Source organism: Schistocerca americana, chromosome 7 (assembly GCF_021461395.2).
Source record: "Schistocerca americana isolate TAMUIC-IGC-003095 chromosome 7, iqSchAmer2.1, whole genome shotgun sequence".
Taxonomy (NCBI): Eukaryota; Metazoa; Arthropoda; class Insecta; order Orthoptera; family Acrididae; genus Schistocerca; species Schistocerca americana.
Window position 1 is genome coordinate 400912988 of NC_060125.1, and position 72089 is coordinate 400985076.

The following is a 72089-nucleotide window of genomic DNA, read 5'->3' on the forward strand; positions in this document are numbered from 1 at the left end:
TAAAACAAACACCCTTGTCTAAATATATACAATGTTATTGAAAAGCACAGGAAGTCACAAACAACCAACAGCTGGCAGTGTGACTTTATACGATCAAATATGAAGTCTCAACCGGCAAGGCCGTCTTCATCATGCGGAAGAGGAACTCTGAAAGATCACCTTATTTCGCGGCCAAGTGATGAAAGAAGGGTACGAGAAATTCCTATGGTTTGCTGAAAAAAGATTTCCCATTCTGTTGCGGTATGTGGTGAAACATCCCCTTTGAACAATTTATACATGACTGTGCTTAAACTGACACACAATATTTTTTGCGCAACGCAATCTGACTATCAAAGATCCCTGCAAAAGAATGGCCCTGAGTAACATTAAACTATACCTTTCAGAAATCACTTACCTCACAAAAATCTTCATTACTCGAACTACTGCAATACAGCGAGCGCCACTACTGCCAGCTAAATAAAAGATTCAAACTACGGAAGGCACTAACTACTGATAGGGATAGTTAGCAAATGAAAGATATTAATAGAGAACAAACAATGTATTTACCTTAATAGTCATTATATATATAGCAGTTCATGACAAATTACAAAACTCCGCCATCTCTCTCCCCACATCCACCACTGCTGGTGGCTCACCTCCAACTGCGCAACGCTACGCGCTGTTCACATCCAGCTGCCGCTGCCCAACACTACAATGGCAGACAACAATGCAAACTAGACACAGACTGCACACAGCACAGCCAGTGATTTTTATACAGAGGTGGCGTTACCAAAAAAAAACCTAAACAGCCTACTTACATAGCCCCCATGCTCCCCACAAAAATTTTTACAAATTGTTTTGGGCAGTGGCCACTAACGATTTGAAAAATTTTTTCATAATTACAATAACAAAGAAATCAAATGCACACACTTATTGATACAATGTTGGTCAAATGCAAAAATTTTCTCACAGTCCATAAAGACAGTCCTAATCATTCATCACAGTAAAACTGCCATTTCTTTTCTCAAAGTCTGAGCAGTAAAAGACAATGCACATGGAAGTAGTGGATTTCCATGCAGTCTTGAAGAAGTAGTGTTGTCTTTCCAACGGAAAGACAGTGCTGACTCTTGACATGCTGACAGATAATGGGCCACAACAGCGCAAACCCACAGCAGAGTCAGTCGAAATTTTGAAGAGTATTGGTAGGTCATCACAGAGCAGACCCACTATAGTCTTGGTAGAGAGTATGGTATAGGTGGGCCGCCAAAGGTGCAGATACACTACAGTCCTTGTAGAAATAATGGTACTGATGAATCATCAAAGGTGTAGACCCACTGTAGTCCTTGTAGAAATAATGGTACTGGTGAGTCAGCAAAGACGCAGACCCACTGTAGTCCTTGTAGAGACGGCCAGCAGCCATATGTTGCAAATGTGCAGGTGCACAATCACCATCGAAGAGTCTTGCCCATATACTATGACCAACAGAAACGTGTGCAGTGAAGTGGAACTTACAAGTTACTTAATTTGATGAACTGGTGTCAATTACAATTTCATAACATAAGAATACAATTACAAAGGTACAAAATACATCATTAAAGAACATAACAATACAGATACATTTGTAGTACAAGCTTTACAAAAGATTCAAAATAACATATACATCAGTGTTACACTAATTATGACATGAGTACATACATAAAAGATCAGAATAATTATTGAAACATCGACTTCACACATGAGCATTAAAAGAAAACCGAATAAATAATGTCAAAACATTATTACAAAGAAAATAACATATTATAAATGCAAATTATATTTGAGGATAACAGTATTCCTCATCATAGTGAACGTAGCTTAGTACTAGAAAAATTCTACAGCATAAATCGTATCAGATAAACACATAAAGACAAGATGAACACAAATACACAAGGGTACACAAACATATAGCGGAATAGTACAAAAGGAAAGGACAGGGTTTGTTGTACTACAGTATTTTGCAAGCAAAACTTTCTTTACTTCTTGGAGATCTCCCTTGATTCATCATCATTCCCTAAAAGTCCTATCTATACCTGCTTTTTGTATTCTATTCATACTTCTTTCAAAATAATTATTTCTCAGTGAAAAATACTCATTTTCGCCAAATCTGTTTCTTATAGCTTCTCAATGCATTTCTTCCAATTCATCATAGTTAGTTTCTTATACAGTCTACCCCCTCTTAAGCTAACTTAAATCTACTGAGCTCAGATGCTAAACTAAGGGACGGGGCAATGCAGCAGCACAAAACAATTAACACAAACAGCAATGACAAAAAATTCAAATTGGCAAAGCAATTGCAATATTACAACTAATATAAGGCACTGTGCAACAAACAAGAAAAATAAATCCGTAGTAAAACTGGCTTAACAGCGTAATACAAAGTCAAATTCAGTAACACTATGCCTGGCAAACAGCAGCAGTAAATGCTATAACGTATACCTAAGCATGACAAAGCTCAAACAGAAAAAATAGTACACTAAAGACAACAATGCAGATAAAGGTAATGTATAATCGCATCTTAATGTCTATGTAATTAAAGTGGTGCACCACAAAAATTAATTCTACCAAAAATTACTAAGTACTAGAAAAGAAAATTATTATGCAATTACTGTTATTAGCCCCTTCTTATTGTTCTTTCCATTCCAAGAGCTCCTTTTTCGAAGAATGTGTATCATAAAATAATTATTTAATAGATCTGTTGACAGAAAGTATTCACATTAGCTAATGAATTTAATTTTACTTTATAAAAGCAATGATGCAACACACATGGAAAACAGATATCAAATAAAATAAGCAACTATGTACAAAGTAAAGCATCAAATAATCATTCAGTAGTCATGAGGCATTTCATAAGTTAGCAGAAACTCTCTCAATTCTCGTATATAGACACTTGTCCTAATCAGGTGTGCAGATGTAAGAATGTTTCCAAGTTATGAGCGTGTCGTATTTGCAATGCTTTCTACAAAGGAATGTCAATAGCGAGGATATGGCTTCCCTTTTTTTTGTCTTTTCTACCTGTGCCTCTGAAATGGCACACACACTAATGACTTTTTCTCCAAGCGTCTGACACAGCTGGGTGCCCACGACGCATTACGTGCAGGTGGTCACTTAACTTTCTTACGGAAATATTTACGACAGCAGTTTCCGCTACAGTGGCAGTCTCATATAAAACATTTCACAGGTAAAAAATTTGCGTTACAAATCTGTAGAAACAAAATCCTATTGATATAACAGTGTCCAAAAAAATTTTCGTCGGCATTGTAATACACTCACGCATTTACATACATTTCATAACTCTCAAAGTACGATTCTCGGTTTCCAACAAACTTTTCCACAAATCAGAGTCCCTAACCACTACTCATTATTCCTTACCTTATTATGCATGTACATATCGTCGACACTTCTACAATATTTCATCATAACAGATATGTAGCATGAACAAATTCCTCATATAGCATCCCCTCAGGGGACTCAGCATTTATGTGCTGGGTACGGGCTTGGCGAACCCGGGATCCCCGAGCTGGGGACTGGTGTGCACCGCCAGTCCTCTGACACTGTAAGCTCTGGGCATGCTTCAGCGACCACCGTGTGGCGCAACGGTGGAACGTTGTGTGTTGCAGGGACCGGGGATCTTGGCTTGATTGCCTGGATCGCGAGGATGGTACATACCTCTTTAAAAAACCCTTCAATCTTAAGGTGTGCTGCGCGCCGATAAGATGCATGGCTGTTGAGGTGGAACAGTCGCTAGCGGGCGACCTCTGAGGAACCTGCCGCACCTCAGATGTATAAGGCTTACCCAGGCATGCGGGGCTCTGTCTGGGCTGACGTTTCGTTCCCTAGCTGCTCGTGGGACGCACATGGCAACCACGTATTTCCCTTCACCAACTTCGCAATCAGTCAAGCGCATGAGGGAGGCTAGTCCTCCAGATATGCAGATGGAAAAGAGTAACAGGGCTCATGGAGTCGTAAATGACAATGTTTTCATCGTGATTAAGAGGAAGGAGGGCTCATTTGAAAAAGTGTCTCCTTTCTACATACATAGAGGTTTAGAAGGACTCGCAGGTACACTGAAATCTATCAAACGCCTGAGGAATGGTACCCTGTTAGTTGAGACTACTAGGGCATCACAAGTGGAGCTGCTTCGGAAGTCACCCAAGTTAGGCGAGTATGATATTACTGTCGAGTTGCACAATTCCTTCAACTCCAGTAAAGGCGTTGTCACCTGCCGTGATTTAATGGATATCGATGTAGACGAGCTGAAGCAAGAATGGGCAACACAGGGGATTGTAGACGTGGAACAAAGGACACGTAGAAATAATGCAGTCACTGAGAAATCTGCCACTTTCATTGTGACTTTCAATTCGCCTGTCTTACCTGAATACGTTCTGGCTGGTTTCCTCAGATTTAGGGTTCGGCCTTATATACCTAACCCTATGCGCTGTTTCAAATGTCAGCAATTTGGCCATACGACACTGAGTTGTGGGAGTGAACCAACCTGCGGTATCTGTGGCAAGGCAGCTCATGAAGCTGGGACCAACTGCACATCTCCAGCGCTGTGTATAAACTGCTCTGGGAGCCATCCCATCTGGAGCAGAGACTGCCCCGTCTTTGCGGAAGACGAAAAATTCAGGAGATCAAGGTGACAAAGAGGCTACCTTATGTGGAAGCCAATAAAGAGCATAGGGCTACAAAACCCCCTGTCTTTGCCACATCCTATGCCTCCTTGGTGCACAACCGTGCGTCGCGAGTAGACGCTTCGACGCAGACCATGTCAAGCGTCGCAGTATCCTCCACCAATACCTGTACCTGTGTTTGTACCTGCCAGAGCACTCCCACTAACGATATAGCTATTCAGGCTGCTCCGCCTGCACCCACCGCTATTGCAGAGAAAGCTCCAGTGAAGCCTTCGAAGGCCCTCCAGAAACAGAGAGCCTCTCCACTTCCCCCATCCCCAGCTTCCACAAAGAAAACGGGACCAGGGAAAAGGGCACGGCGTTTGACGTCACACCTGCCAAAGGCACCATCGGATGTCGTCATGGCATCCCTGACTGATGAGGAGGACATCGTCATGGATTTTGATACCTCTTCCCTAGAACCTGGCAGCCCCTCTGCTCCCACTCGCTCTACAAGTGCCTCACCAGCGCGGCGCAAAGACAGGGGGAAATCTAAACCGAAACGCTGATATGGCTCCCATACTTCAGTGGAATCTGAATGGAGTCAGACCTCGCCTTGCAGAATTGCGGCTGTTAGTACAGGCAAACCCCATTTGCATCTGTTTGCAAGTGACACATTTTAAAGATACTGACACGCCTGTACTTACGGGATATCACATGTACAGGAAAGACGACCTGACTGGTAATAGGGCTCAGGGTGGGGTGGCAGTGTTCATTAAGAACACATTCCACTCCTCACCTGTGACCTTAACCACGACGCCACAAGCGGTTGCAGCTCGGATCCTGGCCCAGGTTCATGTTACAGTGTGCTCCTTGTATTTACCACCCGCTGAGCTCATTGACAGTGCAGCCCTCGCACGGCTCATTGATCAGCTACCCCGTCCCTTTCTCATTTTAGGAGACTTTAATGCTCATAATGCATTATGGGGTTCCAACAAAACTTGCCCCAGAGGCCAGATGACTGAGCAGTTGCTCAGGACTTCCGACGTCATACTGCTGAACACAGGTCAGGCCACGCATTTTAGCACCGCTTCAGGTTCGTCTTCTGCCATAGACCTCTCTATTTGTTCGCCTGTGCTTGCGGACATTGCTCAGTGGGTCATCGACGACGACCTTCATGGCAGCGACCATTACCCTATCTGGCTCCATCTGCCAGTTGAAATGGGTCGTGTCGCACAGCCGCCGAAATGGTTGTTCCGGAAGGGAAACTGGACGCTCTACCGGCAGTTGGGTGTTTTTGAACGGTGTGAAGGCGTCCAGGATTGGGTGGATCACATTACGGCGGTGATGCACCATGCCGCTGATGTATCCATACCAAATTCAAAGGGAACACCTGTGAGGCAGCCTGTCCCTTGGTGGAATGACGACTGTCGTACGGCCATCAGAGACAGGCGGGCGGCTTTGAGGAGATTCCGTCGGTGCCCCACTGCTGCGCATCTGACAACTTTTCGGATAGCACGGGCGCGGGCGAGGAAAATCGTTAGGGAGAGTAAACGGAGGTCTTGGCGTGAGTTCCTGAACTCCATCAATAGGTCCACATCTTCAAGCAAAGTATGGGAAGCCATTAGGAGGATCTCAAGGCGATACTCTCGACCGCCACTAGCCGCTATACGTGAGCGGGGGTGTCTCCTAACATCTCCGAGAGACATCGCCCGGGCGTTGGCAGAATCTTTTCAAACTATTACGGCCGATTCTAGCCAGGACCCAGAAATTCTGCGCTATCGGGGTACACAGGAGAGGGCTGGTTTTGATTTCCGTTCACAGACCACTGAGGAATACAACCAGCCTTTCTCTTTGTGGGAGTTGGACTCTGCACTGTCCATATCTCGGGATACCGCACCTGGTCCAGACCTGATATCGTATAGCATGCTGCAGCAGTTGGATCTGCGGTCAAAGGAAGTCCTCCTTCAACTTTTTAATGAAATTTGGAAGACAGGCGACTTTCCTAGTTCGTGGAAAGAATCGATTTTAATTCCGCTTTTAAAACCAGGGAAGGATCGGACCGAACCCAGTAGCTACCGTAGCATTAGTCTCACGAGCTGCGTCGGAAAGACATTTGAGCGTATGGTCAATAGGCGCCTGGTGTGGGTTCTCGAATCTAGATCCTTACTTACCCGCTGCCAGTGCGGATTCAGGAGGTATCGTTCCACCCTAGATAACCTGATCCTACTCGAAACAGCGATACAAGATGCTTTCCTACGTAAGCAACACCTTATCGGGGTTTTCTTCGACCTGGAGAAGGCGTACGATACTACCTGGAGGCATACCATTTTGCGGCAGCTTTATGAGTGGGGTTTCCGTGGGCGTTTACCCACACTCATCCGATCCTTTCTGTCAGACAGGTATTTTACGTATAAGGTTGGGAATGTCCTGTCTGACCGTTTTAAGCTGGAGAACGGTGTCCCTCAAGGAAGTGTCCTCAGTGTGACAGCTTTCGCAATTGCCATCAATAGTATTGCGTCCACAGTACGACGGCCCGTGCAGTGCTCCTTGTTTGTGGACGATTTCTCCATTTTCTGTGCGTCTTCCTCCGTCACAGCTGCTACACGCCAATTACAGCTGACACTCGTGCGATTGGAGTCTAAGACCACGGGCTTTAAATTCTCTTTGGAGAAGACCATTTGTGTAGATTTTAACCGTTCCCGTTCTCTTTTTAATCTCCCTGTTTTAAAAGTAGGAGACACTGTTCTCCCCTTTATGGAAAAAGTGAAATATCTCGGGTTTATTTTTGACGAGAAGCTCACATGGTTGCCACACTTAAAGGATCTAAAGGTCCGCTGTTTCAAGGCTTTAAACGTCCTTAGATGCGTCAGTCATAGATCCTGGGGCGCTGACAGGGCACGTCTGCTCCAACTTTATAAGGCCTTTGTGCGACCTCGACTGGAATACGGATGTCAAACTTATGGCTCTGCAAGACCTTCCTACCTCAAAATGTTGGATGTGATTCACCATGAGGGTATTAGGCTTTCAACGGGGGCTTATCGCACGAGTCCGGTTGCTAGTCTGTGTGTCGAGGCGGGAGAGCCTCCGCTGTCCTTTCGGCGTCTTCTCCTCGTGGTACGGCACGCGTACAGGACCAAGTCCACTCCTCTTTCATTGGCGTCCGACACTTTTTCCCAGCCGGCACTGGCACGTCTCTTCCGCCACCGTCCGGCGGCAACAAAGCCGTTTGGCATCCGTGCAAAGGAGAGTCTCGAGTCGGTACACCTGGAGGGCATTAAGGTCCTCCACCAGGGATGGAGTAGGGGATCTCCCTGGCGACTACAAAGGCTAAGATTACTTCCTGATCTGGCTGCTTACAGGAAGTATTGTACCCCGGACCACCTTTTTAAAATTAAACTTACTGAGATTTTAGAACGCCATTCCGATTTTACTATTGTTTACACGGATGGTTCTAAACAGGGGGATTTTATGGGCTGCTCTGCTGTGTTTCCCGATACTGTCCATCGGATAGGGCTCCCAGAGCAGTTCTCAGTTTACTATGCAGAACTGTTTGCCATTCTGCAAGCATTAGAGCATATGCGCCGACATCGTGGCACGAAATTCATCATCTGCTCCGATGCCCAAAGTGCTCTACACGCTCTACAACAAATGTACCCAGCAGATCGGATGGTGCAAGAGGTGCAGGACGCACTCCTGCTCTTGCAACAGCAGGGTAAGGATGTGATTTTCTGCTGGGTTCCAGGGCACATAGGGATTCCTGGAAATGAACTTGCAGATGCGGCTGCCAAGGAGGCTTGCTCCATCCCACCTCCTGCTCGCTGTTCCGTCCCCCTGCAGGCCATTATGTCTTTCGTGACTCGGAAGGTCATGCGTAGGTGGGAGGCTCAGTGGCTGGACGTGAGGGATAATAAGTTGCGAGCGGTGAAGGATTCTGTCCGACCGTGGCTCACCTCCTTCCGACAACGACGCGCTGAGGAAGTAGCCCTTACACGGCCTAGAATAGGACATTGTCCTTTCACACATGGTTTTCTGTTACGTCGTGAGGAGCCACCAACGTGTCAGACGTGTGGGACACAGTTGTCGATACGGCATATTTTAACTGAGTGTGTTTTATATGCAGGTTTGAGGGAAGATTTCAGTTTCCCACCAGACCTACCCTCTCTTTTAACTAATAATGAGGCGAGTGTCACTAGAGTTTTACGTTTTTGTGTGATGTCTGGCCTTCTTCCCAAAATATTGGGATTGAAGTCTTAATGTGCTGTCCAGTGGTTTGGTCACCCATTATTTGTAAGTGGTCACTCAGCCACCGTTATTTATTTTTCCCTGTTTGTACTGCTATTTTATTTTTAGTTTTATCTCCCTGTTTTGATGTGCTGTGTCCAATCTTGCAATTTGAACAACACCACTTCTCTCACGATTCGGCTCTGAATTGAACTTTTGGGAACGGGCGCTGATAACCTCGCTGTTGTGCGCCCTAAAACACTAATCATCATCATCATCATATGGCATCAGCTTATTGATCATAAACATACCTCAACAGCATAATACACATCGTCGTCATAATAATGTCATAACACCTCAGTCAAATCTCAAAATCGTCATAGCTTCCTCCAATAATTTCTAAACCTAAAAAAAATTCTCTGCTCATGTCAAAAGTGTCATCTGCCTCAAACGTACTTTAAAAATCGTGATCCCATACGAAATACGACGTTCAAAGCTCTCATAGTATCACAATGGTTCCGCAAAAATATGAACAGTTTACAAAGTACAGACAAAATACAGTTTCATAAGTGTGAAGTTATCCAACTGTGTAATTGCGTAAACATTTGTCACTGACGTAGTAAAATGAATGTTTGTTTCTCTGTCAAATAATCAGATAGCTGTGTAATTCTGTGTTAGAGAAATATGGTACCGATGTGTAAAGTTGTATAAGCAAGTACCACATTAGCTAGGGCTCCTTGTGCTTGCCAAACACATGGTACACAAAGTAAGCGTGTACCCCCCTGAGGATTAATGTAATTATACCCACAGGTGTTACAGATTACAGCAATGGAATGAAATATATCACGGAAAACCCTTGTATCATTGTACTTCAAATATCTTAAAAAAAGCATGTTTTAAGTGCGAAATTAATCACTCAGATACGTGTCCTGTAGCGCTAAATGTGCGTCTTGCTGTAAGATAATCTCTGTGGAAGTGTCGTAGTTATCGTCCTCCGAAAGCTAACTTCTGCAGAAGCCAATGTACTTACCTCATGATACACCAAATTTCAAGTAAACCAAAATGTTGCATTAAAATCTCATTAGGATTACTGGTAAACGTTCTAAGTATGTGAGCCTTATAGTCGTTACGTAATCGTGCAACTATCAAGCAAGAATGTACACACACAATATCATTGTGACGTCTGTTCACTATAACAATGCATTCGTAATTTCTGTTTAAAAATGTTCCCTAGGTTCTAGACTGGATATTTAACTTCAAACATTGTTGCATGTTAACAGATTCTAAGTCTGACAAAGCATACTAGAAATGTGAAGCGAAAAATTTTATGGCAAAGACTAAGTTAAAAAGCAGATTATCTTTCAATAAACGGTTTTACATGTGGTGGTGGTGGTGGTTAGTGTTTAACGTCCCGTCGACAACGAGGTCATTAGAGACGGAGCGCAAGCTCGGGTTAGGGGAGGATGGGGAAGGAAATCGGCCGTGCCCTTTCAAAGGAACCATCCCGGCATTTGCCTGAAGCGATTTAGGGAAATCACGGAAAACCTAAATCAGGATGGCTGGAGACGGGATTGAACCGTCGTCCTCCCGAATGCGAGTCCAGTGTGCTAACCACTGCGCCACCTCGCTCGGTTGGTTTTACATGTGTAATGTGGTGCAAGCCTTTACTCTTCCTACTATGCAAAGGTCGAGCTTCAACGGAATTATCATGTCGTATACGTCGGTAAAGAATACTGGAATTTTTCTCAAGGTTAGCTACGTTATTTTTCTCCCAGCCAGCCGGCGAACGTGGCATTCTGCGGTTCAAGTCATTGTCTGTCCCTTTGTTGTCGCGCGTCGTTATTGGGGTTTGGAGATCTAACTTCTACAAATTCACTTTGTCGAGAGGGCCCTGCTCTGTTTGAATCCCGCCAGTTCTGATGCAATTCAGGTCGGTCGTCATGATTATATCGTCTGTCGTCATGTCGGTAGTTCCTGTAGTGTCTTTCTTGTCGGTCATGTGGTGGAGAATTTCTTCCTGAATCGTACCTGCGCGCTGAACTGTTGCGTCTGAAGTTATTCTGTCTCCCGTAATAATAATTACTTTGGTTCCCATATTGTCTGTTTCTCTGTTTGTCTCTGTGATAGTCATTACCGCGGAGAGGTGACCTTTCCCTGTAATTATTACTACTCTGCCAACGGTTGTCATATGGGTGGTGTCTGTTTTGGTCACGATTTACGTTGTAAGAATAGCCTTGTCGTGTATTATTTCTGTCATCGCCGAATTGTGACAGATGTGACCATTAATTGTTGTGCTCCTAGACACAGACTGCACACAGCACAGCCACTGATTATTATTGGCGTTACCAATAAAAAAACCTAAACAGCCTACTTACAGTGGCAATAAAAGTTTGGCATTCTGTAGCGAGACGTGTGACACCCTAGAAAATGAGCAGTGGACAGTGCAGAAAGACGAAGTGCTTACATCTCAAACGGTGAAGCGGGCGTGAAATAAACGGTAAGCAGGTTAGATGCAACAGAGTAGTTAACTCTTTACGCTGACCCTGTATCACTTGGAAACAGCTGTGATGAAAGTCAGTGCACAATTTATATCAATATTGCTCAAGTGTGTGACATCCATACCAAATAGGTCAGTGGATATTGAACGTATTCAAAAGAGGACATCCGGATTATCACAAGTTTGATTGCCCCATGGGGAAGCGTCAAGAACCTGCTGCGAAATCTGAACTACTTAAAGACGGAAACCGACTGACAAGTGAAAGCTTCCTTGAAAAGTTCTTCCACCTTTGTTAAAAAAATTAAATTCAGACAGAAAGGAACCTGAGTTAAAATTCTTTTTCTGCAACATAACAATATTCTTTATTGACTGTTATTATTATTTCCATTTTTAACTTTGCGTTTTCGTCTTTCTACTGCGTAACAAAGAAAATACGGTATAGTACATACAGCAGGGATGTCTACTGTGTAAAACCTCTAAATATCTGTCAACAGCTTTTATCAAATCGTCGCTGAGCGATTCGAAAATAAAATAAATAAAACATGTCCCTCAAATAATTTTTCTATCTGATTCATTAACTTTTCGCCTTACGTCCTATAAACCATTCTCCAGTGTACAATAACATTTAAAATTTACTCATCAGATAAAATTAATATACGCCCCCTCCATAAAATTCATAATAAATCGCGAACAAATATTTCACTGATATACAAACGTCCGTACATAAAAATTAAGCAATCCTCTCTGATTAACTGGACTCAACTGAAACCAGATACGTTAACATAACTCGGCAAAAATTTCTATAAAAGTCTCACGGAAGAAACAGGGACAATGCGTGATATGTGTGATCGTTGCTCTGAGGGACAACGGCTTTCGTCGTGTTAGAATTTGTGGCCAGACATTCGATAAAGCGGCCTGCATTCGAAGTCATCCCTGTTATTTCAAAAGAGAAAAATACAGTTTCTGCAGGCAATTAAGGTATTATAAAAAATTCAGAATGCAATAAAAACTTGAATAACGTGTGTCGAACGTAATTATAAGGAGCAATCAAATGATAGCGAGACAGATGGAAAAAAAGGAAGTAGACTGTTTATTATTTCCAAAACAGTCGCCGTAGCTGCTAATCCGAGCAATATAAATGTATTTTCCATAGCGCGTACTATCGAAGGGCGACCACAAAAAATTAGCTTTTAACTTTCATTAACAACATAATTTTTTAATAGATACTGATGTATAAGTAGTGTCCAGAACTTGAAACCTCCTTTCGCGCAATCTCAGCAATACCAACTCATTTTCTGTAATGTGCACATAGTGGGGATCAGTGCTTTATGAGAACCATAAAAAAATACAAATTTCTTCAGTTGTTGTTGACTTTTATTCATAACATGCTTTCTAAAGATATATAGTTGTGTAAGAAGGCTCTTGACCCCGAAAATATGAATTTGACATCTGTTGCAAAATATCACATTGACTACTAAGACATAATGTTTTGGGTTAAGTTCGACCAAAAAATGTAAAACAATTGGGGGATCATTAAATACAATAAATGCCTTTTTCAATATTTTAAAATATAACGTACATGACTAGATTGCAATGGTTTCCAAAGATGGGCATAAAGTATCCCTCCCTTGGTAACACACTTATTCCACAGTGAGATGATCAAGGTCTTAATGGAAAAGGGTTTGCTGTTGCCTACGGAACAGTGATTATACTCAGGCGTTCACTACTTAGTTCAAATCAAATCAGCGGCCACGAATGTCTCTCCTCAGGTCTCCAAAAATTTGGAAGGCGCGAGGCGAGGCGGAGCGAGCTGAGAGGTGGTTGCGGACTGAAGCGGTGCAGTGTTAGCCTGTGATCTTCTGACTTCCAAGGCTCTTGGGTGCGACAGAAGACGTCGTGGTCACACGAGGCGCAGGTTGTGGAGATTATGAACCTAGCTGGGACGTCAGGTTGGAACAGAGCCAAGCCGTCCGAAGAGCGGTCTGTCCGCTGGAATTATTTCCGCTCACGTTCATGCCGCCGACAATCAGATCAGCTGTCCTCAACGCCGACTAAGAATCCGCTGATGATGTACCTGGTGTGGAGTCATTCGAACTACAGTTCCGTCCCTGTGATGCATATACGAGGGTTGTCCAGAAAGTAAGCTCTGATCGGTCGCGAAATGGAAACAACTGGGAAAATCCGGTAAGGCTTTGCACAGATTTGTAGGGCAGTGTCTGTAGTATGTCCGTCGATTGTGTCGGGTCTCTCTTTTCAGTTATGAATGAACAGTGAGCAAGTAAAGATGCGTAGGGAATAGCGTCTCCCGCGAAGTACGAGGGTCTGGTTAGAGATTTCGCCTGTGTCATGCAGCCCACATAACACAACTGTCGAGCAGTTCCTTCTTCACGCCAATTCTCGACCGTACACTGCACGGGCAATGAGGACGCTCCTGCAGTTCTCGATGAGAAGCGTTTGATCGCCCACAAAACAGTCTGTAATTGACTCCCCCTGAGCCTCATCTCTGCTCACAAGAACCGCTGGCTATGAAGAGAAATTTTTTCCATAGACAACGAGCTGCAGACCATTGCAGATAACTAGCCTAAAGCACAGGCGGCTGCTTTCTATGACGGGGATATTGGAAAGTTGATACAACACTACGACAACACTCGAAGTTGGATCGGCGACTATGTAGAGAAGTAGGTGGAAGGTGTACCTGACTGTTGCAAATAAAACGTTTCTGGTTTTCACTTTAGTTTCCATTTCGTGACTGATCGGAACTCTCTTTCTGGACAATACTCGTCAGTGGTGGTCCACGCAGGTTGATTCAGCGGCTAGTTCGGGGCTCCGAAGTGCGGTTCCCGCTAGTTTCACGGTCGGTAGTCGATATTTGACGAAGTTCTAATGCGTGATTCTCTCATCCTCCCTAGTAAGTGTTCCAGGATTAGCGGTACTTATGTGTACTCTGAGGTATTCTAAATATAATCATAATGGATCATAATGTCCGTGCCTGTCTGGCCATTAAACTGCGAGCCCCAGTCGTAGTCACGTTGCTGATTATTGACTGTCTAAGACACAAGTGCTGTGGATATTGCTGTTACTGTTGTATTTGTGCACTGTAAACTGTGAAACTAAGAGTGCTTTCTTGCTTGAGGCCGCTCTGGTGTATAAGTTGTTTCTTTTCGTGGGAAGATTAAAGTGCAAGTTAGCCGGTATAGTAACACATTCGTCCTTGGATGTGCTTGTTCAATTTTAAAATCATTTCGAGCCTACCTTCTTAAAGTTTCTGGCACTTTATGTTACTTTTATACTATCTCTTCTCCCATATTAATTTTGTCATTAGTCTGACTTAACCTCTTTCCGGAGCTCCTCGCGAGATGTTTACTGTCCGGAAGAAGGAGAGGCAGATTACATCTTAACAATAATTACTCACTGAGTTCTTAGCTCGCTTACCTGAAGACATTGTTTCATCGATCTGTCCTAAGCAGAAATAACATCCCATGTTGCGGTCGGATCCTGTGAGTGATATTTTACTGTTATGTGTATATCTAAGAGAGTGTTTTGTGTTTTGTAGACATGTTGTGTTCCCTGTGCTTAGACTAAAGGAGAGTGCGGCGTGTCGGTTAGCGAATCGGCGCTGACGGACGTGATATACTCACGTCTGGCCGGCTAAGGCGCTTTGCGCCAATTATTATGGCGCTATACCTATGACACCGCCATTATTCTACAGCTGCTCTTGCTGGTAAAATTTTATTTTAACTTTCGTACAGCTCTTGGAGCATTTTATATTTCCTCTTTAGCGTTTCGGATTAGTAAAGTTATTTACCATTCCTGTAGAGTCTAAAAAGTGCTTAATAATCCTTGTTACATTACATTAAGTTTGCGCGTTGGTTTGTCATAGCCCTTTGAGGATAACTGTTTAACTGCTATTGTCAAACTCAATTTGTTCTGTATTAATCAGATTATAGTCATCAACACTAAAAAATTTTAAAATATTCTCTGAAGATGGCATTTCAATCATGTTATGTAGTTTTAAATAAAATGTCTTACGTATTTTACGAATCTTCATTTGGATCCAACGCTTCCAACTCTTGAGAAATCAATAAATTGCAGGAAGTGTACCATTTTGGTAGCTATTGCGTGGTTCGTTTGTTAACCTAGCGAGCTGTTTCTATCAGTGTTGACTGTACAATGTGTATTAGTAACACACATGGAGAATAAAGATACAAATGTATGACATGTGTTCTTGTGGTCTTCAGTCCTGAGACTGGTTTGATGCAGCTCTCCATGCAACTCGATCCTGTGCAAGCTTCTTCATCTCCCAGTACCTACTGCAACCTACATCCTTTTGAATCTGCTTAGTCTATTCATCTCTTGGTCTTCCTCTACGATTTTTACTTTCCACGCTGCCCTCCAATACTAAATTGGTGATCCCTTGATGCCTCAGAACATGTCCTACCAACCGATCAATTCTTCTAGTCAAGTTATGCCACAAACTTCTTGTATCCCCAATCCTAATCAATACCTCGTCATTAGTTAAGTGATCTACCCATCTAATCTTCAACATTCTTCTGTAGCACCACATTTCGAATGCTTCTATTCTCTTCTTGTTCAAACTATTTATCGTCCATGTTTCACTTCCATACATGGCCACGTTGTTGTTGTGGTCTTCAGTCCTTAGACTGGTTTGATGCAGCTCTCCATGATACTCTATCCTGTGCAAGCTTCTTCATCTCACAGTACTTACTGCAACCTACATCCTCTACATCCTTCTGAATCTGCTTAGTGAATTCATCTCTCGGTCTCCCTCTACGATTTTTACCCTCCACGCCGCCCTCCAATACCAAATTTGTTATCCCTTGATGCCTCAGAACATGCCCTACAACCGGTCCCTTCTTCTCGTCAAGTTGTGCCACAAACTCCTCTTTTATTCAATACCTCCTCATTAGTTATGTGATCTACCCATCTAATCTTCAGCATTCTTCTGTAGCATCACATTTCGAAAGCTTCTACTCTCTTCTTGTCCAAACTCTTTATCGTCCATGTTTCGCTTCCATAAATGGCTACACTCCATACAAATTCTTTCAGAAATGACTTCTTGACACTTAAATCTATACAGAACTTGAAAGAGCGTATTCCTGTCAATATTGTCAAACGCTTTCTCTATGTCTACAAATGCTAGAAACGTAGGTTTGCCTTTCATTAATCTATCAACTGACATAAGTCGTAGGGTCAGTATTGCCTCACGTGTTCAAATATTTCTACGGAATCCAAACTGATGTTCCCTGAGGCCGGCTTCTACTAGTTCTTCCATTCGTCTGTAAAGAATTCGCGTTAGTATTTTGCAGCTGTGGCTTATTAAACTGATCGTTCGGTAATTTTCACATCTGTCAACACCTGCTTTTCTTGGAATTGGAATTATTATATTCTTCTTGAAGTCTGAGGGTATTTTGCCTGTCTCATACATCTTGCTCACCAGATGATAGAGTATCGTCAGGACTGGCTCTCCCAAGGCGGTCAGTAGTTCTGATGGAATGTTATCTACTCCCAGGGCCTTGTTTCGACTCAGGTCTTTTAGTGCTCTGTCAAACTCTTCACGCAGTATCGTATCTCCAATTTCATCTTCATCTACATCCTCTTGCATTTCCATAATATTGTCCTCCAGTACATCGCCCTTGTATAGACCCTCTATATACTCCATCCCCCTTTCTGCTTTCCCTTCTTTGCTTAGAACTGGGTTTCCATCTGAGCTCTTGTTATTCATACAAGTGGTTCTCTTTTCTACATAGGTCTCTTTCATTTTCCTGTAGGCAGTATCTATCTTACCCCTAGTGAGATAAGCTTCTACAACCTTACATTTGTCCTCCATCCATCCCTACTTAGCTACTTTGCACTTTCTGCCAACCTCATTCTTGAGACGTTTGTATTGCTTTTTGCCTGCTTCATTTACTGCATTTTTATATTTTCTCCTTTCATCAGTTAAATTCAATATTTCTTCTGTTACCCAAGGAGTTCTATTAGCCCTTGTCTTTCCACCTACTTGATCCTCTGCTGCCTTCACTACTTCATCCCTCAAAGCTACCCAATCTTCTTCTACTGTATTTCTTTCTCCCATTCCTGTCAATGGTTCCGTTACACTTTCCCTGAAACTCTGTATAACCTCTGGTTTAGTCAGTTTATGCAGGTCCCATTTCATTAAATTTCCACATTTTTGCAGTTTTTTCAGTTTTAATCTACAGTTCATACCCAATTGAATGTGGTCAGAGTCCACATCTGCCCCTGGAAATGTCTTACAATTTAAGACCTGGATCCTACATCTCTGTCTTACCATTGTATAATCAATCTGAAACCTGTCAGTATCTCCAGGGTTCTTCCATGTATACATCCTTGTTTCATGATTCTTGAACCAAGTGTTAGCTATGATTAAGTTATGCTCTGTGCAAAATTCTACCAAGCGGCTTCCTCTTTCATTCCTTACCCCCAATCCTTATTCACTTACTACGTTTCCTACTCTCCCTTTTCCTACAACCGAATTCCAGTCACCCATCACTATTAAATTTTCGTCTCCTTTCACTATCTGAATAATTTATTGTCTTCATCATACATTTCTTCAATTTCTTCGTCATCTGCAGAGCTAGTTGGCATATAAACTTGTACTACTGTAGTATGCGTGGGCTTCGTGTCTATCGTGGCCACAATAATGCTTTCACTATGCTGTTTGTAGTAGCTTACCCCCACTCCTATTTTCCTACTCATTATTAAAGCTACTCCTGTATTACCCCTATTTGATTTTGTATTTATGATCCTGTATTCGCCTGACCAAAAGTCTTGTTCCTCCTGCCACCGAACTTCACTAATTCCCACTATATCTAAATTTTAATCTATCCATTTCCGTTTTTAAATTTTCTAACCTACCCGCCCAGTTAAGGGATCTGACATTCCACGCTCCGATCCGTAGAACGCCATTTTTCTTTCTCCTAATAACGACGTCCTCTTGAGTAGTCCCCGCCCGGAGATCCGAATGGGGGACTATTTTGCCTCCGGAATATTTTACCCAAGAGGATGCCATCATCATTTAACCATACAGTAAAGCTGCATGCCCTCGAGAAAAATTACGGCTGTAATTTCCCCTTGCTTTCAGCCGTTCGCAGTACCAGCACAGCAAGGCCGTTTTGGTTTGTGTTACAAGGCCAGACCAGTCAATCATCCAGACTGTTGCCCCTGCAACTACTGAAAAGGCTGCTGCTTCTCTTCAGGAACCACGCGTTTGTCTGGCCTCTCAACAGATACCCCTCCGTTGTGGTTGCACCTACGGTACGGCTATCTGTATCGCTGAGGCACGCAAGCCTCCCCACCTACGGCAAGGTCCATGGTTCACGGGGGGAGGATGTATGATATATAAGATTCAATACAGTATACAAGAAAGCGAACTTCATTTACATTCTACTTCTACATCAACATTTCCACATCTGCATATATATTCCGCTAGTCACCAAGCGGTGTGTGACGGAGGGCACAATGCGCGCCGACGTCTAATTTCCCCCCCCCCCCCCTCCCTCTGTTCCACTCGCTTTTAGCGCGAGGGCAACCGACTGCCTGAACGCCTCAGTACGAGCTCTAATGTCCCTTATCTTTGAATGGTGATCATTGCGCGATTTGAAAGTTGGTGTTAATAATATATACTCTACATCCTCGGTGAAGGTCGGATTTCGTAATTTAGTGAGCAGCCCCTTCTGTTTAGCGCGTCTTGTATCTGCAAGTGTGTCCCACTTCAATCTTTCTGTATGATTTGTAACGCTCTCACGATGGTTAAATGTACCAGTCACGAATCTTGCCGCTCTCCTTGGACCTTCTCAATCTCTTGAATTAGACCCAACTGGTAAGGGTCCCATATAGATGAACAATACCCTAAGACTGTACAAACTAAAGTATTGTGTGCAATTTCCTTTGTTGAAGGACTGCGTCGCTTTAGGATTCTGCCAATAAACCGCAACTAGAGTTCGCCTTACCCGTTACTTGTGTAATCTGATCGTTCCATTTGAGATCATTTCGAATGGCTCTGAGCACTATGGGACTCAACTGCTGTGGTCATAAGTACCCTAGAACTTACAACTACTTAAACCTAACTAACCTAAGGACAGCACACAACACCCAGCCATCACGAGGCAGAGAAAATCCCTGACCCCGCCGGGAATCGAACCCGGGAACCCGGGCGTGGCAAGCGAGAACGCTACCGCACGACCACGAGATGCGGGCTGATCATTTCGAATAGTCACACCCAGATACTTGACAGATGTTAGTGATTCCAAAGACTGGTCATTTATTTTGTACTCGTACATTAATGGGGATTTTCGCTTTGTTATACGCAGTTCGATAAACTTACGTATAGTGAGAGATAACTGCCAGTCATTGCACCACGCATTTATTTTCCACAGATCATCATTGATTTCTTTACAACTTTTGTGGGATACTACTTTCCTGTAGACTGCAGCATCATCGGCAAACAGTCTAATGTCACTGTCAATACCATCAACCAGATCGATTATGTAAATCGTAATAAGCAGCGGACCTATTACGCTGCTCGGGGCACACCTGATTTACGCTTGTTTCTGTTGAAGTTTTACCATTTTCCCATTCAGGACGACATACTGCTCTCTGTTTGTTAGAAAACTTACTATCCAACTGCATTTGTCATCGGATAGACCGTATGACCCCACTTTTTGGAGCAAGCGACAGTGCGGAACTAGTCGAACGCCTTTCGAAAGTCCTGTAATACGGCATCAACCTGCGAGCCGGTATCTAGAGCCTGTTGTATATCATGCACATGAGGGCCAGCTGTGTCTCGCATGACCATGCTGGTTTCTGCAGATGAGCGTCTCACAGTCTAAAAGGTCATTAGGTCTGAATACAAAATATGTTCCTATGATTCTACAACCAATCGATGTCAGTGAAATTGGCCGGTAATTATGTGCATCCGATTTTCTACCCTTTTTATAGACTGCTGTGACCTGGGCCTTCTTCCAGTCCCGTGTAACTTTCCGCTGTTCCAATGATGTCTGAAAGATGATCGATAGGAATGGTTCTATATTTGTAGCATAGTCAACATAAAATCTTACGGGGATACCGTCTGCGCCAGATGTCTTCCTGGCGTCTAAGGATCTTGACTATTTTACAAACCCAGATACACTAAACACTATGTCAGCCATCCGTGCGTTTGTTCGATAATTGAAAGGGAGAATGGTGCTGTAGTCCTCTACTGTAAACGAGTTTTTGAAAGCTGGGTTTAGAATTTCGGCCTTCTGTTTATCATCATCCGTTACATTAACCGTACTGTCAGCAAGAGAAGATACTGAATTACTTGTACCGTTCATAGATTTTTCGTACGACCAAAATTTTTTGAGATTATTTTTAGAATATGCAGATAAAATATTGCTTTTAAATTCGTTAAAAGAGTCTCTCATTGACCTTTTGGCAACTGCTTTAATTTCGCATAATTTCTTTTCATGTCTACATATGATAGTTACGTGTAACACTTATACATAAACTCGTGTATGCATGTGTCTGGATGGTATATGAGAAACTGCTGTGTAACTTATTCTGATATTGAAATACGTAAATCTCAGCGCAGGGCAACAGAACTAAGTTAAAATTAAATTTTAAACGGAAGTATGTGAAGCGAAACGTAGGCCAGCCAGTACATGAAACAATTTGCCTGCGAGAGAGGAAACTGTTTCGAATTAATTTTACGTATACTGTTTGACTGAAAAACAAATGCCTCAGATAAAATATGTCAGTCCTGAATGTAGCTAATCTTTATCTCAACCTTGTACACATTCACTATAACAGAACTGTTGCTGTAATTAAAACAAAAAATGTACGTATAAAGTAACATATCTGACTTTTTGTTAGAAGTGCTTGAAAGTTCACAGGATAAAACCTTTCTGAAATCTTTTACTGGTTTAAAACCTCTGAAACGAAATATTTTCCCAAATACATTCCTACAGTCACTGTGCCTTATACAGGACATCAATATTGATGATAATTAAATTTATTGGCCTACCTGTGCGAACGGGACGTTCGTCTGTTCTGTAGCTTGCAACTATCAAGATAGTGGTGAAACAGTCAAGAATCAAACCTCATTTGCCGTACCATACCGTATCTTATCACTCCTCATAAAAATGTTTCTGCAGCACACAGCTCACGATGTGCCTTGCGATTATGCAAACACATTCAAAAAGGTAAAGAATCAAACATCGGGAACCAAACGATTGAGAAATAAGAACGAAGATACCGAATACAACTACGTTTCATTAACAACAATACATCATTTGATAAAGTTGTCACAACTACACAAGTTAGTAAAAATCCTACTTAATCATTCTCCTGTGTACAGTTACATTCCTTGACATTTATTTCAATATAACAATGTAGCGTGCCAAAGGCCATTGTCCCTCAGAGCAACCATCACAAATTATCAATGCCAAACAGCCAGGTTTAAAACTGTCAGTTATAAGACAAACTCATGTGCTTCACTAATATTATTATTTATTTTATGGCCTTTATTGGACCACTGTAGTCAAAAATACAAAGTTCCAAAAAAAGTTGTTACACATGGATACAATTTGGTTCGACAATAACTTAATATATTCAGGTAGTATAATTATTAGAGGCTATTCTTATATGAAAGGTGTTTTGCTCTTCTGTCTGCCCAATATTTCTTCATTCTTTCAGATATTGTCTTTCTTTCTTTATCTGAGACAACTCTTCCTGTACTCCTTTTATTGATTTTCATTTGTAGTCTGGTTTGCGGGTCTTGCAGTATTCTGGTTTTCTCTGTCTTGTTTTTTTGGTCATCTACTGTAATTTGAAGTTCTTTTATATCTTCTTTAATTTCTGTGATCCATTTAATGTTGCTCTTGCTATTCCACAATTTTCGTATTTTTTTTTTTTACTAATTCTGTTTTCTGGAGTTTTCATCAGATGTCCAAAGAATGAGATGCGTTTCTTCCTGATTGTGCTCATGACTGGTTCTATTTTCTTATATACTGTTCCATTTGATGCTATTCTCCAATGTCCATTTATTTTATACTGTTTATTTATACATGTCCTAATTATTCTTCTTTCTATTTTTAGTATTCCGTCAATTTCTGCTGTATTAGTTGTTTCGAAGATAGTTTCAGCTGCATACGTTATTTCTGGTTATGTAACTGTTTTATAGTGTTTTAATTTTGCATCTATAGATAGGCTTTTTTGTTGTATGTAGTTTTGGTAATGTAATTTGCATAGTTCAGTTTTTTTTATTCTGTTTTGCCATGATGCTTCTCATTTAGATTGTATGTTATTATTTCGCCTAAATATTTAAATTTATCAACAATTTTGATTTCCTGTTCTCCTATTGTAATTTTGTTTGCAAGTAGTGGATCAGTTAGCATAATCTCCGTTTTTTCAAATGATATTCTAAGGCCTTCTTTCTCTGCTATTTCTTGTAGTGATTTCACTTGTTGCCTGGCTTCTTGAACGGTGTTGGCTAAGAGAGCAAGATCATCAGCGAATCCCAAGCAGTTTAAGCTAATATCATCTTTTGCACTTCCAATTCTTATCCTCTTTGGATTGTCCTTGTACCATTCTCTCATTATGTATTCCAGTGCACAGTTGAAAAGTAAAGCCTGTTTTTATGAGGAATGGTTCCGAAATTTCTCCTCTAAACTTCACTTTTGATTTGGTGTTAGTTAGAGTGAGTTGTATTATTTTAATTAGTTTTGGATGGAGTCCTAGATTTCTTAAAATTTTTAATACTGAAGGTCTGTGGAGACAGTCATATGCCTTCTTAAAATCTACAGATGTTATTGCCATTTGTAGATTTTAAGAAGGCATATGACTGTCTCCACAGACCTTCAGTATAAAACCTCTTACAATAAATTTTAGCCGCACACAATGTTCTAACAATAAGAAACTACACAATTACGAATAAATAAAAAAACTAGAACATCTTAGCAAACGTCCCTTCTGATTACTGCATTCAGATCATCTTAGCTCCTCAAAATTTTTCCTCAGACTAAATTTGTACAAAATCATTTTCAAACAATGCTGCCTCCACTACACGGCAGGCCAGCTTCGATCCTTCTCAATCAAGTGCATTGCCAGACTGTCTAAAACACACTACTACTGCTCTGACAAAGTAAAACTAACATCTCTGACCAAGATCTGTGGTCTGAGGAACAGACTTACAAAGACTACGGTAACATCGATGATGCTGATGTTGAGTACATTTTTCATATTCCCAACTTCATTCTCAATCGTGGCCAGAACGTCTTGGAAATAGACACTGCAATACGGCAGTCCCCTTTCATCGACATCTACATCTATGTGATTACTTTGCTACTCACAATTAAGTGCCTGTGCAAAGGGTTCAATGAACCACCTTCAGGATGTCTCTGTGCCCTTCTACTCTCGAATGGGGCGCGGAAGAACGAGCACTTAAATATTTCTGTGAGAGCACTGATTTCCCTTATTTTATCGTGATGATCATTTCTACCTATTAGGTGGTTGCCAAAAGAATGTTTTCGCAATCGGGGGAGCAAACTGGTGATTGAAATTTCATGAGAAGATCCCGTTGCAACGAAAAACGCTTGTTTTAATGTTTGCCTCGATAAATCACTTATCATGTCTGAGGAACTATGTCCCCTATTTCGCGATAATACAAAACGAGCCACCCTTCTTTGAACTATTTCAGCGTCATCCGTCAGTCCCACCTGATACGGATTCCACACCGCACAGCAATATTCCAGAATAGGACGGACAAGTGTAGTGTAAGCAGTCTCTTTAGTAGATCTGTTGCACCTTCTAAGTGTTCTGCCAATGAATCGCAGTTTTTGGTTTGCTCTACCCACAACATTACTATGTGATCGTTCTAATTTAGGTTATTTGTAATTGTAATCCCTAAGTATTTAATTGAATTTACAGCCTTCAGATTTGTGTGACTTATCGCGTAATCGAAATTTAGCGGATGTCTTTTACTACTTATGTGAATAACTTCGCACTATTCTTTATTCAGGGTTAATTTCCACTTTTCGCACCACACAGATATCTTACATAAATCATTTTGCAATTCATTTTGGTCATCTGATCACTTTACAAGACGGTAAATGACAGTATCTTGATGACTTTCCGTCTCTAAGTGTGAACTGTGATCTTTTCGACAGGAAATCACGAATCCAGTCACACACCTGAGGCGATATTCCATAGGAACACAGTTCGGTTAGAAGACGCTTGAGAGGAACGGTGCTGGAAGTCTTCTGAAAATCTAAAAAAATGTGGAGTCAATTTGACATCCCCTGTCGATAGCACTCATTACTTCATGGGTATAAAGAGCTAGTTGTGTTGCGGAAGAAAAATATTTTCTGAATCTGTTTTGACTATCTGTGAGTAAATCGTTTTGTTTGAGATACTTCATAAGCTTCGTATACAGTATGTTTTCCAAAACCCTACCGCATATCGACGTTAGTGATGTGGGCCTGTAATTCAGCAGATTACTCCTATTTCCTTTTTGGGTGTTGGTGTGACTTTAACAAGTTTCCAGTCTTTAAATACGGATCTTCCTGTGAGGGAGCGGTTGCATATAATTGCCAAATACGGAGCTATTGTATCAGCATAATCTGAAAGGAACCTGACTGGATACCATTTGGACCGGATGCCCTGCCTTTGTTGATTTATGTTGCTTTGCTACGCCGAGGATATCTATTTCTATGTTTTTCATCTTCGCAGTTGTTCTTGATTGGAATCCGGGAATATTTACTTCGTCTTCTTTGGTGAAGGAGTTTCGGAGAACCATGTTTAATAACTCTGCTTTAGTGGCACTGTCACCAGTGACTTCACCGTTGATATCGTTCAGTGAAGATATTGACTGCGTCTCGCCAACGAGAGATCAACTTGTTGATACCGTCACTGTAGAATGTTTCACGTGGTTGACGGAGCCAAGACTTCACGTTTGTTTTCCGCTTGATCACTATTAAAGTTAAGCCCTAGAATGAGTTCTTAAGTTTTGCCAACAGATGAAAATCGGATAGAGCCAAGCATGGACTGAATGGATCGCCGTTGACAGTGAAACAAAGGCGTCGGATTGTTGCAGAGGTCGCAGGTCTTGTGTGACTTCAGGCATTTCCATGCTAAACGAGGTGAAAGAACTCCTCGAATTCATGCTTTCGGCTTTCTAAGGATCTCGCAGTACCTTCCAGTGTTTATGGCGGTGCCTTTAGGCATGAATTACAAATGCACCACACCTCGGTGATCCCAGAAAACTGTGATCATGAATTTGCCTTTTGCTGGCATGGTCTTGAGCTTATTTGGCGTCGGTGATCCTTTGTGTCGAAACACACGTTCAGGTTAAGGTCACCTTCATCACGATCACGAACGATTCAATGTTGCATATTACCGATGTCAATACAATCATCACCGTACACAAATTTCATTCTTCTAAGGATTTCAATCCCAGGCTCGTTGTCTTCGATTAGATACTCGATTACAGCACGCTGTTTCTCATGCGCCTTATAGCAGCAGAGGTTTTGTAACTTTCATCAGGGAAGCGGGAAAATCGGACGAATAACATGCAACCAATATTGACAACAGAAAAAACTTTCGGAAGCATAATGACCAGAATAAAGTCCGCCTCATTTCTCCCTGATGTTGACGTTCTTGTGTGCCATATAATTTGCTTCTAGGCTGCATGGTGACAGTGAGATGTGAATGGCTCCATCAAGAGCAGAACTAAAGTAAGTTGTGGAGTAACACAAACAACTTCGTTTTTTCTGTCCTTAAGCTTTGGACTATTAGAAAATGCTGATCAATATTTTTTGCACCACTGATAGCACTGAGAAGAAGAAACAGCAGTATTACATAAACCGTCTCCTAGCACAGTGTTGCTAGGTGTTACAGACTAGCGATGGAAGTTTTCACTAACGGGAAAAACATTGTACGCAAAAGAATAAGGGGAACATGACTCTGGTCACCTACCAAAAAAATTTTCTAATTTGTGTGAAATCTTATGGGACTTAACTGCTAAGGCCATCAGCCCCTAAGCTTACACACTACTTAATCTACATTATCCTAAGGAGAAACACACTCACCCATGCCCGAGGGAGGACTCGAACTTCCGCTGGGACCAGCCGCACAGTAGATGACTGCAGCGCCCTAGACCGCTCGGCTAATCCCGCGCGGCGGCGTCTACCATAACCCGTTGAGTTACAATTGAGGACTGGGTATGTTATCAAATTATCCCTTTATCTTTCACAAACGAACATAATTTCATCCTCAGTAGTTTACAAAAATGGAACTAAAATGTCCATAAGTTGTCAAAAACAGTATGGAAACAATCATACACCAGTGATCTCAGGTGCTTTTATTGTAGTTGGAGAGCTTTAGCTACCTGTATGCCCTCGTGAGCGTTTATTACTGCCTGTCACCTGCGTGCCGTGTAAGTCTGCAGAGGCCACCCTGCGGTATCTGGTCGCATTCTTCAATGAGAGCCCTTAAGAGTTATGAGAGAGTCTGTGATGGAACGGGACCACCACAGACAGGACAGTCAAGCATGTCCCACATAAGCACGATGAGGCTTGGGCTTAGGTCGGAAATCAACTTCCATTCCATTACTTCAACGTCGAGGCTTCGCGTGACATCCCTTCTGACTCCTGTCACCAGGGTCCTGGCATTAGTAGGAATTCAGGGCCATCACCTAAGCAGCATACGCCACACGGCCCAATATGACATGTTTGATGTATTGCGTTGCGGTAATGCGACCATGAACAAGATCCGTGTGGCTGTCAACACTGAAGGTTACCACAACATCAGAGAACCTCGAAAAGCGGTAGATTTCCTCGATAACATTTGGAAGGAACCACTCACCGCCGATCATCTTGCTTTATAGGATATCTGGACTCCTCCGTGAATAACACATTTCGCCAGTGACGAAGCTGCTAGTTGACCTGGAAACGGAGGAATTGAAGGCGAGATGCAAGATGATGCAGTATCGAGGTGGGACGACTCAGACAAGACTTCTGTATCGTATGGTCCTTTCTCGTAACCTCTTCATTACAGTCTGATCAGACACATTTCCTCCACTGATTCTTCTGGGATCCTGTTGCAGTGCTGTGGCGGTATCCTGGCGACGCCACAACGCAGAAGTGGCCGGGTGTAAGTCTCCACAGGTCGGTGTAATGTGTCGGTGACCTTGTCCAACTCGCCTTGTGTACTTACCTGTATCCCTGCAGCGTGTCCATAAGCTGTGGATGTCAGATAGACAGTCTAGACAGACACACACATCTGCCGCAAGACGACGGAAAGTCAATCGGTTTTGGATCCAAGAGATCGCCCTTGAAATCTGCCTTCTATTAAGATGTTGCATTGCACGTACTTGGTTGAATACAACGTGCTCAAATGAAAACTGCCGTCTGTCTACCTCACTAGAAAACACCCAGACAACGGTACTCGCTTCCTTCTCAGTGGCCACCTGATACTGTAATGCATGACACAGCCAATAGATGGCCAATGATTGTCATTACTGCATATATTGACAGCTGAGATTTCAGGCCATGCAGTAAGACCACAGAAACCGCCTGCATTAAAATAGATTTAACAGACGTTTATTCATCTGATACCCTAATAATTTTGAACAGTGTATACGTGTATTCATCTACATAGCTTTGACCTTCAGTCCATTCAGAGCTGCAGTGTAAAGCTCAATCACTGTCTTGTTGCAGAGGGCCGACAGTTAACGTAAGGTGTCATCGCTGTTGTATCAATGAATTTCTTGTGTCAATAGCAAGTAACGCCATTACGCCTTCTGGTTGGGCGCGCCCCAGGTGTGCTGTGCTGTGACAGCTACGCTTCCTGATGCCGTGCAGCTCGCCCGATCTCCCCAGTCGACAGTTCAGGCACTGAATTGCCGGCAAGTAGGCCCGCTAGCCGGCGCTGCATTTGTTGTGCCCCTGCTGGGAGGTGCTCTCAGCTGTTTCGCCTGAATCGCTGCCTAGGCCCACGTAGTCGTGTGTGTTGCTGGCTTGGCTCCCATTCATGCTCGTCTCGTTCTGCACAGTTCCCGAAAGTGCATTCATTGAAACATTGTATTAATAGAAACACTCGCAATAAATACAAATGTTTACATAATCGTTCCTGTTTCAATTGTATGACTAAACATATCTTTATTTTTTTATGTCAATAACTTCACAAAAAAACAAAATCTCTTTTGCTCTAATCTATAATCACGGATGAAACATTGTTACATTTCACTTGTTACTAACGCAAAACAACCATAGTTATTTTCCTATTTACAACTTTTTGACGTGAAAAGAGCCGGCCGGTGTGGCCGTGCGGTTAAAGGCGCCTCAGTCTGGAACCGCGTGACCATTACAGTCGCAGGTTCGAATCCTGCCTCGGGCATGGATGTGTGTGATGTCCTTAGGTTAGTTAGGTTTAATTAGTTCTAAGTTCTAGGCGACTGATGACCTCAGAAGTTAAGTCGCATAGTGCTCAGAGCCATTTGAACCATTTTGACGTGAAAAGAACATGTACCATATTAGCATTGGATTAGCAGTTAGGCACTTTGTTAACCGTAGACAAAAGGCTACTGTCAGAGTAAAGAAAGGCGAAAATACTACTTTTCAAAAGACTGTGGCCAGTTGCCTCATTCACCCTTACTCGCCACCTTTAAAATTTTTCCCGTATACATTGGCGGGCGGAAACAGCCGTGCCTTGTACTGGCTCACATCGAATAGTCCATTGCAGCAAGTCGCTCGTACCGATCCAGTTCCACTTGCCCTTTCTCACTCACCATTTCATCCAGATCATCGTCATTTTGTGTTTGTCTCTCTCTGTATCCTGTTTCATAGCCGCAGTCTCCTCTGCTCTGTCCTACTACTACTGCTGCCTCCTCTCTCTGTCGCTGTCTCCCCCTTGCTCTCTGCTACTGCTACGTTCATTGCTTCCCCTTGCTACTCTGTCTTCTCACTGTCATTATATCACTCTTCCTCGTTGTCACTGCCATACACTGTGCCTCTCATTACACTTGCTTCCCACATACTTTCATTTTCTTCTTTTTGTTCCCCTCCTACTTTCACTCACTCTTTTCTTGGCTCTGTTCTTTTATTATCAGCTTTGGCCCACTGCCGCTGTGTCTCTATGCGTCACACTTACATTGTCTCCTGCGCTCTTTGTATACCACAACCAGTACACAGGGTGTTCAGAAAAGGAGTGTCGAACACTTTGAGAGATGGTAGTACTCATCGAAACAAGAAAAATATGTCCAATAAACATGGGTCCGAAAATGCATACATTCTCCCATGAACAAATGTTTACAGGAGGTGTTCAATGTGTCGTACCTTCTCCCCTCCTCCTCCTCATCTCCCCACCCTCCCCCCCCCCCCCCCCCACCATTCCGACCAATACAGCGGTCCTGAAATATCTGCGTTAGATTTTCGCCCCACATTTTGACGAAAGTGTAATGGTGTGCCTTCGTGCATGAGCTACAGTTGTATTGGTTCAAATGGCTCTGAGCACTATGGGACATAACTGCTGAGGTCATCAGTCCCCTAGAACTTAGAACTACTTAAACCCAACTAACCTAAGGACATCACATACATCCATGCCCGAGGCAGGATTCGAACCTGCGACCGTAGAGGTCGCGCGGTTCCGGAATGTAGCACCAGAACCGCTCGGTCACTCAGGCCGGCTTACAGTTGTATTCGCTGCTCCAAAAGCATAGCCTCCAACAAGGTAGGCAATACGTCCAGATAATCTGCCTCAGTTAACCTTTGTGGTAGCGCATATTACCCTATTATTCTATCGCCACGGACGCCTGCCCGTACGTTGATTTAGAATTGCTCTCGAAGCCCTCTTTCCTGAATTGCCTGGGAATTTACATCTGCCAATAAATGCTGGCTATGGACATTCACAACACCATCTATGGTGAATCCTGCCTCATCTGTAAATAAAATTTTGGATGTGAGCAGTGGGTCTGCGGCACACTTGGTGTTTGCATTTCGCGGCGTGCGATTCCAGCTGTAGCGGCTACAAAGCTAAGTACTCTCAAAGTTGTTTGTTCACTGTATTCAAGTATTAAATCTAGTAGTTTTCAATAGTTCATCAAAATACAATCAGTGTGTTTACACCTCGCGGCCGTGCAGTTGCAGCTGTAGCGGTTTTTTAGTTCAGACAAAGCCTTTGTGCACTGCTATACAGTTATTAAATTTAGTAGTTTTCAACAGTGTCTCTTGCTGTTTGTGCCTAAATAACGGTTTAATATACTTTTGGAAATGTTCTCTCACTGTGTTTTTTTCTGTGCGTTGAAATCGCTTAGTGAATTTCGTGTGGTAGTTTTCAGCTTATTGTTTCTAGTGAAATATTTCAGTAAAATTTTCATTCATTGCTTTAACTTCGTTGAGTGTTCCTTTGGCGCCTTAAATTTGTGGTTGTAACAGGTAAATTTTTGAAGTTTTGTTGTTATTGATATCAGTTTTGGTTTAGTAGTATTAATGAAATTTGTTGTTTTTCTAGTACAGAGACAATTTCGAGACCACTGTTGTTAGTTCTATAAATAGTTCTACTGTGTAATTGAACTTAGGTAACGTAAACGTTTGGTTTTCTTTCAGAACTGTAAAATTTTACCGTGAGTGGGAAGTGTGGGCTTTGTCGTAGGTTTCCGAGTAGTGGGTTACGGTGTGGGATTTGTTCAAAGTATTTTCAGCGCGGGGTGGGGGGGGGGAGGGGGGGAATGAAGTGGGAAAGCCATTGTTCATTCCAGCGAGATCCTCTCCTGGGAATTCAGAACCTGCAGTACAAATAAGTTGATGTTTCTCATGCTCTTTGAGAGTTGTTTTCCATTAAAACGTTCGAAACTGGGTACTAGCAGTAAAAGGCAGCCTGGTTGGCCGACTAGTGGGATGAGGAAATCACGAGGAACAAAGCGGGAATTATATCTAAATGTTAGACGTAGCCACAATCAAGCTACAGTAGCCCATTACAAATAGTTTTGTCAGGTGCTTAAAAATGTTATTAGATAGGTAAAGAGTATGTGATACGCAAATAGAATAGCTAATTCACAGATTAACGGTAGGTAGACCACTATAAGACATCATAATACCCTGCCAATACATTTGACGGAGCGCCAATGCACGGACTGTGCTAATATCCGCAACCATGCTTCGATCCCCCTTTGCTATAACACGTGTTTCTCACGGAAAGTATGCCTTGTTTGGACTCATGTTTATTGGACTTCTTATTCTTGTTTCGGTGAATACTGCCACCTCTCGAAGTAGAATGAGGGAGCTGATATCCTGCTTTTTAGTGAGAACCTTTTGAACAGGAGCATATTAACCATTTTTGCGCTCCGATACGACCATTTTTCCGTTGGTTCCCTTATTTTCCCTGCTACAGGAGGACACGTTACTCATGTGGAAAGAAGTTTCTTGATCAGTAAAATTATTATGCTTTACTTACGTGAACCTAAAACAGCGCAAAATTAATTTTTCACCTCAGATCGGATTTTACGCAGACAAAAAATTTTGCATGTGCTTCAGTACTTCAAAATGGGGGTTTCCATAATCCTTATAATGACAACATCAGACACTTTAGAGCATATTTCTCAATGCTACGTCACTTTATAAACTGCATATTTCATGTGTACGAATGGGGCATTTTTGAAAATCTGTATCTAGGAAACGGATAAATGTATCAAGAAAAATTTCAAGGCTTTGCGACATCGGAGTCTTCGTAGGCCTATTAAATCGTAAAAATTTCCGCCCTTTGCTGTGCATAGCCGTCTTCAAAACCACGGCTCACTTTTAGCGCCCAAAAATTGTACTTTGGGTTGTTCCTGGACAACGAATAAATATTTTTAAAAACGAGAAGGTGCCACTTCTAAATGAATGCCTAGAGAATATATCGTTAACATGTGAGCAATTTGTTGCCATTACTTACTTGGATATCCACTATTGACGGCGAAAAGATAGTGTAAATTGCTTATTTCGGGTTTCCTCAGGAACCACCAATGAACTAAATCGTGAATCCATTAATTCCTTACGGCATATCGTGTATCATATCTAATTTGCTTCATTTGTCTTAAATGGAGAAGTGTACAACATTCACATTTACTGTAGGATAATTATACACTCCTGGAAATGGAAAAAAGAACACATTGACACCTGTGTGTCAGACCCACCATACTTGCTCCGGACACTGCGAGAGGGCTGTGCAAGCAATGATCACACGCACGGCCCAGCGGACACACCAGGAACCGCGGTGTTGGCCGTCGAATGGCGCTAGCTGCGCTGCATTTGTGCACCGCCGCCGTCAGTGTCAGCCAGTTTTCCGTGGCATACGGAGCTCCATCGCAGTCTTTAACACTGGTAGCATGCCGCGACAGCGTGGACGTGAACCGTATGTGCAGTTGACGGACTTTGAGCGAGGGCGTATAGTGGGCATGCGGGAGGCCGGGTGGACGTACCGCCGAATTGCTCAACACGTGGTGCGTGAGGTCTCCACAGTACATCGATGTTGTCGCCAGTGGTTGGCGGAAGGTGCACGTGCCCGTCGACCTGGGACCGGACCGCAGCGACGCACGGATGCACGCCAAGACCGTAGGATCCTACGCAGTGCCGTAGGGGACCGCACCGCCACTTCCCAGCAAATTAGGGACACTGTTGCTCCTGGCGTATCGGCGAGGACCATTCGCAACCGTCTCCATGAAGCTGGGCTACGGTCCCGCACACCGTTAGGCCGTCTTCCGCTCACGCCCCAACATCGTGCAGCCCGCCTCCAGTGGTGTCGCGACAGGCGTGAATGGAGGGACGAATGGAGACGTGTCGTCTTCAGCGATGAGAGTCGGTTCTGCCTTGGTGCCAATGATGGTCGTATGCGTGTTTGGCGCCGTGCAGGTGAGCGCCACAATCAGGACTGCATACGACCGAGGCACACAGGGCCAACACCCGGCATCATGGTGTGGGGAGCGATCTCCTACACTGGCCGTACACCACTGGTGATCGTCGAGGGGACACTGAATAGTGCACGGTACATCCAAACCGTCATCGAACCCATCGTTCTACCATTCCTAGACCGGCAAGGGAACTTGCTGTTCCAACAGGACAATGCACGTCCGCATGTATCCCGTGCCACCCAACGTGCTCTAGAAGGTGTAAGTCAACTACCCTGGCCAGCAAGATCTCCGGATCTGTCCCCCATTGAGCATGTTTGGGACTGGATGAAGCGTCGTCTCACGCGGTCTGCACGTCCAGCACGAACGCTGGTCCAACTGAGGCGCCAGGTGGAAATGGCATGGCAAGCCGTTCCACAGGACTACATCCAGCATCTCTACGATCGTCTCCATAGGAGAATAGCAGCCTGCATTGCTGCGAAAGGTGGATATACACAGTACTAGTGCCGACATTGTGCATGCTCTGTTGCCTGTGTCTATGTGCCTGTGGTTCTGTCAGTGTGATCATGTGATGTATCTGACCCCAGGAATGTGTCAATAAAGTTTCCCCTTCCTGGGACAATGAATTCACGGTGTTCTTATTTCAATTTCCAGGAGTGTATTAATACGATAATTCTGTAGGGTACAGAAACGACCCATAGCCCAAGAGCTATGCAAATCACTTGACCCTACCTTTCCATTACCAACAGAACCCGAGGTATGAGCAGTGAGAAAATCCCGTTGTTACGCACTGAGTTCCGCAGCGTATTGGCAGCGCATGCTGTCGCCTGTGTGCCTCCTTTGTACAGCATGTGATTCCAGCTTTGGAGTAGCACAGCTATGTGGAAACCACTGTTTTCATGCAACATGGGACAACATCCAATGTCGCTCGCCCAGTCAAACATCTGCTTAACGGTAGCTTCCACGAAAGTATTGTCTCCTCAGGTTTCCCATATTCATAGCCTGCAAAATCACCTGATCTGAATGTATGTGACTTTTGTATCTGGTAATATCTAAAAGAATGCATTTGCCAGGGACACGTACGCTCCCTACCTGGTCTGAATCCCTGTGTTGCTCATATTCCACCGAAGCTGCTGATCGCGTAATTATAGGGATACAGCGCCTCGTAGACGTGTCCGGTGCTCATACTGAACAAACTAAGCGGAAGTTAATAATAAAATCAATATTACGAATTTTCACTTGTTTGAACTTCTCTCTCCACATGCCGTTCCTAATCCATTACATATGGAAACATTTCTGTATGTCGTTTTTGCATTCACAGCACCAGATTTACACCCAAAGGCCAAAACCGGTACTGATTTTTTTTTTTTACAGCATAAATCAGTTTCGCACTAACGCATTAGAATATTTACCGTGTTTCGATGCCACACTATAATTACAGCTCACTCTGTACCTCTGCGGGTAGCTGCACTTTAATAATAACCTCCCAGTATATATGCAAATTAATTTAAAGAGACCACCCGAAACAGGTTGGCGCTTTTCACACTGACCGTACTGTTTCACAGTGACATAAATGTATCAACAGTTATGGCAATTACATTTTAAATAATAAACACTCTAATTGTGCTTCATACATACGTCCCGTTCTCACTGGATGCACCTTATACGTTAAGTGGGCTGCAATGAGAAATGTGTGTTGCAAATAAGTTTTCGACAGAACTACCCGTTAAATGTCGCTAGGATAGGGACAACAAGGACAAGATTAGAGTAATTACAGCGTGCACAAGGGCATTTAAGCGATCGTTCTTCGTTTGCCGCATACGCGAATGCGTCGAAGGGACACGCTAATAAACCCTTCTAATACCGAGTATTTTTTATTACACTGAGTACCGTTGGGGTCTTTTGTGATCACAACGGAATTTATTTTGTATTAAGGATAGTGTTAATAATGGTAGAATAAAATCACAGTCCTTATTTTTTCCATAATCTAATAGATGATGTCAGTGATATTACATTAAATTAAAATGCATATTTTTTAAATTATTTATTTCCGTAAAATTTACAAACGGTTCTTATGAAACTACAAACATTTTTGATAAAAATCCGAATTGACATTTATGACGCATTACACTCACAGAAATAAATTGCAGAGGGGTTTTTACACACAGAACATCCACATTTTGAACGTTTATCGGTGAATTTTCTATCCTCAGACCTTTTACAAAACGGACACTGTCTTTTTTTTTTTTTGTCTTTACTGTTGATGGAAGTACTGGGGAAATAATTTTGTCTGGCTTCCTTCTGACGAGCTGCTTTCCTAATTCTATGAGAAATGCCCGTCTCTTGTAATTGGTCCTTTCTGCCCAGTCTGGTGTAAGATGTAGCCATGCGATAAATGCATTCAGTGCACTGACATCAATCATGTTGTAAAATAATTGGCCACCTTCTGCTCATCTTCTTTGTAGTGTACGTTCTAACCAGCTTGCCCATGGTATCTACTCCTGATTTTGTTTTATTATAACCCGGAATCATTACTGGCTTGCATTCTTGACGATCTTCCATTTCCTTACTTGAATGCATTGTACTGAGCAAAATTACAACTTTTCCCTTTTTCGGACAATATGAAACATTTGAAGCACGCTCTTGGAATCTAAAAATAGATTAACATTTGACTCGACTTTTGGTCTGAGTGAAAGCATGTGGTAGTTCTCCTATATTTTTTCTAATTTGTCCTAAGAGTGTGAGATCGATTGTCAGAAGTTCTCTCGCCAAACCAAGGCTAGTGAAAAAATTGTCAGTTGTTACATTTCTGCCACTGTTGTCTAAGCCTTTCACCATATCTAAAGCAATTCTCTTGCCTTGACCAACTTCACGAGATTCGTTTTCTTGTTCACCAGTATAAACTTGCAGATTGAGAATGTAAGACGTTGCACTATCACATACAGCCCATAATTTCAACCCATATTTTCCTGGTTTTGAAGGAATATATTTCCGAAATGGACATCTACCATGAAATGCCACAAGGCAGAAATATGTGTTACTTCCTGTTCAGGCTGGACATCTGCGCTGTCCAAATCTTCTTCTGAACATCCGTCTGATTGAGGAATATTCTCTTCTAAGACGACAATTTCTCCATCGCTGCATGAGACTTTAGAAACCATATCGCTGATATCTCTAGTTGATTCTCCAGATATAGGATTATTCTGCAGTAATATTTCAAGGACTTTGTCTTCGGATAGGTGACGAGACATTTTCCACTACATGCAACACACACAATAGTAGTCTCCACTTGTATGGAAGAAATAACTGTCGGCTTATATGGTATTGGCAACAATCACACGTTACAACAATATTTACAAGAATAAAACAATGGACATACAGCAACAGTTACGGGTTCAATGCAGCATTATTGGGTAATAATGCAGCAAGAGAACATTGGGGTCGCATTTGACCCCAATGGTATTCAGTGGTTCTTTCTTGATTTTCTGCAATACTAAATATTTTCAAGAAGTTATATTAATATATTATGAACCCATTACTTAATTCAGGAAAAGTCCGAATATTTCATAATTTTTAGGAATAGGAAAAAAGGTATATTTTACAGAAAATTACGGCCTTGGGTCATTACAGACCCCACGGTATTAGAAGGGTAAATATTCTTGAATAAAACAGACCTGACTTAGAAAGATTTACCTTCATGGCGCGTTTCACCTACAAATGCGAAACGCGGCGTTAAACCAATGTATTCGCAATCAAGACTGTTTTATTCAAGAATAGCCTTCATACGGTTGCTGCAACATTCGGTCAGCTGGAATAAGAGACCATAATAAATGGTATTACGTTAACAAGGGAAACTCCCCATCGCCCCCATCCACCCCCCACCCCCCACCCCCATCAAGATTTAGTGGTAAAATGGCTCAGTGGACAGCGGACAACCCAACAGAAACTGAACACAGGTCAAGCTTCAAAACAGGAAACAGTGAATGGTCCAAGCCCAAGAAGTACAGTATAGAGGAAAGTGGCAGATCTAAGGCGTCGTGGTTAAGTGGTCACTGTGTTCGACTGCAAAGCGAGCTAGCCGTGTTGAGAACTCCCTCGTGCCATTTTTTCCCCACAAAATTATGAATTGTCCGTCTAGTCATTGATGTTCCTCTTCGCTGCATTCAAATTCGTGTCTTTATCGTGGTGTAACGTCCTTTTGAAACGTCAAAGTGCAGAGGAAGGGACCTATAATGAAATCTGGTTCTGCACGACAACTCTGTTAGCAGCCGAAAGGAAGTGACTTTCGAATGGTAACCCCAAACGTTTGATGAAAACCGGATCCTCCACAAGAAAACACATCTGATGCGTCATACAAGGCGTTTGTGACAGTACGTGTTTCATATAGGAATCTCTTGTCGCCGCACCGAACTTGTACGCCTGGTGAGTGAGTGAGATATGCCTCCTTACCCGATTGAGGTGTTCGTGTGAATGTGAATGTTATCATTCCCAAAGAAATTATGGATACATAATAGTTTGTCACATAAACTGCAACGGATTATCAGTTTCACGGTCACACAGTTATGCTTGTGCTCTATCAAAACATATGTTTTTAACTCTTTCGAAGTTCCGTCCCATTTTGGAAGTTTTGACTCCTGAATTCGTTTGTTGTTCAAATGCAAATGGTTCAAATGGCTCTGAGCACTATTGGACCCAACTTCTAAGGACATAAGCCCCCTAGAACTTATAACTACTTAAACCTAACTAACCTAAGGACATCACACACACCCATCCCCGAGGCAGGATTCGAACCTGCGACCGTAGCGGTTGCGCGGCTCCAGACTGTAGCGCCTAGAACCGCTCGGCCACCCCGCCCGGCTCGTTTGTTGTAAAATAGAACAAACCCGTTTGTTTTCATTTCTGTGATACGTCTGTTTGGCATCTCGCCTGTTCTCACTATTTATCACATTTAGTTGTGACGGTAATGTATTCTCATGAGATGATTCATGTTCTATAACCAATGCATATTACGACAGCTGCCAAGACAACAGCAAGAGAACGAACATTTCAATGACGAGACGGACAGTTCACAATGCTGTAAAGAAAATAAATTAAATAATAAATTAGATGCACGAGTTTTGATTGTGGTTCGTCCCAGTAGCAGTTCAACATAGTGACCACTTACCCACAACACTACAACTCTTCGCTTGCACTCGATGTTGTACCTGTTAACCTTGCACCGCTCACAATTCGTATTTTGCTATTTTTTTTCGCACTTCGGTACCCCTTCTTCCTGTTTCCATGCTTGATATGTGTTCAGATTTTGGCGGGCTATTTACTGGACCACCTTACCACTAAATCTGAGGGGACTTTCTCTCGTAAATTCCCACCTTCCTGCACTTCTCAGTGGTTTGTAGACTGTACACCTCTAATGTAGAGGTGTAGGTTGGATCAGTCCGATTGTTCTGCTTTAATCACGTTCTGGTTTGCGCGTTCTCTTGCACAGAGGAAGAAAATTCCAGCTTCCCGCCTCCAGAGTACATCCTTGTTAGAAAACCTGTTGTGTCTCCCTAAAGGATAGCGGTTGGCTACTCACGCGAACGTTAGCGGAAGTCCCGAAAACACGGAAATGGGAAAGAGTGAGAGAGAGACTGGGATAAAAGAAGGAGAAAGAGAGAGGGACAGAGAGGAAAGGGTGTGTAACAAACTAGCGGGTGCGGTGGTGATTTTTCGTGTAGGCCAGGAGTGGCCGCAGTTTCCCTGCGGTGTGCCGGTGGGACTCGCGGGCGCCCAGGGGTCGCTGCCTAATTTATGAGACTCTCTTTAAGGGAGCGAAGCTCAGCGAGGGCTTGCACTGGTCACCAGGAGCCGGCCGGTGCACTGTCTGCGGGGCCGGTGCGTGCTCCGCATCTCAGAACGTGCGCCTAATTCCGCTTTGTTCCCGGGCACAATGGCCCTTTGCTTGCAGCTGAAGAGGTGAAAGTGGAACAACACCATTTTGCTCGTCCTATGTAACAACAGCTGTTCTGTTAACGTAATTCACAATGGCTGCCAGTCTCTCTCTTTTCACGCAGTTCATTACAGCTAGACAAAGGAGGAACCTCGTCTCTGTAACATGTTATCACAGCACGACACTATGTGCTGGTGTTATCTGGCAGGCTCATACGTTTGCAACACTACAGGTACATTTGACTCGTATTACTTAGTCTTATGTTAAAAAAATCTAATCACTTGTAGAATTTCACAGCTGCAGGAGTCGGTTAATACCACACTTTGGCTACTGAAACCAGACAAAACAAGACTGACCTCAAAACGAGTATCATGTTTCCAGAATACCATTTAACGCTATTGCGTGTATACAAGCGAATGTGTACCACAAGAAAAGCGTTACTTGGACTTCTGACGTTTTCAACAAACACTCAAAGATTTCACATATTATAAGCAGTAATGACGATGCAATTGTGTGCATAAAGTTTTGGAAGATCATAAGGGAGTGCAGATCGCAAAATTTCCTCTTGGTCTCCGTCAATGTAGATACACGTCAAATTATGGCCTTGACATACAGACATAACGTAATGTTTCCGATAACAAGGTTAACAGGGAACATCCCGAGCATGTCGTGTTGATAAGTACGATAACTATCGGACAAACTATGAAATGATAAAAAAATGGGATGATCACGCAAAATCACTATTACATCTACATATACATGGATACTCTGCAAATCACATTTAAGTGCCTGTCAGTGTGTTCCTCGAACCACCTTCACAATTCTCTATTATTCCAGTCTCGTATAGCGTCCGCCCCCGGTAGCTGAGTGGTCAGCGTGACAGAGTGTCAATCCTAAGGGCCCGGGTTTGATTCCCGGCTGGGTCGGAGATTTTCTCCGCTCAGGGACTGGGTGTTGTGTTGTCCTGATCATCATCATTTCATCCCCATCGACGCGCAGGTCGCCGAAGTGGCGTCAACTCAAAAGACCTGCACCAGACGAATGGTCTACCCAACGGGATGCCCTAGCCACACGACATTTCATTTCATCTCCTATAGCGCGCGGAAAGAATGAACAACAATATCTTTCCGTACGAGCTCTAATTCCCCTTATTTCATCTTTGTGATCGTTCCTCCCTATTTAAGTCGGTGTCAATAAAATATTTTCGCATTCGGAGGAGAAAGTTGGTGATTGGAATTTCGTAAGAAGATTCCGTCGCAACGAAAAACGCCCCAAATCCTGTATCATTTGTGTGACACTCTCTCCCATATTTCACGATAATACAAAACTTGCTGCCTTTCTTTTAACTTTTTCGATGTACTCCGTCAGTCCTATCTGGTAAGGATCCCACGCCGCGTAACAGTATTCTAAAAGAGGACGGACAAGCATAGTGTAGTCAGTCTCCTTAGTAGGTCTGTTATATTTTCTGAGTGTCCTGCCAATGAAAGGCAGTTTCTGGTTAGCCTCTCCCACAACATTTTCCCTGTGTTCCTTCCAATTTTAATTGTTCGTAACTGTAATTCCTAGGTATTTAGTTGAATTTACGGCATTTAGATTAGACTGATTTATAGTGTAACCGAAGTTTAAAGCGTTCCTTTTAGCACTCATGAGGATGACCTCACACTTTTTCTTATTCAAAGTCAACTGCCACTTTTCGCACCATTCCGATATTTCTTCTATATCGTTATGCAGTTTGTTTTGATCTACAAACAACCGAAGACGGCTGCTCAAATCGTCTCCCAAGAGAGTAGAATGCTTCCATTTGTTAGAAAGAGGTTTCTGGGAAAACCTAATGCATCTGTAATGCTCTCATACAAGACGCAAGTGCGACCAATTATGTTGTTCCAGTGCTTTCATTACACGGTTCATAATGAATATCGCAAGCACGTGTCGTCATACACGCAATTAGGGGGAAAACTAAGAAGTGATGCAAAATGGGATGCTCGTGTAAAATCTCTATTGGGGGGGGGGGGGGGGGCGAATGGAAGACTTAGATCTGTTGGAAGAATTCTGATAAAATGTAATGCATCTGTAACGGACCCCATAGAACACGCCAGTGTGACGGTTCTAGAGTGTTGTTCCAGTGTTTGCCGTCCTCATCAGGTAGGTATGACAAGTGACACCGAACAAATTGTCTGACAAGAATTGTAATAACCTGCTACTGCCGATATGAAAGAGCAACACAAATGCTCAGGGAACTTAAATGGCAAACCATCGAAGAAAGACAACGGTTAGATAAATTTAGAGATCTTGTATTCGATTATGATCATGTGACCACCTTGCTGCCACAAATGTGAATCTCACGCGTCGATAACGACAAAAGATAACAGAGATTAGGGTATGTACAGTGACATGTAGACAGTAATCTTACCCTCAATTAGTTCGCAAATGGAATAAGAAATAAAACTGACAAAGGTGTTACGATGTGTCCTCCGCCGTGCGCTGCGAAGTGACTGGAGGAGTATTCATGTAGATACAAATTCGAAATCAGCTCTTAATTGCAAACGATTGCTGAAATTCTTCACTTGTGTGGCCATAGTGTCCGTAATTGCTTTATAATTCTTGAGGGTATTTTTGTTCAGTCGTAACTACAAATACGCGCGATTTTTTCACCAGACGCGTTTCGCTTTATTGAGGTAAAGCATCATCAGTGGTCTGTAATTAAGTTATTTACATTTTGATTTGCTCTTAGATCGAAAAACTGTTCTTTAAGAACAGGTTAATTTGTACTTACGGTGATTTTTCGACAGATTTCTCGTTTACATCCTGAAATGCCGTCTGCTAGCACATCGTAGTTTTTCTATGTTAGACACTGACAATTTTGGACTAATTTTTAGATTTTCTGCAGCACCACGAATTTCTTATGTTTTTCACAACACACTTTTATGCGCACCAATGTATTCTGGTTGTGTTTGTACTTCAAGTATGTATCATTTTTTGTGAAAAACCATGACAAGTGACATTATCTTAAATGTAACTTCAAACCACCCACACAGCCACAAACAAGCAGAAATGAGATACATATTAAGCAAGCTGAACAGGATCGCCCAAAGCACTTCTAATTACCAGAAAGAGTTAGCCATTATAAAACGAATAGCATTAAAAATGGACACAAAGAAACATTGGTAGACAATACATACAAAAAATAAAGAGACGAATATTGGAAAAAACTAACCAAACCACACTAACTCGTACAACTTGCAGTACAACAAAAAGTGGCATACAATGAACTACCACTACAAATTCACTCATAAAATAGGTAACATATTCAGAAAACAAGGCATAAATATTGCTTACAAAACAAACAATTCCATCAAAAGCACATCCGAAAAGTGAAATCAAAACCAGACAGACACTAACAATGTGATACCTATGAGCTTAGTTGCAGATATTGTGAGAAGATATAAATTGGAGTGACTGACAAGACATTCGACACAAAGAGCCTTTTCCATCTGTCACTTCCTCCCACTCTCCCACAACAACCGCCCTCCCCCATTCACAATATATATATATATATTAGAAAAAAACTTCAATGCTATTCTTTCTCTATTCTTCCACAGTACATAAATACACAAACACAATTAAATAGAATTACACAGGTACAATAATCTATTTTTTTAAAAATATTGTAGGTCAAAAATAAAGTAGTTGAAAGGTTATTTTGGTAATACAACAAAACATAAACAACTACACATACTTGAAGTAAAACGCAAACAGAATACAGTGGTGTGCATAAAAGTGTGTTGTGACAAACATAAGAAATTCGTAGTGCTGCAGAACGTCTAAAATCTAGTCCAAAATTATCAGTGTGTAACACAGAAAAACAACGATGTGCTAGAAGACGGCATTTCCCTATGTAAGCGAGAAATCAACAGAAATATCATCGTACAAGTACAAATCAACCTATTCTTAACGTATTGTTTTTCGATCTAAAATCAAATTAAACCGAAAATAACTTAATTACAGACCACTGAGGATGCTTTACGTCAATAAAGTGAAACGCGTCTGATGAAAAAAATCACGCATTTTTGTAGTTGCAGCGACGGACCAAAAATTCCCTCAAAGATTGCTGAAATGTACTGCTTGATGGATCTTTGCTGTGAGCATGAAGTGATGACGCTCAGCATTGCCCTGCATGCCTCCCTCACGTGCTTATCACACGAACCATGTACAATAATGGTGTGTGCCTTATATTGCCTTTACTCAGTAAACTGGTAATCACAGTCACTGAAAAAGTCCTGTTACCTAAACATTGTATTGGCGGTCGTTGTGGCCGAGCGGTTTAAGGCGCTTCAGTCCGGAACCACGCCCTGCTACGCTCGCAGGTTCGAATCCTGCCTCGGGCATGGATGTGTGTGCTGTCCTTAGGTTCATTAGCTTTAAGTAGTTCTTAGTCTAGGGGACTGATGACCTCAGATGTTAAGTCCCATTGTGCTCGGGTCCATTTGAACCATTTAAACACTGTATTGAATGGAAATGAGAGCAATGGTCATTAGTCATTTGTCATACAATTTAATTAAATTGCCTACCACACACATATAATTCCATGTAGGGGCACCTTCTTTAGAATGAAACGCAATGACAATGGGCACGTTTTAGTTACGCAGAATGAATCGGTAATATTTTTTATTTAAGGAGGGTCACCTGAAATAAACTGTTGTACGAAAGTAAAAGAAAAAGGGTGAAGACAAATCGATTTTTGAAACACTGAAATTATTTTCTCTACGTTGCTTCACAAATATTTTCACGAAATAAATCTATGAACAATCTCTTATTTCATGGCCATTTCTCTGCAAAATCTAACTAGTGAAATTTCACAATGGAATGCATATTGATGTGCCGAAAAGTACAAGAAATGATTGTTTGAACGAAGCTCACTTGGAGCAGCATGTTCAGCTAACAAATGGTGGATACCTCTAATTGAACAGAAGATTACTCTGAAACCGCGACTAGTTTTCCAAAATCTGTGAAATTCGCAAACGCAAGTTAAAACCAGATCCAAGACCCAAACAAGTAAAGATGCTGAAAAAGCAACACAAGGTGTGGATTTTAACTAGTAAATTGTGAGCTGCTCAGAGCAAACCCGGGTCTAGTGCTAAAAGCCGACACTTGCTCGAGTGATTCAGCGAAAGCTGCGCCACAGTACGAGCAGGCACCTCTCTTTTGATGTGAACTCTCGGACACATGTCACCGTATCAACTCTTAAACTCCTTCTGATTCGTCTTACTACTAGAAAAAACACCTTTTGGAGCGGAAGATTCACAACTTTTGCCACAATGAAAACGAAGAATTCTTCTTAACACGCTGAAACGCAGGGGGAATCCTGCCAACACTTCTTCACTATCACTTACATTATACCCTTTAACTTCCCACAGATTGGTAGACAGCATATTCTGTGTAGCCACTCATTGGTTCAGACGTTTACGCTACAGCGCCTATGCCAATGACCCACCTGATTCTCTGAACCCATCCGGACAGTTAGATTCTGGGATTTTCCTACGCTGATTACGGTAAAACGTCGGTGACGCATATTTTCAACCACTGACGCATATTCTTCACACGAGAAACGGTCAGGGGACCTGTGGTTGTCCTGCCAATATTCCAAGACGGTGTCACCTGACGGACAACCGAATCCCATCAGTGCGTGGCCGCAACATTTCTGCAAACAAGCAGTCCAGCGGAGGAGAGCTTGAACAATCCCATATTCATACCACTGCGACCCCCCAGGTCCATCATCTTTCCCTTACAGGCGCGCGTCAGCAAAGGGAATTCATGAATCTTATACCAGAAGCCACTAACAACGTATTTCCCGCCAGCATAGTTACGAACAATAAGCTGCCAGTTTTACTTACTATCGCAAAGTGATGTATGTGGCTGTACTGTCACAATGTATGACTGCTATAAGAGCAGTTTTATCAGACCCTCTGTTTTGATTCTGCAGGCCGTAAATGAGCTGCGTTTAGAGGTGAACAGTATTTGCTACATTCATTCTAGGGTGCAACCAAGTCCTGTCGACGAGTACGTACTCCTGCTGAACAACTTCACCCATTTGAATCGGATCGGACGAAGTTTGATGTGAATATCAGAGGGTTGCTGCACATGATAGGAATTTCGTTCCGGGGTGCAGCCTACCTTTCTACCGTAGAGTGCGCTACATTCCCACTTCCACAGGCCAGGTTATGGACCTCCACGTATTTCAGACGCTTGTCAAGATCGACTCTCTGTTCTAGCAGTAATGGTTCATCGAATACCATCCAGACAAGATATCCAGGCCCATGTAGCACTTTCTGTACCACCAAGGACCACTGGGTACCAACTACTTCCAGCCGGATATGACGTGCCTTTCTATCCTTGGTACCACTGGCACCATGACACAGCCAAACGCAGCTACAGTCCTGAAAGAGCCGACTGGACAATGGAATGGCGATCTGTTGTCTAGAGTGATTAGAGCAGGTTCTGTCTGTATGTGAGCGATGGACGTACACGTATATTGTATAAACTGTAGTCTACTTATTACGGAGGGCACCCACCAACGACACACACGTATAATCGCAAGCTCCATGGTATTGTGAGCCACCATTTAATACTCGTGGTCACATTTGATGTTCCTGCGGTACATTACATCCAGTGCCCGCTGCATGGCTTATGTTGTAACCACCACTTTTCGTTATTTTATAAAAGAGCTCTCATCATCAGAACGCGTATCGGATATGGTGTAGCGGGATCTTACTCGTTCTCCAGGGCCCGCAAGAAACATTGCCAAAGTGCAATAAAACAACCTAGATGTTTGGAACAATCTACCGCAGGAAGGCATTCGGTACCTAAACGATCGTTTCATGTGACAATACACGTCGTGTTGCCACCAGAGAGGTGGGTAAACGGTGTTTTGACGGAACTGTAGGGCACCCTTTACTGTGACATGTTTATTTGATTTGGTTTCAATTTTTTGTTGTCACGGTTACGACTTTTAAGTGAAAATATCACATGAAAAAAGGAAGGGAAAATATGCTAAAATAACGTGAAAATGGACCAAAATGTCTGGTTTAATCAACTAACTCAATGATTTCTCTTTCCTCTATTATAGTTTATTGAATTACGAACAAGACCATCAAATTATCACTCATAAAAGACGGAAAGCAGGAAGCTGTTGTACTTCAAGACGTTACGCATCTCTACATTTTTAAAAGAGCGTCCGTTCCTATTAGGATATAGAATGTCTTTGTAGATGCTAAAGTTTCTTTCGACGTCCACGGAAACCAGTGGGGCAAACCATGTATTCACTCGGAACGGCAACTCTACATATGTGGCGAATTCCTCAATCTCTAGATTCTTCTGAAAACTAATGTTTATCTTTGGAAAAACCATCTAACTGCTCCCTCACGAAAGTATAAGTATCTCACTTTTTCCTTTTCCAGATATTGTTCTTCTAATTGCTGTATAGCTGCAAGCAGGCTCTTGTAACTATAGACAAAATACAGTTCTCTGTGAAAATTACGTGTTTTCTCAGATAACAGGAGTTTCTATGCGTCGCGTGGATCCAAAGGAATCATAAACTTTTGTCAAAATTCTCACACAACATAGCAGTACACTCAATCCAAGATCCCCAACGATTAATGATCGGGAAATTTGGAAGGAGCAGGCCAGCAGGCAACTGCTCGGAGCTTTTAGCAGAATCATCATCAGGGTAGTGATGAACTGATTTGCGATGTCGATTCCGTTCCTTACGTATTCACAAACCCCTTGACGCAAATGAACCAAGCATGTCACATGCTTCAGCCTAGGGAATAGAGGTTTCAATTGATTTACAGCTGAAGCCATCTATGGAGCGTGGTCCGTAACCACAAAGAGAAGTTTTCCTTACTTGATACCAGTAGGCCATAGTTTTTGGCAGAAGCCCATAATTGACTACATTACTGTACTGGCACTGGCTTTCTGCATGTCATACGTTTTTAACAGGGGCTTAACTTCCTCCCATGCTGAGGGTAAAACTAAAACGATCAAATCATATCGTTCCATTGAGTGTATGGTTTAATCCACAATGATTCCCAGCCGTGCGGGATTAGCCGAGCGGTCTTAAGCGCTGCAGTCATGGACTGTGCTGCTGGTTCCGGCGGAGGTTCGCGTCCTCCCTCGGGCATGGGTGTGTGTGTTTGTCCTTACGATAATATAGGTTAATTAATGTGTAAGCTTAGGGACTGATGACCATAGCAGTAAAGCCCCATAAGATTTCACACAGATTTGAACATTTGAACAATGATTCCTACATCGCAATCAGACACCTTCTCATTGATTCTTGGTGCGGTTTCTTGGTAAGTAAGCGTTTCCGGACACATGTCCACATAACATATTTTCTTTCTTTGTGTGTGAGGAATGTTTCCTGAAAGTTTGGCGGTACCTTTTTGTAACACCCTGCATATCTCTGGAAGGCCGGATGATTCCCCTTACTGAGCGGAATTCCTGTTTGTGTAAGAGCTACACACAAATCAAATTTTGTATTGTTCAAGAACTCTTTTGAAACGTATTTCGTAATAGAGGTTTGCACGATAAGTTCCATCAGCGTCTATGAAATCTCATTTATATTCCTGAACCAGTATAAATTGGGCACTTGACACCTTTGGCATTCTACACTCTCGGAACTACTCGAGTGCGATCGCTTTCGTCTTTGCATGACAAGCCTTCGCCTCCATGCAGAAGATGACTTCACTCACAAAACTCAGTTTCGAAATTTGTGGTAAGTTCCTATGACACCAAACTGCTGAGGTCATCGGTTCCTAGACTAACACACAACTTAATGTAATTTAAACTAACTTACGCTAAGGACACACACATACACACACACACACACACACACACACACACACACACACACACACACACATGTCTGAGGGAGGACTCGAACCTCCGACATGGAGGAATACGCGACCTAGACCGCGCGGCTACCCCGCGCGGCTAACAAACTCGCATTCGCGACCAGCAGGCTAGTGATTCTGGTGAGATAGAATCACTCATTGTCAGTTGAATTATTGCGGGCTTCTTTAAAGCGGTAAAACGAGAGAGAGGGAGAGGTTTTGTCGAACATATAACTATGCTTCACTGTTGCAGGTATGGTTTCCCCTCTCGGGCGGCGTTTACTGAAAGATGTAGGCGTACTATTCGTACGTCCACAGCAACCCGAGTGGACGTTAGAGGAAAGTTAAATATTTAATATTCATTAGAAGTCTTGCAGAGAAAATCGGAATGAAACTTAAGAGAAGAAAGGGGAAAAAAATGAGACTATGGACATGGCTTGGGGAAAAAGGGATAAGGTCCAAAAAAGGAGATAATGGTGCGTGAAAAATGCCTCTTTTCGCATCTAGAAACAAAATTTCACCGTGTGATATCTTCCCGAACAGCTTTAATTTACCCTAAGAGAAAGGTGCACACCTAAAAATCCTAACTCTGGTTATTATACAGGGTGTATCAAAAAGAATCATCCTATTTGGTACGTCTCTATATCTGAAACTAATAAACATATACAGCGAATTTTACGAATTTTGCTTTTTGATGAACGGGAAACTCAAAAAAAAAAATTATTTTCATAGGTGTTCAATATGCTTCCCCCCCCCCCCCCCCCTCCCCCCTCCACCCACCCGCCGTTGAGATGAATCGCATATGCCATAGAGGTATTCAAATTGTTCCCACACTGCAGAAAGCATGTATTGTTGTTGGTAACGGAGGTACATAAACAGAGCGCTTTGTAAACCCCACAAGAAATAATCACATGCAGTCAGGTCTGGGATCTTGGAGGCCAGTAATGTAAGGATGAATCATGTGCTCCAACGCGACTGATCCATCCTTCACTGATCCTTCGATTTAAAAATTCCCGCACTTCCAGAAGCCAGTGTGGCGGTGCCCCATCCTGTTGGTAAATGTAATCGTTCGAAACAGTCTCAAACTGTGAGAAAAGAAAGTTCTCAGGCGTTGCAAGGTATGTGCTTCCTGTAACAGTGTTTTAGGCAAATAATAATGGACCATACATCTTTTCCCGTGAAACCACAAAACACATTAAATTTTGGAGAGTCCCTTTCGTGTTGTACAACTTCATGTGGTTGTTCCATACCCCATATTCTCACATTATGACGGTTCACCTTTCCATTTAAATGGAATGGCGCCTCGTCAGTAAACACAAAGCCTAAAAGAAAACTATCATCCTTCATCTTGCCAAGAACGGAATTATAGAAATCCACACGTTCTTGTTTGTCACCTTCTCGAAGAGCTTGTAGTAGCTGAATTTTGTATGGTTTGGTTTGTAAATGTCCACGCAACCCACGTGAGACGGACATCGGGGACACGTTGAGCTTTCGAGCTGCACGGCGAACGAATTTCTGCGGACTCCTTGCGAAACTATGGCGGATGTATTCTACGTCAGTGGCAGACACTCGGGGACGGCCCGACGATTTGCCCTTCACAGACAACCTGTTTCTCGGAATTTGTCATGCCATCTTTAATGCTCTGTGCTGTAGGAGGATCCACACCATATCTACTGGGAAAGTCATTCTGAACAGTTATTACTGACCCGCACCACGCGAAACATGGAACACGATATGCTGCCTGTTGCCCCGATATCATTTTTACTGGAACTGAAGAGTGCGCTCACTGATGCTACATAGCGGGTACCATGTAAAACTCCAGAGTTTGCTCTTTCCAGCGGTAAGTTGTTCACACAATTTTCTCAAAAAACACAACAGTTATGATTTTTTAAAAATAGGATGATTCTTCTTGATAGACTCTGTATACTCCTACAATCACGAACTACCAGTCACATAACTTTTCAATTAAAATGACCTTATCCTTGAGTGTGTTACATTTTTATTTTTCGTTAGTGTATCTAGATGCTGCAGCTCTACTCTTCGAAACCTGAACTTCAGCGACAGGAATACAGTTGCGTTAATACCGTATGTGACATTTTAAGTTGGAAATCTGTAGTTCAGAAGAACTTCTAGACTTTAGTAAAATGCGTACAGGTCAAATTATCATCGAAAAGTTGGATAGTAGATCAAGTAACGAATCGAGGCTAGCCGTAAACTGAACTCCATTTTCTCGTATCGTGCGAAGTAGTCGGAGAACAGATCAGTCTTTACACAATGCACGCTCTGATGATGAGAAAGTCACATGGTTCCTCGTACACCTACAGTAATTTTCAAAATCATTATTGCAATTAGAAACCCCACCAAATCTTAAATCTGTTTTCGAATATGGTATAAGTGGCAATTAAATCTCAAATCTCTAGTCACTAACCATACCATTTGTGCTCTTTATTGGTGATATGTAGTGGGTAATAGTGTTCTGCATCAATGGTATTGTCTTCTTAAGAGTGAAGGGGTGAATGTGCCTGATTAAGAGTGAATGGGTCAATGTACCCGATGATTAAACAACTGGCCATCAGTCTGTAACCTCAATTGGTGGATAACACTCCAAAATATGTGCGCAAAGAGTTTCTACATAATGATCATTGCTTAATAATTAGTGTACCGTAAGTTCTGTATTGCATGTGTTGCAAAACTGCTTTTTCAAACCCGACGGTACTGGTCTAGAATTTGTTTTTCTTTATAGGGTGGAAGGAGAAGGTTTACTGAACATAATCCTAGCAGGTGGTGAGACTTACGTTGTTTATCATTAGATGAAGATAAGACAAAGTGGTTCGGGGTCACAGCTCAGTGTTCTGCAAACCAAAATGCACGCCTAGCTCTGTCACCCGGAGAGTTTTCGGCATTTTTGGGTGGCTGCGAAAGGTATATAACTTGTAGTATGGAATATGGATTCATAACCCAATCTGAAGCCTACTGTGATACATTAAGAAACCTGAGAGGACCGATACAACATAAATGAGATGTTCTTTTGACAATAGGTGTCGTATTTTTGCTCGATAACTAGAGCGACACTTAAAATGGAAAGTGTTTGAACATCAGCCCAAAAGCCCAGAATTGACTGCATTTGATTTCTTCATGCATATAAGACACAAAGTGGGTCTCAACTTTGAGACCCGATGAAGAACTTCAACTGATGCTGTCATGTTACGGCTACAGTCTCAGGCGGTAGAATGTTATAAACAGAGAATTCGTCAAGTCATCAAGCGATATGATCAATGCTCATGTTAATCATATGGAGAATTATTATAGGGTCATTTTGAAATCCTTATAAAGAATATATTCTGTGTCAGTATTTTATTTATAGTCTAAGGATGTTACTTTATATGTAGCTCACGTACTAATTAATTTATTTTTACTGCTCAGGGGCGCATCCGCCAAACAATTCAGACCGAATATTACTCTTTTCTTTATACTATGCTTAACGTTGACAGAAACATACCTACATCCTATGAGTTTCACCTTTATTGATCCCAGTAACAGACATTTTAGGACCCTATGCAATATTTTACGGTTGGACATTACGCAAAACTGTGCTACAGAGATATGAGCTCTTGCGCTTAGGTAAACTCAACCCAAAGATAATTCTCTTTACTTTTGCGATTGCGGGACGACATATTTAGCCTTAACTGTCAATCTGATGCTACTTTCCAGCTGTAACAATGAGCGAAACACGTATATGAATTTTTTATAAGCACGTCTATCCTAGCTCTTGTGTCAAATTTTTTTGTTTCTCTATCTTCTAGCACCGGATTTGGAAAAGCGTATTACCGTCACTTCCTCTTTACGTCGGAAATATTTCTGAAATCGCTCAAATTTATTTTATCATTTGCCTTGAAACAAAACTATCAAATAATTCATCGACTTATGGTCTTGTCCTTTATAATTTAGCATAAATGATGCATCAATACATGCAATTGTATATTATAAGTCTGTCTCTTCTGCAAGACTTACATTTACTTACTAATGTTTGGATTAAGTTAGTATAACATGACAGAGCACTAATTATGTTAGTAACATTTAAAACGTTTGAAAATGACAATCGACTTGTGACTTTCCATTAAAAATATATTTAGCACTAAACTTTCCGTCTATTTACAGTATATATATACATACATACACACACACACACACACACACACACACACACACACACACACACATATATATATATATATATATATATATATATATATATATATATATATATATATATATATATGTGTGTGTGTGTGTGTGTGTGTGCGTGTGTGTGTGTGTGTGTGTGTGTGTGTGTGTGTGTGTGTGTGTGTGGTGTGGGTGTGTGTGTGCGTGTGTTTGTGTGTTAGAATATAGAAAGTTGTAAACGATGGTAATCACACGATGTTGTTGTTGTTGTTGTTGTTTTCACTCCAGGGACTGGTTTGGTGCAGCTCTCCATGCTACTCTATTATATGCAAGCTTCTTCATCTCCCAGCACATACTGCAACCTGCATCCTTCTGAATCTGATTAGTGTATTCATCTCTTGGTCTCCCTCCAAGATTTTATACGCCATACTGTCAGCCAGTACTAAATTGGTGATCCCTTTGATGCATCAGAATGTGTCCTGCCAACCGATCCCTTCTTCTAGTCAAGTTGTACCACAAATTCCTCCTCTCCCCAATTCTATTCAGTACCTCCTCATTAGTGATGTGATCTACCTATCTAATCTTGAGCATTCTTCTGTAGCTCTACATTTCGAAAGCTTCTATTCTCTTCTTGTCTAAACTATTTATGTCCATGTGTCACTTCCATTCATGGCTACTTTCCATACAAATACTTTTAGAAACGACTTCCTGACATTTAAATCTATACTCGATGTTAATAAATTTCTCTTCATCAGAAGCGCTCTCCTTGCCATATTGCCATCGCCAGTTTACATTTTATATCCTCTATACTTCGACCATCAACAGTTGTTTTGCACCTCGAATAGCAAAACTCATTTACTACTTTAAGTGTCTCATTTCCTAATCTAATTCCTCACCATCACCCGACTTCATTCGACTACATTCCATTATCCTCGTTTTGCTTTTGTTGATGTTCATCTTATATCCTCCTTTCAAGACACCGTCCATTCCATTCAACTGCTCTTCCAGGTCTTCTGCTGCCTCTGACAGAAATACAATGTCATTGGCGAACCTCAATGTTTTTATTTCTTCACCATGGACTTTATTTCCTACTCGGAATTTTTCTTTTGTTTCGTTTACTTCTTGCTCCGTATACGGACAGAATAACATTGAGGATGGGCCACAACCCTGTCTCACTGAGTTCCCAAACACTGCTTCTCTTTCATGCCCCTCGACTCTTATAACTGCCATCTGGTTTCTACACAAATTGTAAATAGACTTTCACTCCTTGTATTTGACCCTTGCTACCTTCAGATTTTGAAAGTGAGCATGCCAGTCAACATTTTCAAAAGCTTTCCCTAAGTCTAGAATTGCTAGAAACGTAGGTTTGATTTTCCTTAATCTGTCTTCTAAGATAAGACGTAGAGTCAATATTGCCTCACGTATTCCAACATTTCTACGCAATCCATACTGATCTTCCCCGAGGTCGACTTCTATCAGTTTTCCCATTCGTCTGTGAAGAAGTCATGTTAGTATTTTGCAGCCGTCTCTTATTAAACTGATGGTTCAGTAATTTTCACATCTGTCAATAAGTGCTGTCTTTGGGATTGGAATTATTATATTCTTCTTGAAGTCTGATGGTATTTCGCATGTCTCAAACATCTTGCTTACCAAATGTTATAGTTTTGTCAAGGCTGGCTCTCCCAAGGCTATCAGTTGTTTTAATGGATTGTTGTCTACTCCCAGGGACTTGTTTCGACTTAGGTCTTTAACTGCTCTGTCGAACTCTTCACGCAGTGTCATATCTCCCATTTCATCTTCATCTACATCCTCTTCCTTTTCAATAATATTGTCCTCAAGTACATCGCTCTTGTATAGACGCCCTATATACTCCTTCCACATTTCTGGTTTCTCTTCTTTGCTTAGGACTTGTTTTCCATCTGAGCTCGTGATTTGATACAGGTGGTTCTCTTTTCTCCAAACGTCTCTTATAGGTGGCATCTCTCTTACCCCTAGTTATGTGTCCTTCAACATCCTTACATTTGACGTCTAGCCATTCCTCTTAGCCATTTTCCATTTCCCGTCGAGCTCAAATTTTTGGACATTTGTATTCCCTCGCCTCCTTCATTTACTGTATTTTTATATTTTCTCCTTTCATCAGTTAAATTCAATATCTCTCGTGGTACCCATGAATATCTACTAGCCCTCGTCTTTTTACCTACTTAATCCTGAGTTGACAATTCATCTCTCATAGATACCAATTCTTTTTCTACAGTATTCCTTCCTCCTGTTCTTGTCAACTGTTCCCTAATGCTCCATCTGAAACCTTCTACAACCTCTGGTTCTTTCAGTTTATCCAGGTCCCATCTCCATAAATTACTGCCTCTTTACTGTTTGTTTAGTTTTAATCTACAGTTCATTACCAATAGATAGTTGCCAGAGTCCACAGCTTGCCCTGGAAATGTCTTATAATTTAAAACCTGGTTCCTAAATATCTGTCTTACCATTATATAATCTATCTGAAAACTTCTAGTATCTCCAGGTCTCTTCCATGTATACAACTTTTGTTATGATTCTTGAACCAAGTGTTAGCTATGATTAAGTCATACTCTGTGCAAAATTCTACCAGGTGGATTGCTCTTTCATTCCTTACCCCATTCCAAGTTTCCTTCTCTTCCTTTTAGTACTGTCGAATTTCAGTCACCCAAGACTGTCAATTTTTTTCTCCCTTCGCAATAATTTCTTTTATCTCATAATACATTTCATCAATGTCTTCGTCACTTGAGGGGCTAGTTGGCATACAGACTTCTACTACTGTTGTAGGCGTGGGCTTGGTGTCTATCTTGGCCTCAATAATGCATTCACTATGCTGTTTGTAGTAGCTTACCCGCGCTCCTATTTTTTTATTCATTATTAAACCTACTCCTGCATTACCCCTATTTGATTTTCTATTTATAACCCTGTATTCTCCTGACCAGAAGTCTTGTTCCTCCTGCCACCGAACTTCACTAATTCCCACTATATCTAACTTTAATCTATCCATTTCCCTTTTTAAATTTTCTAACCTATCTGCCCGATTAAGAGATCTGACATTCCACGCTCCGATCCGCAGAACGCCAGTTATCTTTCTCCTGATAACGACGTCCTCCTGAATAGTCCCAGCCCGGAGATCTAATGGGGGACTATTTTACCTCCGAAATATTTTACCAGGGAGGACGCCATCACCACGCAAACATACAGTAAATCTGCATGCCATCGGGAAAAATTACGACTGTAGTTTCCCCTTGCTTTCAGCCGTTCGCAGTACCAACGCAGCAAGGCCGTTTTGGTTAGTGCTACGAGGCCAGATCAGTCAGTCATCCAGACTGTTGCCCCTGCTACTACTGAAAAGGCTGCTGCCCCTCTTCAGGATCCACACGTTTGTCGCGTCTCTCAACAGATACCCCTCCGTTGTGGTTTCACCTACGGAACGGCTATGTGCATCGCAAGCCTTCCCACCACCGCAGGGTCCATGGTTCATAGAGGACTGTGGAGAGGGAGGAGGAATTACACGATATGGCTCTAGATGTATTGTTAGTTCTACCAGCTACAGCACTAGTCATATAGGGCGGAAAACTCCCTAGCTGCTTGCGCAAACGTCACACTTGCTTCTCTCTTAACTGATGTACTACTGTTACTGAGGGATGTGGTCGCTTTATCTGTCAAGGTGGAGCGATATTGCTTTGTCATCGGATCTTAACCTGCGTATCACTCTTCATAGTTCCTCTCAGCTGGTTTCTGTTTACATAATTTCTGGAGGTATGTTTGTAGTTGAAGTTTTTGCATTTTGGGCAGTCTTCCTGAAAGAGCAGCCTTCTCAAATTTTCCTCGTTAATAGGATGCTTGCAGTATCCACATTCATTTGGTCCTTCGAAGCTTCCGTTCCGTTGAGGAACAGTAGAAGCAAGCTGATAGTCTTTCTCTATGAAGTTCACAGAACTGTCGCGGTAATAAGTTAATCTCTTCAAGGTAACCACCCAAAATTTGTCCAAGTTTCAGTCACTCGCTATACCTCTTTCCCCTGACGACAATTGGCGAGTTCGTTATAAACAGATGCGTGGATTCGAAAAACGAGAGAATGGAAGATTCCATAAGACTGCTGAAGATTGAAATGGTATCTGTTCCATATATCACACTATACAGTTCACTGTTTATGACTTGAGTACTACTTTAGTAGCGACCTGTGACCACTGTTAGACAGTGTCACATCTCGTATATACAGTTCATTCGCGCATAATCTGTTAACACAAAATCCATCTAACGACCTTAGGTATAGTCTTCTGGAACACATAGTACATACTACTATTCAATAAACGTGACTCTTTGCAACAATTTTTATAGGGAATTAATATTCAATACTGTCACTGTCGAACATAATCGAAAATGTTCGTCTTTTTGTTGTATATCTAGATCTTATTTTCAGTTACAGTAATTGGTTAAATAGCCCGGAAGCATGGTAGTAGCAACTACCTTGCTTATTGTCCTCTAACTGTGTTCGAAATATTGTTAATCGCTTTCCATCTCGCCTTTCGAAAATAATTTTAAGCAGTTTTTCATCTTAGACTCTTCAAAATTTTATTGTCAGTATAGTATAAGAGTGGATTTTTCTGTCAGGTTCTCTGAAAATTAATCAAATTGTTTCCAGGTTACTGGAAACCCTACCATGTGGCTACTTGTATATCGTTGGGCATAATAAAGAGTTTCATTTGAAATGCAGCTGTTTCGAAATTTTAATTAGCGAGTAACATAAATTAAAACGTATCACCGGCAATGTTTAATTGAGTGTCTTTGTACATTACTGTCACCATTGGCTGCCACAGCATATGTAATATAAATGCAAATTTAACGCTCAGCGCCATTTTTGTCAGTTACTGGCTGCAACGTGTGTTTTTTAATGACAGCTGCTGAATTCGTGAGGACTTGTACATTTTTCTGTTTTTCAGAACCCCTCATATAAAGGCAGTAAATATGTCGGAAGCTCTACGTCTGGAAATAATGGAAAATAATATATGGAATTCCCTATGGCAATAAAAAAAACCGGACAGAGCATTTAGTATGCCCACCTCCGTAGCAGCGTGGTCAGCTTGGGTCACTGACACGCGGACGACACGGGTTCGATTCCCGGTACTGCCGGATATTTTTTCTTGGTGAGTTGACTGTAACACAGTAGCCTCATCCTCCTGATGCCAGTTGAGGTGCTACTTGGGTGAATAGTGGTCACTGCAGGTCAGTGGCAAGCAGTGTGCAGAACCCACTCCTCTCTATACCAATGTAGCCGTGCGTCGAATGTGACACGGCGGTGGGTTGTTATCGATGACTCCGTCAGGGCCTCCGGACCAAGTTTACGATAGGCTTTAGTAAGTCGTCAATAATTATTATGTGTGTCCTCAGATTCACACGTTTATAAGCAGTTTGCTTCCTACGTACTAAATCTATGTAAGTTCCAGCACAGCTAATGCGCAGTTTTTAAATAAGTAACAGTTTCAACATACATACCGTCTAAGCTTGGTGTCAAGCTTAAACGAACTGACGTTTGTTACAGATGTGATTTCATCACATCCACGCCAAAACAAAACTGAGCACTTGTACAAAATATTAGTAAAATTGTAACAGTCCTTCCCCTTACCGTAGCGGTTTGTAGATTGTCATAAATATTTCTTCTTCATAAGTATGATTTTAACAATATGTTGCACTGATAAAATTTTAAAGCTGTACAGGATTTCCTATTTCTATTGACCACCATACGTCCTTTCTGCAAGAATCGCAATAAAAAAGCGTTAAACAAATGTTGTTCAGCTTTCAGTGAGACATTAACCGGTACGACTGCCTTCTTGCTGTTTTCTTCGTCACGACGATATGACCAGAAGTACATATTTATGACTCACATTTTTTATATAGTAATCCACTTCGTAGTCTCAAGAGCTGTTAAAGAAGTTATCTAACTCTATAATTCTTGTAAACATGATGTTATTAAAAAGAGAACACAGAACTGACTTACATTCTCAAATTAAACATGTGGACCAGTTACGTTATTCAGGATACCTGCACTGTATGCTAACATACAGGAATAAGACAGTTTCGTATAACGTTTTTAATAACGCCATGTTTAAGAAACAATTATAGTGTATTTTTTTCTGAACAGGTCTGGACGAGCGAAACTATCATTATTATTATTCTTTGAGTCATCCGTCTTCTTACACGGAAATTGGCTTCTTCGCGGAAGATAGGTCTTTCTACAAAACCAGCGTCCTCCATTTGTTACGGGAGCCTTTCACAAAAGTCACGCCTCTTCACTTTGTCTGCTTGTGTAAGAGCTTGCAATAGTTCCACTTTGTAATGTTTAAAAGACAGCGGCTTAAGCAGTGCCTTTCATCGCGTAATGTTTGGCATGAACCCTGCTTGCTATACTAACTGACCTGCGAGAACGTCAGTGAAACGCCTCGAGCACTCTTCCGACGTCTGAATAGATACACGAGGTTGACCACGAGTCTTCCCCTTCAATGATATCCTGTTCCGGATACTGTCGGTACCGTATTTACCACCAACCGACATTCTTCTGGTGTGGTGCGTCTTTCCTAGCACTGTAACCACACAGACTTGGGCAGCGCAAAACGGAGCACACAGAGAGACTTGTCTTGTTTGCGACGCCATCTTGGAAATAGACTCAAAGCCTGCTTTTTTTTTTCTTTTTTTTTGTCAACAGTTTCCTGACTGGTTTCCTGCAACCCGCTAGTAATTCTTCTCCTGTGCTAATCTTTTCATAATCACAGAGCAGCACTTGCAACCATGTCCTCAATTATTTACCAATTCTACAATTTTTACCCTCTGCAGGTCCCTATAGTACCATGTCAGTTATTCATAGATGTCTTAACAGATGACCTGCTATCCTGTCCCTTCTTTTTGTCAGTGTTTTGCATATATTCTTTTCCTCAACGATTCTGCGGAAAATATGCTCATGGCGTCCCTTATTAGTCTACCTAATTTTCAACATTTTTCTGTAGCAGCACATCTCAAATGCATCGATTCCCTTCTGTTGCGGTTTTCCCACAGTCTGTGTTTCACTATCATATAATGCTATGCTCCAAACATACATTCCCAGAAGTTTCTTTCTCAAATTAAGGCGTGCGTTTGACATTAATGGAATTTTCTTGGCCAGGAATTACCTTTTTCCAGTGCTAGTCTTCTTTTCTTTTCCACCTTGCTCCATCCATCATCGGATCTTTTGCTGCCTAGGTAGATGAATTACTTAAGTTCATCTACTTCGTGACCATGATTCCTGATGTTGTTTCTCGCTGTTCTCATGTCTGCTATTTCTCATAACTTTCGTCTCTCTCTTAGATTTATTTTAAATCCACATTCTCTACTCATTAGAATGTTAATTCTGTTCAACAGATCCTGTAATTCTTCTTCACTTTCACAGAGGATATCAATGTTATCAGTGAATCTTATCATTGCCACCGTTTAAGGTTGAAATTTAATTCCCCTCTGGAATCTTTCTTTTATTAACGTCACTGTTTCTTCGACGTATAAATGGAACAGTATGGACGAAAGTCTACGTCCCTGTCTTACACCCTTTTCAGTCCGAGCACTTTGTTCTTGGTCTTCCACTGTTATCATTCCCTGTTGGGTGTTTACATATTGTTTATTACCCGTTCAAATGGTTAAAATGGCTCCGAGCGCTATGGGACTTAACGTCTGAGGTCATCAGTCCCCCAGTACGTAGAACTTTAACCTAACTAACCTAAGAACGTCACACACAACCATGCCCGAGGCAGAATTCGAACCTGCGACCGTAGCAGTCGCGCGGTTCCGGACTGAGGCACCTAGAACCACTCGGCCACAGCGGCCGGCTTTTATTACCCGTCCATCTCTGTACTTTACCCCCACTGTTCTCAGATTTCCCAATATCTTGCATAATTTTAAATTGCGAACGCTTTTTTCCATGTCGACAGATCATATAAATGTGTCTTGATTTTTCTTGAGTCTTTCTTCCATTACGAACAAGAACGTCAGAATTGTTTCTCTGGTGTCTTTACCTTCCCTAAAGCCAATCTTATCGTCATGTAACAGACTCTCAACTTCCTTTTCCATTCTTCTGTATTTAATTCTTGTCAGCAACTTGGATGTATGAGCTATTAAGCCAGTTGTGCGATAATTCTCGCACTCGTCAGATCTTGCAATCTTCGGAATTTTGTGGGTGATGTTTTCCCGAAAATCAGATGGTATATCGCCTGACTCATGTATTCTACACACCAGCGTGAATAGTCGTTTTGTTGCCACTTACGCCAATAATTTTAGAAATTCTGATTGAATGTTATCTATCCCCTATGCCTTATTTTATTTTAGGCATTAAAAGCCTATTTCAAATTTTGATTCTAATGTAGATTCCCCTATCTATTCTATATCGAACAAAAATATATGTTGCAATTTAAAAAATCTGGTCACATCTTCGGATCGAACATAGACGCTACGAAGGCAGGCGTGCTGGTTAACATTCCCCTGGTAGCTAATCAACATTTGCTTGTCATGTGTTTTTTTTTTTTTTTTTTTTTTTTTTTTTTTTTTTTTTTTTTTTTTTTTTTTTGCTGTTTCTTCATAGAAAAATATTTGGTGTTTTGAAGGTAACAGAGACACGCTGAGTAACTGGAGAGAAACAGAAAAGTATTTCACATTAGAAATTTGCTCTTCCACCTTCCATTAACGATAGCAGTAAATTCATGCAAGGCTTACACCCGCTGAAGCTGCTGTGTGTGATACTTGCAGCTATTTACAGAAAGCGGCACACCCAATTTTTCAGTTGCATAATATCCAGGAAAATTTTCACTTTGATATGATTACTACGCTTCTATTAAGTGGCGAAAAACTTCGCCGTTCAAGCTGCTACAACCATAAACACGCAGATTTACTGTTGTTGTGGTTGTGACTGTGGTGATGTTCAGTCCGAAGACAGTTTTGATGCAGCTCTCCACACTACTCAGTCCTGTGTCATCCTCTTTGTCTTCAAACGACTACAGATATCTACATTTACATGAATATGCTTACTGTATTGATCCCTTGACCTCCGTCCACTAATATTACCTCCCACCCTTCCCTCCATTAAGAAACTGTCCATTCTTTCATGCCTCAGTATGAGTCCTGTCAACAGATCCCTTCTTTTAATCAAGTTGAGCCAAAAATTTATTTTCCCTCAATTAGATTCAGTGCCGTACCTCCTCATTAGTTACTCGATATACCCACATAATTTTCAGTAGTCTTCTGCAGCAACATGTTCATGCGTTGTCAAACTAACTCTGTTCCCTTCTTGCTTGTCGTTCACCTTCCACTTCTGTGCAAGGCTTGACTCCAGGCAAAATACATTCGGGAAATACTTCGTAGCACTTAAAATAGTATTCGTTGTTAACATATTACTTCTCTGAAAAATGTTTTTGTGCAGTAGCCAGTCTGCATTTCATATCAACTCTACTTTTTCCAACGTCAGTTCTTTGGTGCCCAGAAAACAAGCGTCTCTACTACTTTTTGTACCTCGTTTCTTAATCTTCCACCTGGATCACCAGATTTAGTTCTCCTACATTTCATTATCTTTGATACTCTTTTGTTGATTTACGCCTTACAATTATTGTTCGAGACACAATTTCATTCAACAGCTGCTCCTAGCCCTCAGCTGTCGTGGACAGAACTAAAATGTCATCTCGAAGCCACAAATATCTTATTTCATCACCCTGAACTTCAAACTTTGCTTCAAACCTATCGTCGTTTTGTTTTATTGGTTACTCAATCTATGGATTGAAAAACATCGGAATAGACTACAAACCTATCTCATGCTCTTGTAAACCGCTGGTTCCCTTTTATATCCCTCTCTCATGTCTTTCGACTCTTACAATTGCAATCAACTCTCTGTGCAAATTGTAAGTAACCTTTAGCTGTCTGTGTTTTACCCTTTCTAATTTTAGAACTTTGAACAGAGTGTTCAAAGTAACATTGTTAACAGCTTTCTCTAAATGTAAACAAACTACAATGGACTTGCCTTTATCCAGCCTATCGTCTAAGGCAAGTCTTAGTTTCGGTATTGCTTCATTTCTCCGGAAGCGAAACTGATTTTCTCGAGGTCAGCTTTTAACATACTTTGTTCTGTAGATAAATCGTATCAGTGTTCTGCAACCATGACTTTGTAAAATGATGGTTTTAAACCTTTACCTGCATCCAATCATACAACGTTCCTTCATGATTATAAACCATGTATTACTGACGATTAAATTACGATCGGTGCAGCTTCTTCTGTAATTCTTTCTCCCTAATTGATGTTTCGCTATTATTTTTGTTTGTCTACTTATATCAAGTACAACACTCTTGTTCCTGACATAATTAAATTTTCGTCCGCCTTCTGAATCTAAATAATTTCTTTTCTTCATGATACATTCTTCCAATTTCGTTACCATTTGTGGAGGTTTTGGGCACATAAGCGTGTAGTACTGAGGTGGATGTCAGCACCATGTAACCTTAGCTACGATAGTGCATTCACTGTGCTGTCCATAGAAACTCACACGCATCCCTGTTTTCTTATTTATTATCATACCTACTTTTTATTATTCTTATCAGATTTTGTATTCATGACCCTGTACTCACCTGACCAGACGCTTTTACCGCCTTGTCACTGCACTAATTCCCACTACATGTAAATTCAGCCTGTCCATTTCCTAATAAATTCCGTAGCCTTCCAACCCAATTATAAAAACCAACATTCCATTCTACGACCATATGGAATACCAGTTCCGTTTATCACGATGAGCCGCATATACAACACTCATTTTCTCTTAAATGGGTTTCTCATTTGCTCGTCCGTGCGAACGAACATATATAACATCTTATTATAATTCACCAGCAGTTTTGGGTTATAGCTTTCCCCTCCAGTTTTGTCACGTTAGTTATTTTCGTGGCAGAGATTGTGAAAGGAAATGAGAGTGAAATGTCTTTACAATCGCAGCAAGGTGCAGCAATTTTCGCATCACATAGACCATTACTTTCTGACAATTCCTTTTTCCAGATCTGTACGGGATATGTTCAAAATTATACGGAATTGTTCGGAAAGAAGTTTTACGTATTCGTCCAAATCAATGTTTCTTCTATAAAAAGATTATACACTTATGCCAGAGAACTTCACATTCTGTCAACAATTCTGGAACTGTTTCTTTGTGATTGCTTTTAGCTATCTTAGCGCTGTGTTTTTAATCTAATCTCTGCTTGTAAAACGCCGGGTTAATAAGGTTTTTGTTATCTGGGAGCAGGAAAATATCACATTGAGCTATGTACGGCGAATACTGAGGTCAGAGACACAATACAAATTGTTTTCGTCCGAAACTTCCCGAATAAGCCACTTCACAGGTGCACGATTATGTTGCGGTTGGTTGGTTCGTTGTTTTGGGGAAGGAGACCAGACAGCGAGGTCATCGGTCTCATGGATTAGGGAAGGACGCGGAAGGAAGTCGACCGTGCCCTTTGAAAGGAACCATCCCGGCATCTGCCTGGAGCGATTTAGGGAAATCACGGAAAACCTAAATCAGGATGCCCGGACGTGGGATTGAACCGTCGCCCTCCCGAATGCGAGTCCAGTGGCTAACCACTGCGCCAGCTCGCTCGGTATGTTGCGGAAATAATGAATTTTTCACCACTAATCTGGACGATTTTTAAGATTACTTCAACCAAACTAGTATACACATTCGTACTGGTTGTTAGACCTTTTGGCAGAAACCCATGGTGTACTATACCAAAAAAATCGAAGCAGGCAGCATAACCTTAAAATCTGTCTGCATTTATCTAGCTTTCCTCGATCTTCGTGATCTTTTCTTGAATACTTCGACAGGAGTAATTGAAAATTAGTTTCGACATAACATATTTAAACCCATGTTTCGTCACACCTTCAGCGGTTCTGCATCGGTGTTAACTTTATTGTGCAACTGCTGAAATACTTGCATTTACCACGTTTTTGAACGAAATTAGAGAATTTTGAAACAAATTTTGCTGCCCCATGTTCATAGTCAAAACATCCATACAAATGTCTATGCCATGAGGCAGTTGCTACAACAGTATCATCATTCAATTTTTCCACTATTTCATAGGCTGATGATCTGCTGGGACGTGCAGGGCCCTGGACACGTACTATATGACTATCTTCTTCGGAATGCTTATACAACTCGTAAACGGTTGTTTGACACACAACAAGCTCGCCCAAAACAATAGTCGACGTTTCTTAAATTTTGCTGACCTTTATCTCGTTATTATAGCAAAGTTAAGTACACAAACTTATCTTAATCATTTTTCCACTAAATAAATAATCAACGAAACTGCCACAGCACGTGTAACGTTTTTGACTCCTGGCAATGTACTAAATAGTCAATATCGCTATCATAGCGCAGATACTTTCCAGACATATTTACTAACACCACAACAGAAAAATCGTGGTGCTCAAACTAACACAACACGTCGATTTACAAGACTCCTGCTACTTTGTGCACGATCCTCATCTATTGCTCGAAACGAATTGTGTTAAAAGGTAGAAGAAAAGACAGTACATATCATTAGTTCTACCATTATTGAATTGATTCTCCCTCCGATATAAAATCTAAGTCAATAAATGACCTCCTTCCCGAAGATATTAATCTCAGAAAAAAAATGGGAAGTTGGTAGGAACATTAATCGCATTGCACACAGGTAAGAGGATTTCTGGTGGAACAGGAGCCGGCTAAACCTTGCTAAAGGTAGGTGAAGTTGGTCTTTTAAAGAATTTCTGGGCTCAGCGTGCGGTTCACCAGAAGGTTACTATTAAGATGCTCCCTCACTTTGTGGGAAATGTTTTCTCCCCACTTACTTTCATCGTCCAAAACACTCACTAAGAGACATTTCAGGACATATATGCCAACTCCAATTTTGCTCTGGTAATCAGAATGTTGAACTCCATGTTATCTCTTACATCCCAGAGTCTGGTCTTCATCATCGATACTTTTGCTGGCGAGACGTCTGTGGGCTTTGATACCTAGATACGGTTTCTATGACGTCTCGGTTGGTGGAGCCATTGTGACGTCTCGAATGGGATTTTAGCACGTACACAGTTCACATCAGAGGTCTGTCTGCTGGGGATTGATTGTCATCTTCACCGTCTTTATGGATTAGGCATTATTCTCTGTCTCCCCCCCCAGAATAATAGGTTCAACATTTAGTTCTTGTCTAATACTGGTATTTCTTTTATGGTCCACCAATGAATAGCCTACTAAAACACGGAGTGACTTCGTCTCCGGTTATTCGATGTGTCGTAAATAATCTAATGTTAGGCTCCAACATTAGTTATCACACAGCAGCAGTTTTGTAGTGTAAGTAATGTTTCTTTCCATACGTTATCATTCAATGTACGTTATATAGTCAAACAAACGTCTGAATGTGGCCAATTTTAGCTTTGCGTAATTTGACTTGGGAAATTTAAAATTACACTCTAAGTATAAAAACATACTCGCTCTATTATTTATCCATCTATAGCAACTTTGCCTCTTATAGCTTCCAGTTCTCGAGATCTAAAACTTTTGTTTCAACTGTCGATTTCTCATTTCGTATTTATATGAATTTTGACTCAATTTGTGTACTGAAATTTTAAAGTTTCCTTCAGTTTCTTCCCTCAGGGAGTTGATATCGGATTGCGTGTATACTCAACTATTTACAATACTTGATGAAGTACAGTAAGTAAAAAAATGTTGAATAAATATTCTATTTTCAATATTTGTTTACAAGTAACGTTTTTCATTTTGTTATCCGGGGTATACATGTTCAAAATTGTCGAATTTCCTAATTAAGAGAAAGATACGTATACTTAGCCGCGAGAAAAGCACGAGTCTTTGAGGCTGATGACGCAATCATTTAAGATTTGTCCTTGGACTTTATTAATTGTAAAACTGCAGACTAATAAATAGTGTGTGTCCTTTGTACTTTCCGGTCGTAAGTTTGGCTTCGATCACGTCAATCGATTACTGTTTGACGATCATCCTTGTTGCATTACATAATACTGGTGAGTTGAGGTTTCTGTGTCGTATGATCGGAGATCCAATTTTAAGTCGAAGGCAGTGTAGTAGCATTCCTGCTACCTGCAAAGAGATTAGAAATTCTGTGGGTACGTTCACACTTTCTTCAACGTTTACCATCGTGGCGATCGATTTGTATATTTTCCCTACACCGGGAATTTTCTTTTGAATATTAAAGTTGATATCGCCGACAATATAATTTTTATTTGCCAGAACTGCTCTTTCAGATAGCCACTCCGGATTGGTACAGTTGGGAACATTGTTTGCATAAGTTTGATCGATGAATTCGTTTTCAGCAATGGTTATGTTGCAGAAATTACTGTCGAGTTTAATGAGGCTGATCGTCTGGTCAGTGGGATATGTGCCTTTACCTGTTTGTAAAAGTTGTTGAGCAAAATACTTTGTTGTTTCATCTTTCGACAGTTCATTTCCCATATCTTTTGTTAGTCGCAGTATTTGTGTGTGTGTGTGTGAGTTGATATGTAGCTTCTTAAGCATGCATTGTTATCGTCAGCCGGTGTTGACTTGCGGATAACTGGAAGTGTTTGTCGAAAATCTCCTAAAAGTATGAGTAAAGCTCCTCCCATCACATTCGAGTTTCCTCTCGAGTCTGTATTATTTTGTCCACGGGTTCCAGTAATTCTTTATGTGTCATTGTGCATTTGTCTCAGAATATAATTTTAGCTTGCCTTAGAAGTGCACCCTGTTAAGATGCTCTTGAGGTTTTACATACCAGGAATTGTTCTTCGGCTACATTCAGTGGTACTTGTAGGGCGGAATGGGCAGTTCGTCCTCCTTCCATAAGTGTGGCTATGATGCCAGATGATGCCAGTGCAAGTGCAATGTGTCTTTAGCACATCTTTTAGCCTGCAACCGATTTGTTAGAAACTTTGGGGACGCGGTACGTTCAAGTAAATAATTCCGCCAGTGTTGTTGTCGGCCTTGCCCAACGTTGTAAATTTCCGTTTGAGTGTCACTGAGGAGTGGTTTGTTGTGAGCAATGTCTTGGAGTCCGATCGTTAATGCTGTAGCTTTCTCCATCTGTAATTTCAAAGTTTTGCACGCTGATAGCATCTTTTCGTGGTGCTTGCATCCAAAGTTATACTGATGTCTGGTTGGTTGTTGCTAAACATTTATCTTTTGGCGAACGGGTGTTTCATTGAAGATTTTGTGTTAAATTGGATGTTCAGTTCAAGATGAGCTTGTCGGATTCGAAACAGTATGCCATCACTCATACTCTGTTTGAAAGAATACCATAGCTGTTTTCAATTCGATGGGTTATATGTTGTTAGAATTGTGGAGAATAAGTCTCTCATTTGTTCAGCTGAGGCTGTCAGTGTTAATTCCCTGTGGTTTTCCTGTAGTCCTAAGCGTTGGTATACTTCCCTGTACATTTGGCGCAGTCTTGAGGTCTGTGAAACTTGTTGGACTTCGTATTTCGTATTGCAACATAAGGAGATAGAAACATTCGGCGTTGTCAGGCTGTACAGTGTATACTCGGTCTGGTGCGCCAGTTTTCAGGATTCATAGATGATCTTCAATCGGAATTCCTTGTTTTCGTCGTTGAAATATTTTTTTCGTATTGTGTTCCAAGTACAGTAAGTAGGGACGTCAACTTACAGTAATGTTGTCGTAATTGGATCAGATTGTCTCAGTTGGAAAAAGGCTGTTAGTTTCATGTTCTGAGGTGGTTTGCTTGCAATGTTTCTGGCAGTATATTTTGTGAAGTAAATTCTCTGTCCATTCTCCAAATGTACTGCTAGATGTTGCAAAGTTGGTTCGCGTTCGTTTATGGGAAAACCGAAAATCCGCCACGCTGCTTCGTTACTGTTGGTATATCTTCCCATTTGGTACCCAAGGATCTCGTCGTTTCGGTTTTGTTGTTCCCTGTCTTTGGCTGTTTTAAATACTGCATGCCACTGCCTATTTTTTTACATACTTACAGACGTATTTGATGGATTTCACTGAATTTCAGTATTCGACCTTTATGTGTACTTGGAACATTTAGGAAAGTAGTGTGTTATATGGTACTACCCATTGTCTATTTCCAGTTAGTCGCTTCCTCGCATTTGTATTTCTGCTGTGAAGCCACCGTGTTTGGATGATCGCCTACTGTATTTGGGATACCCATCAACTGCGGTTTGTATGTCATCCAAGTATGGTTTCCCATCACTCATACGCGAAAGAACTTTCCCCCTTCTAACAATCATGTACCGCAAGTCTCTAGAGGAACGGAAGGTTCCAAATGATTGGAAAAGAGGACAGGTAGTTCCAGTTTACAAGAAGGGTCATCGAGCAGATTCGCAAAACCATAGGCCTATATCTCTGACGTCGATCTGTTGTAGAATTGTAGAATATGTTTATTGGTCGCATATCATCTCATTTCTGGAAACCCAGGATCTACTCCGTAGGAATCAACATGGATTCCGGAAACAGCAATCGTGTGAGACCCAACTCGTTTAATTTGTTCATGAGGCCCAGAAAATATTAGATACAGACTCCCAGCTACATGCCATATTCTTTGACTTCCGGAAGGCGTTCGATACAGTTCCGCACTGTCGCCAGATAAACAAAGTAAGAGCCTACCGAATATCAGATCAGCTGTGTGGCTGGATTGAAGATTCTTTTAGCAAACAGAACACAGCATGTTGCTCTCAATGGAGAGACGTGTACAGACGTTAATGTAACCTCTGGCAGGCCACAGGGGAGTGTTATGGGACCATTGCTTTTCACAATATATATAAATGACCTAGTAGATAGTGTCGGAAGTTCCGTGCAGCATTTCGCAGATGATGATGTAGTATAGAGAGAAGTTGCAGCATTAGAAAATTGCAGTGAAATGCAGGAAGATCTGCAGCAGATAGGCACTTGGTGCAGGGAGTGGCAACTGACCCTTAACATAGGCAAATGTAATGTATTGCGAATACATAGAAAGAAGGATCCTTTATTGTATGATTATATGATAGCGGAACAAACACTGGTAGCTGTTGCTTCTCTAAAACATCTGGGAGTATGCGTACGGAACGATTTGAAGTGGAATGATCATATAAAATTAATTGTTGGTAACGCGGGTGCCAGGTTGAGATTCATTGGGACAGTCTTTAGAAAATGTAGTTCATCAACAAAGGAGGTAGCTTAGAAAACACTCGTTCGACCTGTTCTTGAGTATTGCTCACCAGGGTGGGATCCTTACTAGGTCGGGTTGACAGAGGAGATAGAGAAGATCCAAAGAAGAGCGGCGCGTTTCGTGACAGGGTTATTTGGTAAGCGTGATAGCGTTACGGAGATGTTTGGCAAACTCAAGTGGCAGACTCTGCAAAACAGGCGCTCTGCGTCGCGGTGTAGCTTGCTGTCCATGTTTCAAGAGGATGCATTTCTGGATAAGGTATCGAATATATTGCTCCCCCTACTTATAACTCCCGAGGAGATGAGGAATGTAAAATTAGGGAGAATCGAGCGCGCACGGAGGCTTTCTGGCAGTCGTTCTTCCCGCGAACCATACGCGACTGGAACAGGAAAGGGAGGTAATGACAGTGGCACGTAAAGTGCCTTCCGCCACACACCGTTGGGTTGCTTGTAGAGTATAAATGTCGATGTAGATGTAAATGCAGAATAAGGGTTTAATGGCCCACATGGTCCCTGAATCATGTTTTTCACCACTGTATCGTACAGTTCCCGATCTTCTTGTGAATTCGGAAATTCAGCTTGGATGATTTTGGCGATATCAGAGGGATTAATTCTGTCGTGTAGCCTTATCAGATTGTGTGAGTGAGGCAGTCCCCGTTTTTGCCATTCCATTGTTTGCATATAGCATCTAATGGTTCAAAAGATCTGATGTTTTGTGATGCCTTCGATAAATCTCGTTTGTTTTTGTCAGAATTTGCGCGCTATTATGAGGTGTTGATGCCTCGGAGCTTGTTCATATGTAAGTTGTTCTTTGATTTCTGGCATCAACGACTTGCATGTGAATGTCATGAAGAGGTCAGGTCATCCATATTTTCTTATGTAGGTCATGGAATTTTGAGTGTATGTGTCACGGACATCCTATTTATAATGAGGGTAAGATTATCGTTGTTCCACTTTCGTCAATGTTTCCGTCAGTTATGACTGGGCCTCGAAGGTGGATGTATTCTTCCATGAGTAGTTTCTTCTGATTCAGTCTTATGTAAAGCATCCATTCCGCTTCTATTTTTGCATACATATCTACCAGAAATTGTTGGAATAAACGGCGAGTATTGAGACTGTGCTGGTATATTTGATTATCTCTGAACATTAAGTGGCAAGCATTGAACTCCTTGGAAGAAAACTTTTTTGTTGGTTTCTACGCCTGTTTCAGCTGGGATTTGTTTCACATTACAATGATATCCTCCCTCTCCGTGCAGAAATATTAATGGGTACTGCCGGGCATCATCCCTTAGGAAAATAGCGGGTAGGTCGGGGAAGAATGCCAGTGTGCACTCGGTGTGCTTTCCGGGGGGTCTCGTCCGTAATGTGGAGGAGGCCCTTCCGGCAGCTATTGAACGCACTGGGTGTGACCGGCTGCAGATAGTAGCACATGTCGGAACGAATGACGCCTGCCGCTTGGGTTCTGAGGCCATCCTTGGTTCCTTCCGGCGGCTGGCTGATTTGGTGAAGACAACCAGCATCGCACGCGGAGTGCAAGCTGAGCTTAATATCTGCAGTATAGTGCCCAGAGTCGATCGCGGTCCTCTGGTTTGGAGCCGTGTGGAGGGTCTAAACCAGAGGCTCAGACGACTCTGCGACTATAATGGTTGCAAATTCATCGACCTCCGTTATTGGGTGGAGAACTGTAGGGCCCCCCTAGACAGGTCAGGCGTGCACTACACACCGGAAGCAGCTACTAGGGTAGCAGAGTACGTGTGGCGTGCACACGGGGTTTTTTTTTAGGTTAGAGGGACCCCCCCTTGGGCGAAACGATAAAATACCTGACGGCTTACCAGAGAGGACATTATCATCGTTGATAAAGAACGTCCGTCCTCAGAGACCAAAAACAGGAAAAGTTAACGTAATATTGGTAAACTGCAGGAGTATCCAGGGCAAGGTTCCTGAATTAGTATCTCTTATTGAAGGAAATAGTGCGCATATAGTATTAGGAACGGAAAGTTGGTTAAAACCGGAAGTGAACAGTAACGAAATCCTAGACACAGAATGGAATATATACCGCAAGGATAGGATAAACGCCAATGGTGGAGGAGTATTTATAGCAGTAAAGAATTCAATAATATCCAGTGAAGTTATTAGCGAATGCGAATGTGAAATAATCTGGGTTAAGTTAAGTATCAAAGGTGGGTCAGATATGATAGTCGGATGCTTCTATAGACCACCTGCATCAGCAACCGTAGTAGTTGAGCGCCTCAGAGAGAACCTGCAGAACGTCGTGAAGAAGTTTCGTGATCATACTATTGTAATCGGGGGAGACTTCAATCTACCAGGTATAGAATGGGATAGTCACACAATCAGAACTGGAGCCAGGGACAGAGACTCTTGTGACATTATCCTGACTGCCTTGTCCGAGAATTACTTCGAGCAGATAGTTAGAGAACCAACTCGTGAAGCTAACGTTTTAGACTCATAGCAACAAATAGACCGGAACTTTTCGACTCCGTGAATGTAGAAGAGGGTATCAGTGATCATAAGTCAGTGGTTGCATCAATGACTACAAGTGTAATAAGAAATGCCAAGAAAGGAAGGAAAATATATTTGCTTAACAAGAGTGATAGGGCACAAATCGCAGAATATCTGAGTGACCACCATCAAACGTTCAT